The sequence below is a fragment of the Pseudorca crassidens genome, chromosome 1 (genome assembly GCF_039906515.1).
Source record: "Pseudorca crassidens isolate mPseCra1 chromosome 1, mPseCra1.hap1, whole genome shotgun sequence".
In the NCBI taxonomy this organism is placed as follows: domain Eukaryota; kingdom Metazoa; phylum Chordata; class Mammalia; order Artiodactyla; family Delphinidae; genus Pseudorca; species Pseudorca crassidens.
In genome coordinates this window covers 171,658,164-171,730,252 of record NC_090296.1, presented here as the reverse complement: position 1 = coordinate 171,730,252, position 72,089 = coordinate 171,658,164, and the positions used below count along the sequence as shown (strand labels likewise).

Here is a 72,089-nt window from a genome sequence, read left to right as displayed (position 1 = left end):
CTGTCCCTCCTATGGGCTGTTTGTATTTGGGCAACTCAGTGAAGTGAATACTACTAGGTTCAAGTCTTTGTCGCTCTGAGTCTCACCTCTCCCAAACCTCAAACAATTAAGATTCCTGCCATGGGCTCCTGCAGAGGTTGGGTTTGGATTTCAATAACGTAGAAACAACACTTTTCGTGGTTGTTTTGGTCAGTCCGTTATTTTAGGAATTCTACTCCACTTTAGTGTGAAGTAGAGGTTGTTACTTACTGAGCTTGAGATGTTCGTTTTCCTTAAGGTGGAGCACAAATGGAGGATATGTTTTTTCTTTATTTGTGATTCTTTGTTTTGACTACATAATGCAAATATAACTGAGTATAAGAGTTAGAGATTAATTCATGTGACTGGGTGATTTGTGGGTCTTCATTACTCCTCATGTGAGTAGTTTCACTCACTAAATTTATGGACTATCCAGCAGGGCCAGGCTGATGATAGGTAAAGGGATGCAAGAAAGAATGAAACACAGGCCTGCCCTGGGTGAGGTCGTGGCTTAAAGGGAATACACAGACCAAATCACTTCAGTTGATTTCTAGTAAATTATGTGGTTAGAGTCCTGCTCTGATACATTAGTCAAAATGGTTAGTATTGTGTAGACTTAGCTGTTTCCTCTATTTTTTGAATTTCTGAATGTGTGAAGTTCTGAATGAAGCACAAAAGATGAACAGGAGGAAGTTGATCAAGAGGATCAGAGAGAGTGGTGGGCTCACGTGGGGGGCGTGTACAACGTACACACAGAAGGAAGCTGGTGGCACAGACAACCACACGCCACCTCCAGGAACAGCAAAAGACAGAGTTTTTACTTTCGATTGTGTGGTTAATAAGTCTTCAGACTTAAAAAGAAAGTAAACATTTTGCAGCTTTAATTTATAAGGCTGCATATTAAAATTTCAGAACATCCCACCACAATAAATGTGACTGTTGGGCTAGGTGGATTTGTCTGAGTCTTTGCAAAGGGAAGCTAGGCTCTGCAAAGTATAACTCACTTATAACTGGACCATATCCAGTTGGAGAAACATTCGAATGGGTACATTTTGAGAGCTCCTTAGGCATGGCCATTGGTGTTATCTTATCCTTGACCAGTGATATACATATGTCTTTTTTTTTTTTTTTTTTTTTTTTGAGCTACGCAGGCCTCTCACTGTTGTGGCCTCTCCTGTTGCGGAGCACAGGCTCCAGACACGTGGGCTTAGCGGCCATGGCTCACGGGCCCAGCCGCTCCGCGGCATGTGGGATCTTCCTGGACTGGGGCACGAATCTGTGTCCCCTGCATTGGCAGGTGGACTCTCAACCACTGTGCCACCAGGGAAGCCCTACATATGTCTTTTTAAATCTTTCATGTCCTTCTGTCTGGAGTGTGAAATGTCCATCAGTGGAAGCAGGCCAGCGTCATCACCCAGGACGTCCCAGGTCCTAACTGAGGCTGGACCTTAACAACTAAGGCCTGTTGCTGTTCTCCCTCCCTCGCTTTTACTTAACTGTCTAGGGATGTGCTCTTCCATCTGCTTCCATTGTGAAGTCTGTTCATAGCCAGTAAAGGGTTTTCTCTCTGAACCGGCCTTCAGGAATGAGAAGGGAAGTCTCAGAGAGCAGGGAAAAAGAGGGATGGAGCAGAGTCCTGTCAAGGTGACCCAGGGAACCCAAATCCCTCTGTAAGTAAAGGAAATAAATGCCTCTGAGAAATGTCTCCAAGAAGATCAGCTGAACAAAACAGGAATGCAGGTGAGGTTGTAGGCATGCAGCATGCTTCCAGTGGCAGGAGGAGTTCGTGAGCCGGTTGCCGAAAATGTTGATGGTGAGAGGATATCAGTCAGGCAAGGATGCTCAGCCAGGGGGTAACCAGCGCTTTTGCAAACAGCAGGTACTGTCCCAGCTTCAAAGCTCTGCTGTGGAGGACTGTGATTACCGCATACTACTGAGCAAGACCTAAAGGTGTGGCAGGTGCCACACTGGGTGGGGTTGGGTGCTAGCAATTGGTGAGAAGCACTTAGAGATCCTGAAGACCAGTCACCCAGAGGGTTCCCAGAGTGCCTGCTTCAGTGGTTATTCTGGGGCCCAGTCAAACGTCAACAGAACAGTAAAACAATATGTCCACTGAGAAGGAGAGCCAACATCGACTGGCCAATGTGGACATGGCTAGAGACCGTCTCCTTTCAATATTTACTTCTGTTTAATAGGAAGAATGGCCAGTGTAATTCACAGAGTGCTGAATAATTGACTCACTGTTGTAATGTATGAAGTTTCCTTTTAATTCTCAGAGCACAAATAAGCAAATCACTATTTTGTACAGAATTAGATCATGGGTCTTTTTTCTATACAACAATTGAAATTCTGCTGGAAATAACAAAGGGCAACACTTCCCCAACCAGAATTTTAAACCTCCTGATGCAAATAAATTGCACATCTTTGACATTGCAAATGAGTTGCTACTATTATGAAAGCATTAATAGTATTGTAAGTATCCTTAAAAAGATGTGCATCAATTTATTCCAGTAGTAAATCCAAGATTTACTTAGATCTTCACAAGATCAATCATGCCGGTTTCCAAGAGGAGTGAATATTAAAAGCGTTGATAGTGCATACAGCGATAGCAAGAATTAGAATAGCTTACCAATGTACATCAAGACTTACCTACCTTAAGCTTCTGCAAAAGAGGAAGTTATTTTTTTCACAGTGGTACATACTATGCATGGATAAATAATCAAAATTAAACTGAGAAAAGATGGATGCAAACAGAGCTGATACGGATTGGGAAAGAGCTTTGTTGTTTTGTTTCATAATTATGAGATGTAATGGACCCAGAAATATTTGAGAAAGAAATTGTCCAAATGAAAATCTGAATAGCTTTAGAAAATGTGTGTACATGCATCCACACACCATCCCTGTCCCTGGAAAGCAGATTTCTCTCTCACTATGAGGAAGTAATTAAGCAGAGGGGACAACAGCAGCCACCCTGAGGGTGTTAGAGGAAAAGAAACTGCAGGCAGTTTATACATTTGGGACAGATAGCTGCCTGCTCTCCTGTCTGAGTTCAAAGGACAAAGTGAGAGAGGTCTGTAGTTACAGAATTTAACAAAACCAAAAAGTCAAGGCTCTTGTTTGAGCCTTGACTCAAACAAGAGTCAAGGCTGTGACCAGGCCCTTAGAAGAGATGAAAAGTTGCAGCTGTTTCCCACCTCTTGGTCACCATGTTTGCAACTGCGATTCTTATATATGAATGAAGGAGTATAAACTTCTTAAGTGCAGGAATGTGCCTTCAGTTGCAGGAAGCATTGTATCTTGTGTATCCTGGGTGCCCAGTAGCAGCTATCAACCAACCACTATCTATTCAGGTGAAGGGTCTAGAAACAGTTTTGTGCAACTAATACATTGAGGGCCAGAGGGTGTGTCACATGAACATGAACAGACATAGAGCGGAAGCTAGTGGTGCTCTTCAAATATTTTAAGGGATGCCAGATGGAAGAAGTGTCTACTTTAAATTTTAACCAAGCAAGACCCTATGGGGCCTTCCCAGGACAGAACCCCTTTGTCTTTCACCTGCCTCTTGTCTGTAGAAAAACTTTAGTCAAAGAATAAATTCAATCAGAGAAGTGAGAAAGTGCAGAAAGAAAGAACAGTCAAGCAAGACAAAATGATGATAATTTAACCATAAACAAAGTCAAGGCCCTTTAATTCCTCCTCAAGGGCTATAGATAATATTCTGAGGCATATCCTTTGAGCTGTAACCTCATCCACTGAAACCTCCATCAGGTGGAAAAAGTTAACTCCATGATAAGCAGACTGTAGCCATGACATAAGCTGCTCCTTCTTACACAGTTCCAAGAACTAACCTCAAGGAAATGGGAACAAAACGACCCTGGAACCAAAGGTTAACTGTACTTAAAACAATCAAGATGATGCTTATCAGACCACTGCAGGACCAATTTCAAGATGATTGCTGGAGCTGACTGTGCTGCTCTGAACATAGCTCCCTTCCCCCACACACCCCTGAAACTTCCCTTTAAAAGCTTTTGCCCCTTGATCGACAGCAGAGAGGTGGTTCTTTGGGACATGAGTTCACCTTCTCCCCAGGTTGCTGGCCTCCTGAATAAAGCAACCTTTTCTTTCCTACCAATACTTGTCTCTCGAATATTGGCTTTCAAGCTGCAAGCAGCCAAACCTGAGTTCGGTAGTAAAATCACCAAAGGGAAGGTCTAGAACTAAGGGGTGGAAGCTACTTGGAAGCAGATACTCATTGTAATAGAGAACTTTTAGCCATCAAAGTGCCCCAGCATTTTGGAAGCAGTGAGCTTTATGTCTCTCCAGACTGAAAATGAGTAACTTCGTGAACAGCTTCTCAAATCCTATCCCCAGGCAATAGGATTTGCTGGAAAGTCAAAAGAAGAGCTGTGTTTACATGACACATAAGTATTGGTAAATGTATCAAACTCTTGTCGAGAAAGTAAACTAATTTTACAGTTGTCATACAGCCTGAACATTAATTGAATTCAAACGTCTTTGTCACTAATACATAATACCAGCTGGTTAAGAAAAGAGTGATAATCTCTCGAGTGACAACTTTGAGACCTGAGAGAGTTAATCATGGAATTAATGAACCTGGCCCTTCTGCTTCTGACACTTCTATACAACATCCTCCACTCTCCTCTTGACTGACCATCTTGTTGTCCACAGTGGCCTAAAGGGCTGTATGGCCTTTTGGGATGGAGCTCAGATTTACCACATTCTCTTCCATGAGTGCACGAGGTGCATGGAAGTCTCGGTGGGATGGCCGTGTCTGGCCTCACACACTGGACTTGAGAAGAATTCTCTGGAATCAGACAGCAGGAAAGAGAACGTGTGACAAGTAAGATTTATATTCGGATGGGAGCCTGGTAAAATTACAGCAGCATACTAAACCAGATGTGACTAAGTTTAAAACAATCTTGTTAGGGTAAATAGGTTCTTAAAACATCATTAAAACTGAAAGCTGATGACATCTTGGACAAACACTGGCTTTTCTGAGTGTCTGCTCAGTCATTTTTTTGTGAGGGAGAAGCTGCAACACCAAGTCCTGGTAATGAATAATGTACAGTAACCAAGCCAGTGAAACGATCTCCAACAAAAACATGTCTCCACACCAAATTCACATGTCACAGGACCCCAGCTAAGTACGTAGCTATGATTTCTGTTGTGTCCCCTGCTTCTGGTGTTCTTGAACATTTGAACATATGTCTCAGGGCTCTGCTGAGCCTCCCTCTGTCTGAATGTGGAAGGGAATCAGAGGGGGAGAGTGTGGATACCTTCCTGTTGATAGGCCTTAACAGTGCAAGACCTGGAGGGCCAGTCACAGAAAGGAGCAGGGGAGAGGCCTCCGGACAACCCAGGAGTGCCAGAAACTCTAGAATCTGCTCCTTGACCTCTTATGGCCAGAGAATTTGGGTCTGTATTAACTTCCATGAAAAACTTGGAATTAGATCTAGGAAGAGTAGCTTGTGATGATGATGTTTTTAATCACTCAACTGTAACAGTTGGTTATTTTTAACCTACTGCTATCTTGGAATCCATAGAGAGAAGCAAGTTAGAAAGTGTCTAAGAGCTGATAAAATTTCAGCAGGAAATATGTGGAGAGGATTAGTGAGCAAAGCAATAAATTTGAACCTGGATCTATGACTGGCTAAGGAATATCTTTCTACTCTTCCCATTGCCTTGGGGATATTTCTGCTCCTCTGTTCTTATCCCATTTGTTTTCATTATGAGGATTAGCTGATATTGGATGGTCACATACCATTAGTTTGTGGGTCACTGCTTAGAAGTTGTCATCATTTAAAATTTGGTTAACTGATTTCTGTGAGCATTGTATTAATTACTAGTAGATGTCAATCATTTTCACTTACGGCTTCTGTTCTGCTTAGGTGTGGTGCTGGCTCTGGCTCTCCTTTGGGAAAAATCTCTAGTCTATCACTCACACGTCTTCCTTACCGTCTTTCCCTATAGCTGCCTACAAATAGATAGAATGTACTAATTCAGTGTATCAGTTGGATCACAAAATGTGGTGAAGAAATCATTTGTAGAGCTTCAAGATGGTGGAGGAGTAAGACATGGAGATCACCTTCCAGCCCACAAATAGATCAAAAATACATCTACATGTGAAACAGCTCCTACAGAACACCTACTGAACGCTGGCAGAAGATCTCAGGCTTCACAAGAGGCAAAAAACTCACCACGTACCTGGGTAGGGCAAAAGAAAAAAGAAAAAACAGAGACAGAAGAATAGGGATGGGACCTGAGCCCCTGGGAGGGAGCTGTAAAGGAGGAAAAGCTTCCATACACTAGGAAGCCCCTTCACTGGTGGAGACAGTGGGTGGGGGTGGGAGGCTTTGGAGCCACAGCAGAGAGCACAGCAACAGGGGAGCAAAGGGAAAAGCGGAGAGATTCCAGCACAGAGGAAGGGTGCTGACCAGCTCTCACCAGCCTGAGAGGCTTGTCTGCTCACCCGCCGGGGTGGGTGGGGGCTGGGAGCTGAGGCTTCGGGCTTCGGAGGTCGGATCCCAGGGAGAGGACTGGGGTTGGTTGCGTGAACACAGCCTGAAGGGGCTAGTGCGCCACAGCTAGCCACGAGGGAGTCCGAGAAAATGTCTGGAACTGCCTAAGAGGCAAGAGACCATTGTTTCAGGGTGTATGAGGAAAGGGGATTCAGAGCACCGCCTAAATGAGCTCCAGAGACAGGCGCAAGCCACGGCTATCAGTGTGGACACCAGAGACTGTCATGAGAGGCAAAGGCTGCTGCTGCAGCCACCAAGAATACTGTGTGCAAGCACAGGTCACTATCCACACCTCCCCTTCCAGGAGCCTGTGCAGCCCACCACTGCCAGGGCCCCGTGATCCAGGGACAACTTCCCCAGGAGAACACACGGCATGCCTCAGGCTGTTGCAAAGTCACACTGGCCTCTGCCGCTGCAGGCTCGCCCTGCATTCCATACCCCTCCCTCCCCCTGGCCTGAGTGAGCCAGAACCCCCAAATCTGCTGCTACTTTAACGCTGTCCTGTCTGGGTGGGGAACAGACGCCCTCAGGCAACCTACACGCAGAGGCAGGGCCAAATTCAAAGCTGAACCCCAGAAGCTGTGCGAACAAAGAAGAGAAAGGGAAATCTGTCTGTGCAGCCTCAGGAGCAGCAGATGAAATCTCCACAATCAAATTGATGTACCCTGCATCTGTGGAATACCTGAATAGAAAACGAATCATTCCAAAATTGACTTGGTGGCCTTTGGGATCAACTGTAGACTGGGGTTTGCTTTCTGCATCTAATTTGTTTCTGGTTTTATGTTATCTTAGTTTAGTATTCAGAGCTTATTATCATTGGTAGATTTGTTTATTGATTTTGTTGCTCTCTTTCCTTTTTTTTAATATATATATATTTTTTTCCTTTTTCTCCCTTTGTGAGTGTGTATGTGTATGCTTTTTTGTGTGATTTTGTCTGTATAGCTTTGCTTTTACCATTTGTCCTAGGGCTCTGTCTGTCCAGTTTTTTGGGGGTTTTTTTTTTAGTATAGTTTTTAGCGCTTGTTATCATCGGTGGATTTGTTTTTTGGTTTCGTTACTCTCTTTCTTTTTTTTAAATTCCTTTTTTATTTTTAATAATATTTTTTTAAAATAAATTTTATTTTATTTTTCTTTCTTTTTTTTCCCTCTCTTTTCTTCTGGCCGGGTAGCTGACAGAGTCTAGGTGCTCCCACCGGGTATCAGGCCTGTGCCTCTGAGGTGGGAGACCCGAGTTCAGGACATTGGTCCACCAGAGACCTCCCGGCCCCACATAATATCAAACAGCAAAAGCTCTCTCTATTTCAATGATAAGACCCAGCTCCACTCAACGACAAGCAAGCTACAGTGCTGGACCCCCTATGCCAAACAAGTAGCAAGACAGGAACACAACTCCACCCATCAGCAGAGAGACTGCCTGAAATCATAATAAGGCCACAGACACCCCAAAACACACCACCGGACATGGTCCTGCCCACCAGAAAGACAAGATACAGCCTCATCCACCAGAACACAGGCACCAGTCCCCTCCACCAGGAAGCCTACACAACGCACTGAACCAACCTTAGTCACTGTGGGCAGACACTGAAAACAGTGGGAAGTACAAACCTGCAGCCTATGAAAAGGAGACCCCAAACATAGTAAGTTAAGCAAAATGAGAAGACAGAGACACACACAGCAGATGAAAGAGCAAGGTAAAAACCCACCAGACCAAACAAATGAAGAGCAAATAGGCAGTCTACCTGAAAAAAGAATTCAGAGTAATGATAGTAAAGATGATCAAAATCTTGGAAATAGAATGGAAAGAATACAAGAAACGTTTGACAAGGACTTAGAAGAACTAAAGAGCAAACAAACAATGATGAACAACACAATAAATGAAGTTAAAAATTCTCTAGAAGGAATCAATAGCAGAATAAATGAGGCAGAAGAACAGATAAGTGACCTGGAAGATAAACTAGTGGAAATAACTACTGCAGAGCAGAATAAAGAAAAAAGAATGAAAAGAATAGAGGACAGTCTCAGAGACTTCTGGACAACATTAAATGCACCAACACTTCGAATTATAGGGGTCCCAGAAGAAGAAGAGGAAAAGAAAGGGACTGAGAAAATGTTTGAAGAGATTATAGTTGAAAAGTTCCCTAATATGGGAAAGGAAATAGTCAATCAAGTCCAGAAAGCACACAGAGTTCCATACAGGAAAAATCCAAGGAGAAACATGCCAAGACACATATTAATTAAACTATTAAAAATTAAATACAAAGAAAAAATATTAAAAGCAGCAAGGGAAAAACAACAAATAACACACAAGGGAATCCCCGTAAGGTTAACAGCTGATGTTTCAGCAGAAACTCTGCAAACCAGAAGAGAGTGGCAGGACATATTTAAAGTGATGAAAGAGAAAAACCTACAACCAAGATTACTCTACCCAGCAAGGATCTCATTCAGATTTGATGGAGAAATTAAAACCTTTAGAGACAAGCAAAAGCTGAGAGAATTCAGCACCACCAAATCAGCTTTAAAACAAATGCTAAAGGAACTTCTCTAGGCAAGAAACACAAGAGAAGGAAAAGACCTACAATAACAAACCCAAAACAATTAAGACACTGGCAATAGGAACACACATATCGATAACTACCTTAAATGTAAATGGATTAAACACTCCAAGCAAAGACATAGACTGGTTGAATGGATACAAAAACAAGATCCATATATATGCTGTCTACAAGAGACCCACATCAGACCTAGGGACGCATACAGACTGAAAGTGAGGGGATGGAAAAAGATATTCCATGCAAATGGAAATCAAAAGAAAGCTGGAGTAGCAATTCTTATATCAGACAAAATAGACTTTAAAAGAAAGACTATTACAATAGACAAAGAAGGGCACTAAATAAAGATCAAGGGATCAATCCAAGAAGAAGATATAACAATTGTAAATATTTAAGCACCCAGTATAGGAGCACCTCAATACATAAGACAAATGCTAACAGCCATAAAAGGGGAAATGGACAGTAACACAATCATAGTAGGGGACTTTAACACCCCACTTTCACCAATGGACAGATCATCCAAAATGAAAATAAATAAGGAAACACAAGCTTTAAATGACACATTTAACAAGATGGACTTAATTGATAGTTACAGGACATTCCATCCAAAAACAACAGAATACACTTTCTTCTCAAGTGCTGATGGAACATTCTCCAGGATAGATCATATCTTGGGTAACAAATCAAGCCTTGGTAAATTTAAGAAAATGGAAATTGTATCAGGTATCTTTTCCAACCCCAACGCTATGAGATGAGATATCAATTACAGGAAAAAAATCTGTAAAAAATACAAACACATGGAGGCTAAACAATAAACCACTAAATAACCAAGAGATCACTGAAGAAATCAAAGAGAAAATCAAAAAATACCTAGAAACAACTGACAATGAAAACACAACAACCCAAAACCTATGGGATGCAGCAAAAGCAGTTCTAAGAGGGAAGTTTATAGCAATACAATCCTACCTCAAGAAACAAGAAACATCTCAAATAAACAACCTAACCATACACCTAAAACAATTAGAGAAAGAAGAACAAAAAAACCCCAAGTCAGCAGAAGGAAAGAAATCATAAAGATCAGCAGATCAGAAATAAATGAAAAAGAAATGAAGGAAACAGTAGCAAAGATCAATAAAACTGAAAGCTGATTCTTTAAGAAGATTAACAAAATTGATAAACCATTAGGCAGACTCATCAAGAAAAAAAGGGAGAAGACTCAAATCAGTAGAATTAGAAATGAAAAAGGAGAAGTAACAGCAGACCCTGCAGAATACAAAGGATCATGAGAGATTACTACAAGCAACTCTATGCCAATAAAATGGACAACCTGGAAGAAATGGACAAATTCTTAGAAAAGCACAATCTCTCGAGACTGAACCAGGAAAAAATAGAAAATATAAACAGATCAGTCATAAGCACTGAAATTGAAACTGTGATTAAAAATCTTCCAACAAACGAAAGCCCAGGACCAGATGCCTTCACAGGCGAATTCTATCAAACATTTAGAGAAGAGCTAACACCTATCCTTCTCAAACTCTTTCAAAATACAGCAGAAGGAGGAACACTTCCCAAACTCATTCTACAAGGCCATCATTACCCTGATACCAAAACCAGACAAATATGTCACAAAAAGAGAAAACTAGAGACCAATATCACTGATGAACATAGATGCAAAAATCCTCAACAAAATACTAGCAAACAGAATCCAGCAGCACCCAGCAATGCAAGAATTCTTCAATACATGCAAATCAGTCAGTGTGATAAACCATATTAATAAATTGAAGGAGAAAAACCATATGATCATCTCAATAGATGCAGAAAAAGCTCTTGCTAAAATTCAACACCCATTTATGATAAAAACCATCCAGAAAGTAGACAGAGAGGGAACTTACCTCAACATAATAAAGGCCATATATGACAAACCCACAGCCAACATCGTTCTCCATGGTGAAAAACTGAAATCATTTCCACTAAGATCAAGGACAAGACAAGGTCGCCCACCCTCACCACTATTATTCAACATAGTTTTGGAAGTTTTAGCCACGGCAGTCAGAGAAGAAAAAGAAATAAAAGGAATCCAAAAAGGAAAAGAAGAAGTAAAACTGTCATTGTTTGTAGATGACATGTTATTATATATGTAGAGAATCCCAAAGATGCTACCAGAAAACTACTAGAGCTAATCAATGAATTTGGTAAAGTAGCAGGATATAAAATTAATGCACAGAAATCTCTTGCATTCCTATACACTAATGATGAAAAATCTGAAAGGGAAATTAAGGAAACACTCCCACTTACCATTGCAACAAAAAGAATAAAATACCTAGGAATAAACCTACCCAAGGAGACAAAGACCTGTATTCAGAAAACTATAAGACACTGATGAAAGAAATTAAAGGTGATACAAACAGTTGGAGAGATATACCATGTTCTTGGTTTGGAAGAATCAACATTGTGAAAATGACTCTACTACCCAAAGCAATCTACAGATTCAATGCAATCCCTATCAAACTACCAATGACACTTTTCACAGAACTAGAACAAAAAATTTCACAATTTGTATGGAAACACAAAAGACCCCGAGTAGCCAAAGCAATCTTGAGAAAGAAAAATGGAGCTGGAAGAATCAGGGTCCGTGACTGTAGACTATACTACATAGCTACAGTAATCAAGACAATATGGTACTGGCACAAAAACAGAAATATAGATCAATGGAACAGGATAGAAAGCCCAGAGATAAACCCACACACATATGGTCACCTTATCTTTGATACAGGAGGCAAGAATATACAATGGAGAAAAGACAGCCTCTTCAATAAGTGGTGCTGGGAAAACTGGACAGCTACATGTAAAAGTATGAAATTAGAACACTCTCTAACACCATACACAAAAATAAACTCAAAATGGATTAAAGACCTAAATGTAAGGCCAGACACTATAAAACTCTTAGAGGACAACATAGAACACTCTATGACATACATCGCAGAAAGATCCTTTTAGACCCACCTCCTGGAGAAATGCAAATAAAAACAAAAATAAAAAAAATGGGACCTAATGAAAGTTAAAAGCTTTTTCAAAGCAAAGGAAACCATAAACAAGATGAAAAGACAACCCTCAGAATGGGAGAAAATATTTGCAAATGAAGCAACTGACAAAGGATTAATCTCCAAAATATACAGGCAGTTCATGCAGCTCAATATCAGAAAAACAACCCAATCCAAAAATGGGCAGAAGATCTAAATAGACATTTCTCTAAAGAAGATACACAGATTGCCAGCCAGCACATGAAAGGATGCTCAACATCACTAATCATTAGAGAAATGCAAATCAAAACTATAATGAATTATCACCTCACACTGGTCAGAATGGCCATCATCAAAGAATCTACCAACAATAAAGGCTGGAGAGGGTGTGGAGAAAAGGGAACCCTCCTGCCCTGTTGGTTGGAATGTAAATTGATACAGCCACTATGGAGAACAGTATGGAGTTTCCTTAAAAAACTAAAAACAGAACTACTGTACGACCCAGCAATCCCGCTACTGGGCCTATACCCTGAGAAAACCATAATTCAAAAAGAGTCATGTACCACAGTGTTCATTGCAGCTCTATTTACAATAGCCAGGACACAGAAGTAACCTAAGCATCCATCGACAGATGAATGGATAAAGAAGATGTGGCACATATATACAAAGGAATGTTACTCAGCCATAAAAAAGAAATGAAATTGAGTTATTTGTAGTGAGGTGGATGGACCTAGAGACTGTCATACAGAGTGAAGTAAGTCAGAAAGAGAAAAACAAATACTGTATGCTACACATATATATGGAATCTAAAAAAAAAAAAAATAGCTCTGAAGATCCTAGGGGCAGGACAGGAATAAAGACACAGATGTAGAGAATGGACTTGAGGACACGGGGAGTGGGAAGCGTAACCTGGGACGAAGTGAGAGAGTGGCATGGACATATATACACTACCAAATAAAATAGATAGCTAGTGGGAAGCAGCCACATAGCATAGGGAGATCAGCTCGGTGCTTTGTGTCCACTTAGAGGGGGGGATAGGGAGGGTGGGAGGGAGACGTAAGAGGACGGAGATATGGGGATATATGTTTATGTATAGCTGATTCACTTTGTTATACAGCAGAAACTAACACACCATTGTAAAGCAATTATAGTCCAATAAAGATGTAAAAAAAAATCATTTGTATTCAGAACAACAGAAATACTGTATGAAAAGAAAAACCAAAAATGCAAATTAAGGAAAACATCCATTGTGCTGGCTTTTTCTGAAAATCCACTTGCACATGTTAAAAAGAAAAAAAAATAGCACACCTAAGGAAAAAGAGAAAGCCAACAGAACATTTCATGGAAATAAAGTTTTCAAGTGAAGAAAGCAAAGAAAAATAGGTTTTAAATGTGTATTTGCATTTGGACTTGAAAGATCTCAGTGTCAGGAATAATAGGGTGTAGCTTCTTTTTATTGAAATATAGTTCATTTACAATAGTGTATTAGTTTCATAACTTCTTTTTAACTATGGGAAAACCAACCACCGGGATACCCAATGTGAGGTGATAGATCCCCATCTTACTAATTCTAAAGGGGAACCTATGGCACCCCAAAGGCATGGAAATACCCCAGAAGTGCTCACATGTACACACACCGTCATACTAGTCACACTTTACTAGAGAGATTTTCCTAGGATATATGTGCTTTTTAGAAATTGCCTTGATTCCCTTTCGTTATCTCGAGCTGTAGGAATGAAGGGTGAAGCTAGTGTAATGTCATGATGCGTTTGTTCGTCGCCTACTTATACCCCAGTCTTCCGGAAAAATTGTCCTAGAAGAGAAAGAAAATCATTAATTTTTTTGTTTCCGTTTATAATTTATGCCCCCAACTGTTTCTCAAATGGGTGTGAAGTCACAATGATCCTGGTTACTTGACCAGCTGGGAACTAAATTATTAAATAATCCTTTGAAAATGAAAAGAGCTTCTCATACTTATTTTTTTCCTCTGATGTTCTCATTTTTAGTGTTTTTCATGACATTTCAAATTTGGATCTAAATAACAGCATTAACTCTCTGCAGATTCCCAAAATATTATAAGCTAACAGTTATTTCATATGGCATTATGCCAGGCTCAGATGACAGAAGCCACATATGTAACATCCAACAGGTAACAACTCTGCTCTGTCAGACGGGGAAGCCGCGTGTCAGCCAACAGAGCCCCAGGAGTCACCGGGAGACTTAACAGTGCCAGGAGGAAATTAATAATAATGATAAACTCAAGAACGTTTTTGTGGTATTGGAGGACAGACTCATTTTGAAAACAACTTATGGTTGGTGGGAGATAAAGAAATAGAAATGTTAGAAGTGTTTTAAAGGATAAAAAGGGGACTCGTGGCTTTCACTGATACTCAAAGTTTGCATCCGTTAACAAGAACTGTGTAGAGATAGAAAAAAAGGAAAGTTATTTGAGACTGGATAGAGCAAAGTTTGATCTCAAAGGCAAAAAGCCAGCTTTGAAAAGGATTCAGAAGTCATGATGGAGTAAAAAAAAATCTTTGAAGCATTCATTTTACTCCAGGGAAATTAGAAATTTCTTAGAAATGAGCTCTGCTGGAGCAATGATATGGAAAAATAACTTCACCACAAATAAGTCCATTGGAGAAACAACTTAGTTTCTCAAGTATGTGGAGCCACTGATGCAAAATGCATTTGACTCATCGTTGGAAGGGGAGTTTTATTTAGCTGTGAAGCTGGCATGATATTTTTAGAAATAGTAAAGTTCATGGAGTTTTTAAAGTGTTGAATGTCTTTAGCAGATGACATTTTTAGGGGGTGTGCAGAAGTGACCATTCTGGGCTGGAGGCTTTAGCTCCTGTCCTGCTCTCCTCAAGGCTGGGCCCGGGGTGTGGCTCGGCTGCACTGTGGAGGCTCTGGGGCTGGGTCTGTAAGTTCTCCCAAGGCAGCCTGCTCCTGAATTCCTTCCAATTCTCCAGGAACACGTGGTTCCCTGGAGAACACCACATCAGAATTTCAGAGCTGGGGTGGACTTTAACATCCCTCACCACGTCCTCCAGTCCCCACTTGAACCGGAGGAGAGGGAGGCGGAGTTCATTGAGTGTACACGGGTCAGCCTCAGCTGCACCTGGAGTCTCCACGTCCCCCACTTCCCCCAGCTGCCTCTCGTTTTCGCCAGATGGAATAACGTGGGACGCTGCCCAGGGTGGGGAAAGCTCTTGCCACTTTACAAGAATAGTACACTTTTGGCTGAGGCTGGGCTGTGGTTTCCTGAGAAGTATGTTGCCTGGTCATCCTGCCTCTTTCCTTTCTGAGTAATACAATTTTTCTGTGGAATGGATGCAGAGAAGTGTCACCCTTCCATGGAAGAACCAGATGTGGCCAGGCCTCTGGCAGGCTTCACCGTTCCGGGAGTGCTGCTGCCCTCCCAGCTTCCCTCTTGCCCCGCTTCTGTCTGTGACTTGTGATCACCCACCACATCTGCCCCCAAATGACAAGTGGCCTCAACGTTTTCCTGGGTCCAGCCATGGCAATGAGAAGGCAGATAAGGCACCAAACAAAGCCCACATGCAGAAAATCCATCTTTCTCTCCTTTAAAAAGAAAATCTATTGCTTTTTTTAAAATTGCAATACAGTTGATTTATAATATTATATTAGTTTCAGGTGTACAACATAGTGATTCAAAATTTTTATAGATTATACTCCATTTAAAGTTATTGCAACATAATGGCTATATTCCCTATACTGTAGAATATATCCTTGTAGCTTATTTATTTTATACATCATAGTTTGTGTCTCTTAACCCCCGACCCCTATCTTGCCCCTCCCCCTTTCCTCTCCCCACTGGTAACCACTGGTTTGTTCTCTATATCTGTGAGTTTGCTTCTGTTTTTTTTATATATACTTGCTTGTTTTATTTTTGAGATTCCACGTATAAGTGGTAACGTAAGAGTATTTGTCTTTCTCTATCAGACTTATTTCACTAAGCATAATACTCTCTAGCTCCATCTGTGTTGTTGCAAATGGCAAAATGTCACTCTTTTTATGGCTGAGTAATATTCCATTTGTATATATGTACCACGTCTTCCTTATCCATTCATCTGTCAATAGACACTTAGGTTGCTTTCATACCTTTGCTATTGTAAATAGTGCTGCTGTGACATTGGGGTGCATGTATCTTTTCAAATTAGTGTTTTTGTTTTCTTTGGATATATACCCAGGAGTGAAATTGCTGGATCATGTGATAGTTATATTTTTAGTTTTTTTGTCACACAGCTAAGATATGAGCATATTAGTATATTTTGGATCTGTTTAGTTGTCAGAGGCTTAAGTAAATGTTTTGCTCATTAGGACTTGCTAAAGAATGTCTGAAGGTACTTAGGACATTGTTTTGTCATGAGAGCTATAAAATAAGAAATGTGAAATTCCAAATTTCTTAACATAAAGACTATAACATGACCCACCCAGACCAGATCCAAGTGGAATTTGGAGCTAGTGGTCATGTCTGAGTGCTGATTAAATGTAGAAATGAGAGACAGCCACCCATCCAGCTGCATGCCCTGGGCTCTCTGATGGTGTACTGGGTATGTTTTTTAGACATTCTCCTCAGAATTCAGATTTCTGGAAATTCAGAAACTAGACAAAGACATATGTCAGTTTTGTTTCTGAAATATTGACTCAGGAAAAAAATCATTCTCAATGAAAAACATTTTATTGTGCTGTTTCCTAATCCACCTGTGTAGTGGGGACTCTTCCTCATTTTGTATAAGACCAGTCAGTTTGATTTCTCAGCCCCTGGGATAGAGCATCGTTATAGTGCAGAGAACTCAGCTATGTAAACAAACAACTTGAAACATGCATCCAATCTATGAGACCAACTTCTAGATGGTGCCAGGACCCCACTAAGATAGTGCCACCTTACCCCATTCTCCAGGAGGTCTCATCAAGAATTCATATTAAATCCCTGGGAAATCTGGGGATGGGTTACTAATGTCTACAGTGCTGAGAGGTGTTGTTTCATTGGATATTTGCAGTATGTTTATCAACTGGTGATAAAGCAGGAGGGATGAAAGTGTCCCAAGAGTAGTGACTGTTGAGGGTTCAGGACTTTGGCTCTCCTCTTTTCTCACTGTGATCCTCTGCTTGGTGATAGGATACAGTCTCCACTGTAAAGCCTCTCTTCATATGGATAACTCCCCAATGTATGTTTGGATCCTAGACCTCCCCTACATTCCAGATAGTGCAGCAAACCACCTATGCAACATTCCCACTTGGGTGCTCTACTGGCATCTCAAAACCAGCACGTCCAAAACTAAGCTAATGCTTTTCTCCGGCCAAACCCCTCATCATTCAGCCTCTCTTGTCTCTATATCAATTCTGTTCTTCTGGTTGCTCGGGACAGAAACTTGGAGTCCCCCTTGACACGTTCCCTCATGTCACATGTTCGATACACCAGCAAACCCTATTATATACCCATATGTGACCACTTCTCACTGTCACATGACAACACAGACGTGAGCAGTTCAAGTTTCTGACCCAAATTATCACAGTAGTCTCCTAGCTGGTCTTTGTGCTCTGCCCCATGCTCTATTACAGTCTATTCTTGACACAGCAACCAGAGAGACTCTTTAGGTTGAAAATATAAGTCAAATAAAGTCACCTCAGGACTTCCCTGGTGGTGCAGTGGTTAAGAATCCGCCTGCCCATGCAGGGGACATGGGTTCGATCCCTGGTCTGGGAAGATCCCACATGCTGTGGAGCAGCTAAGCCCATGAGCCACAACTACTGAGCCCAACCACAGCTACTGAAGCCTGAGCACTTAGAGCCCATGCTCTGCAACAAAAGAAGCCACCACAGTGAGAAGTCCGCGCACCTCAACAAAGAGCAGCCCCCACTCACCACAACTAGAGAAAACCCACGCAGAGCAACGAAGACCCAATGCAGCAGCCCAAAATAATTTTTTAAAAAAGGTTACCTCTTAGCTCAGTAGCTCCCCATTTCACTGAGTCAGAGTGAAGTTCTACCAGCAGCACCCAGCATTCACTGGTGCCTGTTGCCTCTTCAAAGACGACTCTGCTGCTCTGTTAGTGCTCACTCTGCTCTAGCCACACCTGCATCCTGGCCAGATGCCATCTCCCCCTGAGACTGTCGTGCCCAGCCCCTCAGTTCTGCCCAGCCTCGCCCTGCTCTCCTTCCCTTCCCTCCCCTGCACCCTTACCCTGTAACACAGTGTGATTGACTGGTGTGAACTCCTGTGTGAGGAACACCTTACACCATCAGAATGTTGATGCCACATCATGGAGATCTTTACTCCTTTGTTTGCTGATGTATCTCAAGTGCCAGGAACAGTGACTTGCACATAGTGGGTGCACATTTAACATTTATTGAATGAATTCATGTTTCTGTGTGATCACAAGCTCCCTGAAGGATGTAAAGAATTCTGTCTCCACACAAGCACACACAGCTCCAACCAGAGCCCACTCTCATCCTTCCATCTCCCACCAGAACCCGCGGTTCAATGTTCTCACAATGACTGTCCCACTTTACCCATCGGTCCAGACCTTGTCCCCCGCTTTTAGACGATGACCAACTTAAGTGCAGACAGTCATGTTTTCTTCCCTTGCGATCTCCCCATTTTAAAAGACAGTAATGCTTTTGAATGAGACTTTTCCTGATGACTAGGACTGCCTCTTAACGTTCAAAAGCCAAGGTCAAAGGTACTAAGTATCCCCACATTCTAGTGAATGTTCTGGAACATTCTAAAGAATGCTGCAGTGCTGCCAGAATCATGCCCTCTCCCAGACCAAGATGTAGGTGTCCTGACCTTTGACACTGTTCGCCCCACAACCCATCCAGCCTACAAAACCAGGTCTAGAATGCGTTTTGCTTGAGTTGAGGACTTTTCTTGAGTTCTTGGCCCCCTTGGGGCCAGGGAGTACCCTTGTAGCAAACGGGTACTCCTTGGCCCCAAGACAAGGACTGGGCTCCAAAGTAACTGCTTCTGGAGATTGGGGTGCCTGGTGTCCCACACCCTGCCTGAGCACTTGTGAACAGCAGAAGGTTATAAGTCTTCCCCACGTGGCCCCCCCACTGTAGCATGAGAAAGGATTCCTGGAACTCCACCTAGAGACACATACCCACCACTTTACTGAAAAGGGAAGCTAGCCAGGCAAGACGAGAGGCAGCAGTGGCGTCTGTGTGTCTCCTCCACCTGATGTTGGGTGTGGAAATGAGCATTGAAGGGACGTTACTCAGGGGTGGCCTTGAGTGATAGCTCTTCTTCCCTGATGATTCTTACACATGGTAGGGTGTTTTAAAGGGAGGACATGGGTGGATTACCCACCATGTTTTCATAACTCACACAGAATACTCCTGCTGTTTGATATGGTTCTTTCGAATCTTAGATAATGGAAAACAAATATCGTAGGAAAGAGGGAAGATGCTTCTGGAAGACTGGGCTTCAGAGTCAATAGAAACATGACAAATTGCTCTTTATGGGCAATAGGGCAACATTCTCTTCCTTTTTATCCATTTCCCAGGAGCACTGAAGTACGACCCTTTGCAGTACAGTGTCATCTTCATGACACGATATTTCTCAGAAAGGATGCTTTAGCACTGATCAATCTGTACACAAGCCACAGTGTAAGTACAGTGTCCAGAAGTTTTGTACTTGAGGAAATGGGCCCTTAGCAATAAAGCACTATTTATAGGACACCTCATCATATGGGCATCCAGAGTGTCTAATATAAACACCAAGGAAAAAATAAATGTAGCTCAGTCACAAATAAAATCACATATGATGAGTTCCAGTTTATTTAGAAGATTAACTACATGAGTGGTTCCATGTTCTCTCTATTTATATGGTTTCATAGATAAATGCTATGCCCAGAATAGCTCCAAATGCCTCACAGAATATGAGAATATCTTTTCTCTTCCAGAGACATTTTTCATGGCACAATGAAGGATTAATTTATGTTAGAAATAATAATCTTATTGGGTGTACCTGATTGGATTATTGAAAGCAGGTGTGTTTTGAGTTGGTTTAAATGTTTTCTCCATCACTTCGCCATCTGTAATGAGACTAAACTTTTGACTTTGTCTCCTACCTAGAGCAGAATTTTCGGGAAGAAAGGAAGTTTCGCAAACAGTTGGTTCAGCTCCCTCTTTTGCCGTCATCCCACAGTGGGTGTTGTCTTCTCGTGTGTACAGAGCTGCCCAGTGCTGGGTAGGGCTCTTGCCCAGCATCAGTGCCCCTTCCTGCTGTGGGTTTTCTCCTTATTAGTACCCAGCCTCTGTTGTTCACTAGCTGTGTGGCCTTGGGCCTCAGTTTCCTCATCAGTTAGATGAAAGAGTTCAGTTAGACCATCTCTGAGACCTTCTCCAGCTCTGAGATGTAGCATCTCTAAGACTCACAGAGAGCCTTGTAATGAGCAGAAGTCCCTTAGCATAATGGAAGTGTCTGATCCAACAAAAAATTACAAAATTCATTGTGGAGTGTATTTCTTCTTTTGTTCTGCTTCTCAATCAATTACTTAACCAGTGTTTCTCGTATTTTCTCAGTGACTCAGACATTGTATTATTTTTTTTCTCGTTCATCCAAAGGCACCCTCTCCAATTGCATGATGTGCCAGCTACGTGGCCACCCAGGGAGGTCCTGCATCCTCTCTGGGTCAACTCAGTTCCTGGATAGTTTAGAAAGCCCTCTTTGTCTACTCCAACTGTATTTGTCCGTTCCTCTTATAAAATCAGAGTGATGCACAGATCCTTTGGCATTCAGGATGACAGTCAGTCCTTTGCAGTGTTAACCTTTATCATGTGCAGCTACTGGCATTATGCATGTTTGCTTGTTCTGTATGCTGTCTTCCAACGTAGGTTGTGAGGCAGGGTGGGTGCTCTTACCTACCAAATAGCGTCTACCTCAAGCCTTGATCGAAGTCAAGTGTTGGTTGAATGAATGGTAAAGCGATAGTCCCAGAAGCCTGAATGGGAGGAGGGCCAGCAAGGCTGGAGACTGACAAGCAGGGCGAGCCTTCCGGCAGAAGAGGCCTCCTCGGAGTTAGGCACTGATTTGCTGTGGGGACATTTTCCATGATTCTGGGCCTGGTTTTCAGCCACATTGAACCAGAAATTAATCTAGAATTCCGACATATACAACATAGTAAAGATATCTAGCTCTGAATACATCTCAGAAAGAGAAACACAATTAGGTGATGTGGAGAAACATGTCAGGGACTATGAGTTACAGCTGCATTGACTGAGAGCCTGGCAGCACGCCAGGGTTTTGCATGGATGCTTTCTGCAAAGGAGTTTCACACAGGATGACATTGAACATAGGAGATCCAGTAAAGCTAGATCCTCCACACCAAAGCTTACGCTCTCTCCAGTGTGCCTCACTGGATCTTTCACCAAAACTCAATAGAAAACGTACACCATCTTAATGAAGGTAGAAATAGTACTTATGAGAGTGTAGTGTGCTGTACTATTTCCATGTGCTTTATCTCACTCAATACCTTAGGAAGGTAGAATTTTCTCCTTCACAGAAATGGGATAACTTCAAAATCACAGTTTGTAAGTGGGTTAATACAGATTAATGAATGCAGGATTTTCAGAGTTCCAGATGTAGTCAGAATGGGCCATGCAAAGATTATTAACAGAAATGGTGTGGTAATTATATCAACTTAAAATGCATGTAGAAACTGGGAATGAGAACCACCTGTTCACTTCTTTAGAGGAAAATAATGCCCACCCTTGAGATAAGAGCAGGTATCTCAAAAAGAAAAACAAGCCCTTGGAATTGTGTGTTGCATGTCTGCTCCTGCTGACACAGTGGAGTGGAGAGAGTTTAAAGTGAATCCCTTTTATTTTGTGCCCAGCTTGCAGCTACAGCTACACTCGCAGCCTGTAAGTGGAGACTAGCTAACAGAGAAACAGCATGGAGGCCAGGGGAGCCCTGACATGGATGGGGGAAATCACAGTAGATAAACCTGATTTTTGTTTCTGGTAGAATTATAAGATTCGTGGAAATGGGGAAGACAGTGGATGCTGTATATGTTTATTTTAGCAAAATACTTGATATTGTATTTTCATGACGTCTTCTTTTATAAAGAATATCAGATGGTTTGGAAGCAATCACTGTCATTTGTGTTTGAAAGTAGCTATGTTGTGGTAAATAAAGGAAAATAACAAAAAATCCAGTGGGACTAGGTTTCTCCCACGTGGTGAAAACGGTAGGGATGAGAGGGCTCAACTCCAGAATGCCTGATGCTTAACGAGAGACAGGGAGATGGGAAGGTACAGGTGGTTTGGAGCAGTGAGTTCAAATGTAATGGAAAGCAGGAAAACTCTAGAAATACCCTTAAAAGACAGAATCGGAGATAATTCACTAAATAAGTTCAAACCTAAAGGTTCCGGAAAGCACCTGCCAGGTGAGGAGCACATTGGAAATGGGGGAGCTAGCATATCGCTGGATTCTAGCTGCTGTTTTCCTGACAGTGGACCCTGCTGCCTCTTGCTGGAAGGATGTCCAGACAAGTGTCAGGAAGGCCCCTCCCATGAGTCCCTGGGACCGAGTTGCACCCACGGAGTTGCTGACTTTGCACAGCGTGTTGCCAGCCTGTTCTCCACGGACCCATCTGGCAGTACTAGTGTAAACATTCAGGTTTTTCTTTTCTTACATTTTCACCACAAGTTTTATTTCTTCCCTGTCCATTCAACACTATTTTTCTCTTTCTACTAGAAAAATGTACTGTAAGATTTCTATTCTTTCACTTAAACAATGAAAATAATTGTGCTTCAGTGATTTCTGAGAAAATGGAATAAACAGGAGGAAATGTCAGTAAAAGTACTGTTATCTTTTCTTTTAAATGGGTCAGAGATTTTTGTGAAGCAAAATTATTCAAATGATTCATTTATAAAAATGCCTACTTTTTGTACTTTAAATATGCTAACAATATTAGGGTTCTCTGCACAGGTAAGAGCAAAATATCATATTGGTTCTGTATGCATGTGTGTACACACACACACACACACACACACACACACACACACACACACACACACACACACACACACACACACAGAGAGAGAGAGAGAGAGAGGTTGAGATTTACTTTGAAGAGCTGGCTCTTCAATTATGGAGGCTGAAAAGTCCTACTATCTGCCGTCTGCAAGCCAGAGACCCAGGAAACCTGGGGTTGTGATTCAGCCCAAGTCCGAAGGTCTGAGAATCAGGGAGCTCATGGTGTAACTCCCAGCCCGAGGACAGGAGATGAGATGAGAGGTCCCATTCAAGCTGTGAGGCAGGAAAAAAAGGCAAAACCCTCCTTCCAACACTTTTTGTTCTATTAAGGCCCTCAACGGATTGGATGATGTCCACGCACATTGGGGAGGATCATGTACTTTATAGAGTCTGCTGATTCAAGTGCCAGGCTCATCCAGAAACACCTTCACAGACACATGCAGAAATAATGTGTAATCTGGGCGCCCCATGGCCAGCATGGCAGCTACTTATCTTAACACTTGTTTTCACCCTTTGAAATCTATGGTAGAAGACTTAACACCGAGAGACTCCCTAACCCCACCTCCCAGATACATTAGAGCAGAAGATAGAATCACAGACATCTAAATCGGGAGAATTGTCAGGGGTCACAGGCTGGGCGATAGAACTTCCTCTACTGTGCCATTTATTCTGGTCAAATGCAAGTTCGCCTTCTTAGAATCTCATGTCCTAGGGTGTCTTGCTTAAATGACCACCATGTTCACTGGGGCACTGGCAGGGACAGAGGTCTCCGTCCAGAGGCAAATGGGGGTCTGGGATGTAGGCAGCTGTTCCTTGAGGTCATCCAAGGACCTAGGTCCATTCTCGTTGCTTCACTCCTGCAGGATGCCTTCTCTGGTCTGCAGAGGTGAATCGGGCCTCTGTCCACAAGAGGGGAAGGAGGAAGTGAAGCCCAGTGAGTCCGTCCACGGCCATTTGATCTCTCTCCTTTATCTGGAAGGTAGTCACGGGCTCACCCCAGTTGTGCCTTCTAAAATCCTCCAGAGTGCAGATGAACATGGGACACAGGGTCTGTTATTAAAAGGAAAAAGGAGGAAAGAAATGGGGTGACAATTAGAGCCTCCTTCACAATTACCCATCCACGTGCAAAACTGTAATAATAGCATAAGGTAAAGATAATTTGGTTGGGACCAGTCAGAAACAGGGATGAAATGACCACCTGAAAGAAGTTTGTGTTTAGTTTTCTGATGTAACAGAGGAAACTTATTAATAGCAGAAGGCAGCAGAAAAATGGGCATCCACAGCACAGATGTGTCCTTCTCAGCTCTGGTGAAATGCGTCCCTTGCTTTCTGCCTGAAGACACCTCCTGTCACCTGGCAATGCTCAATAACACAGGTTATGCCCTCCAACTGGCCTCCCTGCCTCTCAGGTTCCCCCACATCTAATCTCTCTCACACACAACCTTCTCCTCACCCAACACCATCCCACCAAGGCAACAAGAAGCTGGGAGTGTCTTCACATTTACTACCAAAACCCAGACCCCCTGGCCTGGCTCCTGGTCCTCCACGGCCTGGCCGCATGCCGCTGACGATGAGATCTTTTCTCATTCCTGCTCAGGGATTCAGGCAGACATGCCCGCAAACGCCTTTGAATGTTAGGTTCCTAATCTTTTCATCCTTTGTTAAGAAATGCTTTTCATTTTAATGCCGCTGTACTTTCTGTTTGCGTTTGAAGCCCTTTTCCTGTTAATGACCTCAAGGTAGATGTTTCCCCTAATTGAAGAAAGAACAACAAAGCTTTAGCATCACCATCTCACATCTCATGCCTGTTGCTCCCTTATTAAAGTATCATACAATGCACAAACAGCTGTTTTCAGAGTGCGTTTTACTTTCCATTCCTGAAGCAAAGAAATATTAATGGCAAATCACAGTGAAGTGCCCCAGCCGATAGGACTAGCTGCTTTCAGAAATAATCACTCCTGATGGGGTCCCAAACAATATATATGTATATTTACGGAAAGAAATCAGTCAAGAACATTCCTCTTTGACCGGTTGGTAAGACATGATGGCTTTGGTCCTAAAAGAAGCTCCTCGTGCCTTTCATCTCAATTAGCTAGTGCACCAGCCCAGGCAGAGACAACAAAAGCTCCTTTCAGAAGGCCAGGGCAGAGGGCAGAAGGTAAATTGATAATTGGATGCCGTTCCATGGCAGAGACCTCAGGATAGAGGATGAGGAGCCGGCTGGTAGCTGCTAATGGGCAGACAAGAGCAGTGTCAGCGTTTTATTACATATGGTCAATGGTCAAAACACATCTTTGATCTTCCTCACCCACTCTTTATAGAGCACTTTGTTCCTTCCCTCCTAAAAGCTTATTAATATCTGCTCTTAGGAAAGACGAGGGGAATGCGAATGTGTTTTACTTGCGGGTGAATCACCTCTTCAGGCGTCTTTCTTCTGAAAATGAATCTGTTCTTGTGGAATAGAGGCTCCAGCCCCAGGTCTGCAAACTTCTGGCCATGCATGAGTTACTACCAAGGTATTTGTCTAAGTAGTAATAATGATAATAATAAAAAGAAAAGTATCATTCAATTGTTGTATTAGGCAAAATGGGATGAAGAAGTCCACAGTACGTCTGTAATAACATTAAAATAGTTGGTAAGACACAACCAGGCAGGTATGGATTTTAAGGGTGGTACATCCATAGTAAAGATTGAGAAATAGTTTAACAACGGGCTGCTGCATCCACGGTGGATGCCAAGAACTCTCATTTCCCCACCGTTAAAGAGCTTCAGGATGGAGGTGAAACTCCAGCTCCATTTGCTGTCATTTAGGAAGATGGATTGAATTGAGGAAGCCGTGAGGAGGCTTAGATTTCCACAGGGCCATATCCTACGACCAGTAAGCCAAGCAGCCTGTGAAGGGACAGTCATCTGCTTCTAGTTTTCTGGCTTGTTTTGTGATGAGTCACTGGGATTATAACAGTGCACCTGAAGTGGTGTTGAAAACCACACATGGATATTTGCTTACTTCGTAGGCACGTAGAGCCAAATTCTTGGAGGTCAATATAGGACATATTTTACCTAAGCTTTCACATTTACATTTGCCTGGAGTTCCTCGGGTTGTAGAACAACAGGAAATAGTGCACTGGTTTCACTGTAATTTTTTTTAAGTTCAGTCATATGATAAAATTTTAATCAGGTATAACACAGGTTATGAATCCTGGGATCCTTGGTACAGTGAGAAGGTGACTGGTCCGGGAGATGGAAGACCAACATCTGCCTCTGGCCTGAGCTGTAAGTTTGTAGTATGAGCCTGTGCAAGCTGCTTCATCTCGCTTCCTCAAACGTGAGAAGGTGGTTGAGGATCATCTCCTCGGTCTCTTTAAGAGCTAACAGTCTACAATCCTTTTTTTTTTTTGGTTTTCCTGAGCAATTAACAAGGATGATTGAATGGGTATGCTGCCTTTTCGTCTTGTTTTATAGGAGCTTAAGTTTAAAAAAAAAAAACAAAACCCGAAAGCTAAACAGAAAACCACAGCTCACTGTGCTGCGTGTTTACCATAAGGCTTTCCTGGATGTTTGTGTGTGTCCTTTGCCATGTGACATATGCTGTGTGCCTTCCTGTGAAGGTCCAGGAAGGAAACACACGTCACCTCCAGGCTCACCACTGACACCTGACCTAGAGGAACAGCCTTGTTGGCCATTTTCTAGGGACCTGCCTGAAGCATTTCACAAGCAGATGCTTTTAGATTCCTTTTCCCTACAGTTTTCTCTAAAGGAACTATCTCACACTTGTGAGTTTTCCATCATTAAACCAAAACCCACAGCCATTGTACCTGCCACACTTATGCATAGGTGCCTCATCCTGAGAGCTGCATCATCATCATCTTCTGAGCCACGTGTTGTTTAAAAAATGGCACAGGCTCTGAGATATCTACGTTATTTTTCTTACTTGCCTTTTCACATTTAATCCTGCAGATTTATTCTGCCCTTTCAAAAACAAGAATATATTATGTACATTGAATTTGCTGTTGACGCTGTGTCGGGCTAAAAAAAGATACTCTCTCATACTAAGAAATTTTGAATAAATAGGCAAGAATTTTAGATATGGTAGAGTATATATGTCAGATAAGGAAAATGAATCCATTTTCTTTATTGAATATGTGAGAGGATCCTGCCCATGCAATGTGTGCTACTATAGCTTCTTGCACTGATTGATTTGTTTTCAGTCATTGGTGTCGAAATCCTACTACGTTCACCATTTTTGTCTCCTGGTTCTCTGTCTGGCAGCCCTCAGGCCTGGGCTGAGGGACATGCAGGCACCCAGGGCAGCTCAACACTGACCCAGAAGTGGTTTCTTGTCTCTGGCAGTGTCATGGAAAAGCTGCTGCCATGGCTACCATCAACCTGCTCAAAATACTTTCTAATCTTTTACTTGGCAAAAAAATCACCTATAAAGAGGAATTGCTTCTTGTTTATAAACCTTAGCAGAGTCAGTAGATCTGTTTTACAGACGAATAAGGGGGCAGTCAGGACAGTCGTGAGCCCAACCAACAGTAAGGGTTATTGACAGTCCTAAGTACAGTAACCCTGTTCTTTTTCCCTGTTGTTGACCTAACAAAAGCTCAATGGGTTAAAGCAACCCAAAATTATTATCCTACAGTTCTGGAGGTCAGAGTGTGAAATGGGTCTCACTGGGCTGAAATCAAGATGTCAGCAGGGTTCATTCCTTTCTGGAGACTCCAGGGGAGAATCTGCTTCCTTGCCTTTTCCAGCTTCTAGAAGCCACCTGCGTTTCTTGGCTCATGGCCCTATTCCTCCATCTTCAAAGCTGTGCCAGGCTGAGTCTACCTCATGCTGGCGTCTCTCTGTTTCTTCCTCTTCTATCTCCCTCTTCCAGTTTTAAGGACCCTTGTGATTACATCGGGCTCACTGGGATAAGCCAGGATGAGCTCCCCCTCGTAAGATCATGAACTTAATCACAACTGTGAAGTCCCTTCTGCCATGTAATATATATAACATATTCATAGGTTCTGGAGATTAGGATATGCACATGTTTGTGGGGTCATTATTCAGCCGACCACAGGCGACCCTCTGGTCCTCAGATTCATGTCTCTCACATGCAGAATATATTCACCCCATCCCAAGGTCCCTAAAAGTCTCAACCCATTACAGCATCAACTCAAGTCCAAAATATCATCTCTTATCAGTTCAAAAGTCCCAAATCTCATCATGTAAATCAACTAAGTCAGGTACGGGTGAGACTCAGTGTGATCTAACATAGGCTGAAATCTTTCTCCATCTAAGAGCTTGTGAAACTCAAAAAACAAGTTATCTGCTCCCAAAATACAGTGGTAGAACAGGCATAAGATAACAGTTGCAGACATTCACATTCAAAAAAGTAAACAAGAAAGGAAAAAAAGGAGTCCCCACCAGTCCTACATAATTCCAAAATCCAATGGACAAACATTTTTAGGATTACTAAACAGAATAATCCTCTATAGCTTGAGACTCTGCCTTCCTGCTGGACCTGCAGCTCTGCCCTCAGAGGCATTCTTCCTAAGAAATAATGAATCAAGACCAAGGAAGAGTGTGTATAAAAAGCTCCATTATGCCTGCCTTGTTGGAATTTTCCCTTCCTACTTTTTCACTAAGTCAAATCTGGGTTATCCAAGTCCAAATCAAGAACACTCAGAAGATCATTTGTGGGTCAAAACCCACAAATAATATGGAGAGAATTCTCTGCAGGTCTTCGAGGCTGGAAAGACTGAGAAACTGTTTCTGCTTTTAGTTCAAGATCTGGAGGCAACTAAGGTGAAGCTTCCTACAAAACAAAGGCCAACATTTGTAGAGCACATTTATTTAAAAATTACTCTTCTAAAGTTTGGTACTTTCCTAAAAGTGAAAAAGTCTGCTTCTAGACATCAGAGAATACATATGCTCATCTAAAAGAAAATTAAGTTCCTATCTGTTCTGCTGCTCTGAGTTAATGGTTTAGCCAAACAGGTCATAACACATTTCCTTGCTTTACGTTGGTTTTGAATTTCAGGTCTCATGTAAGTCATATAAGACGAATATTAGCTTCCCATTTATACCTGGAGAGACAGATGCAGAAACAGAAGAATATGCATTAAAGCCAAACTCAAAATATAATTTATAACCTAATCCACTGTTTTAATCACTAAACAATTAATTTTGTTCATGTCTGGGAATGTGAAAACTTGTGAAGGATTTCCATATTTAAGAAAAGAGACTGTAAGAGCTAGAAGAAGTAGAGTTACGCCCATAAGACTGTATCTGTAGGGTCTCCTTTGCACCTCTGTGATTCTGTACACATGTTCTAGAATGTTCTCGCTAGTCTTCAGTTGCCATAAAATTAAAGGAGAACGTGGGAGAAACTACAGCTCACCCTAGACTCGTCGTCACAGTCACTGCTAAGGCGAGCTCTTGAAAGGTTAGGAGCAGTGACATTAACATAGTCCCACAAATGCTGACAGGCATTCTAAGCTCCCAAATGTATATAAAGAATTTTTTTGCAATCTCAAAGTATTATCATTGGAGGGGATTATAAAGATTATGTGGTCTAATGCACTAATTTCACAGACGGGAAAACAGAGGCTTAGTGAGATTAAGAAGCGTAGGTAATTATTCGTGGCAGGGGCAGGACCAGAGAATTCAGTTCTCCTTCAGCCCGGTACATTGTTTCTCTGCCTTTGTGTATAAAGAAAAACATATAAATCCTAGTAACTTCCCATATGTATGTGGTTTCCCCCATGGTGTAGTAGTCTAAATCTAATGGATTGATATTGTCATATTTTCTAGAACTAAACATACGCACACATACACATAAAGACAGCTTGATAATTCCCATACCTTGTGTGATCAGAAATAAGGAGTCCCACAAAGAGCAGGCACATTCACCGTGGTTAGCCCTGGGGCAGGCCCTTGGCTGGCCTCTCAGGTCTTCTCCCCAGCCAGGCAGGGCCTTCAACAGGTACGCCTGGGGCCAGGAGATGTGTTGATAGGTCCACCTGCCATGTGACCCTTCAGCTCCAGGACAGCTGAGGCTTCACCTCCATCAGAATGCACTCTTTCCATCACAGGCAGACTGCAGCATGTTACCCAAATATCATGACCTCCCACTCATACCAGGACTGAACAGATGTCCACTACTATTTGGGGTATATTTTGTGTATTGTATTGAGTGCTTTACAAACATTACTTCATCCAATCCTCACATCTGTCAACAGAGTGTCACCAGTATTTGATCTTATTTGGCTTAGAGAGGTGAAGTGACTTGTCTCGGGAATGACAGACCCTGGATCCAATCGAGTGGGTGTGGGAAGGAGTCAGAAAAGCTTGTCTAACCTACACCTGCATGTTGTTGGAGTGAAACAAGACCTCTGATGCCCTTCCTCCTAGCATAAGAGAGCAGCAAATCAGAGACAATCATACTTTAAAGACCATGTGCTTGAACTGACTCGTATTAAAACACTGTTGTCCAGAGAGGGCAAAATGGCTTACCCATCATCATGTAATCTCTCTAGGACTCAGAGGGCAGGATGTGGACCCAAATGATCTAGGAGGTCCCTTGGACTAAAATATTATCTAGTAAACCCTTGTCTTTAAAGCTTCAATTGCTGGGAAAATTGGCAGCCGACCACCACTATGCAAGCACAGTGAATGCTTCAGCAGCCCGCTGACCGCCTGCACAGATACCCTCGGTAAGATGTGCATCTCTCTCTACCCACTTGGGAGTAGGATGAAATGGCACATTCCATTTTCAAAGTGGGCTCCTTGCACATATCGGCAGTATCAAGAATTTGAAAAACTGTACCGTGGAACCCGTAGTAACTTGCTAGCACGATTTACTCACCCAGGTAATCCAGGTGACAGAGGTTACAGAGTCACGCAAATTCCAAATGCCATTTCAAAGCCAGCCAGGGGGAGAATAAGCAGATTTGTGTTTATGATAATGACATTTAAAAGTCTAAAATTATAGGGTTGTTTACAGAGATGGACTTATTATAAAATAATTACATCCAACTTCACATAAACATAAAAGAAAGTCATTTTGTTGTGGATGGTTGAAAGGAAAGGTTTTCTTAAAAGAATGGAGAAAATAAGACTCAGTTTCAGACAAAAATCTTCAAAGGAAATTCATGGAATCTTAAAAAGAGAATCTCACTCAAAGAATTCTCTAGAATTTCCTAAATTTAAAAGCATTGTTTTTCTTCAGACATCTAATTTAGATTACATACCAAACCCTATAATAAACCTCCCACAAAGAAATAATAGTAGACTGCATGCATTATAGGTGTTTGGGGTTCACTCCATTTAAATATAAGTATTGACCTTCTACTAACAGTCAGGATGCCAATGTTCTATGGCAACAGCGAAAGAAAGGTCACAATAATATTTTCCAAGGCAATTTTTGGCCCTTAGTGGGGAGTTCACTATTATGCTTAGAGGCTGTGCCACTTGAGAAACAATGGGTAATGATCACATTTCACCTTGAGCATGTTTTTTTTTCTCTTTCTAGTCACAGACAGCTTGCACCTAAGCGGTAGCTACTGTTCCTGTAAGATACGTTTAGTCACCATTTAAGCATCAAATTGCCTGTGGTGGAGGTTCAGGTGGGATGTGTCTGTTAGTCTTTGGGGTGTTTGACAGCCGTTAATCCCAGAGGCAGTATTTGGAGAGATGTTATCAATAAAAAGCTTTAATTCTGGGATCAGCAAAACCTGAGTATGACACCCAGGTCAGCCTGTTTCAGCTAGAGACTTAGCCCATCTCTGCCCCAATAAATGGGGAGTGAGTGACAGCACTCACTCTCAGAGCCGCTGTGAGGATTCCAGATGGTCAGATCCAGGCAACTCCTGAGATAGTACAAGCAGTCAATAAGCATAGCCATTCCTGTTATTGTTACACACTTATCTTAATTATCTCAGTAGTTTAAGTTTCATGTTTTGTAAGTGTGAGCAGATAGTTCAAAGCATTTTAAAATATAAAATGTGAATGCATTATTTTAACAATTTCCCCTTGGCTCATACAGCTTGAAACAGTTATTGTTTCATAGGTTTTGAAGCGGACTGAGATTTATTACTAAGTTTTATATATCATAGGAATAATAAATATTATACCATTGGTACATTATACATAATCTGTATATGTTTACATGTATATATTCTTATGTGAATTTAGTCATTTTAATGAACTTGGCAAAATACATTGATGTTGGATTCTCCAATATCATGTGTTCTGAAAAACAAATATATTACATGAACAAAACTACAGTATCAAAAGATACCATTTTAGCAAATATGGGACTGACGATAAATCTTTTGTAGGCTGAAGTCATACCATTCACAGTAATTTAACTGAAGAATCTGCAGATTCTACAGCTATTTCAATCCCTTCTGGGTTAAGGATTTCCCTTAATCAATGTTCATTTTCTCTATGGAATCTGTTTTTAAGAAGCAGAACAAGGAACCAGTTTCTCTGATTAATGGTATCAGGTGTAAAAGTTTCAGTTACTGAAAACTTTTTTTTCTTTGTGTGTGTGTGTGTGTGTGTGTGTGTGTGTGTGTGTGTGACTGGCTTTATTCTGATATTGCCTTTATGACATGTATCTATAAACATATCATTTGAACCTCATAACAACCACAAAAGTAAGTACATATTATTATTAAACCATTTTTTTTCTTATTGATCCCATATATTTTTTTGAATTTTAGAATTTTATTTTTTTATACAGCAGGTTATTAGTTATCCATTTATACATATTAGTGTATATATGTCAATCCCAATCTCCCAGTTCATCACACCACCACCCCAACCCCCACCACTTTCCCCCCTTGGTGTCCATACATTTGTTCTCTACATCTATGTCTCTATTTCTGCCCTGCAAACCACAGGTTCCACATACATGCGTTAATATGCGATATTTGTTTTTCTCTTTCTGACTTATTTCACTCTGTATGACAGTCTCTAGATCTATCCACGTCTCTACAAATGACCCAACTTTGTCCCTTTTTAATGGCTGAGTAATATTCCATTGTATATATGTACCACATCTTCTTTATCCATTTGTCTGTTGATGGGCATTTAGGTTGCTTCTATGACCTGGCTATTGTAATAGTACTGCAGTGGAACATTAGGGTGCATGTGTCTTCTTGAATTATGGTTTTCTCTAGGTATATGCCCAGTAGTGGGATTGCTGGGTCATACGGTAATTCTATTTTTAGTTTTTTAAGGAAACTCCATACTGTTCTCCATAGTGGCTGTATCAATTTACATTCCCACCAATAGTGCAAGAGAGTTCCCTTTTCTCCACACCCTCTCCAGCATTTTTTGTTTGTAGATTTTCTGATGATGCCCATTCTAACTGGTGTGAGGAGAGACCTCACTGTACATTTGATTTTCATTTCTCTAACAATTAGTGATGTTGAGCAGCTTTTCATGTGCTTCTTGGCCATCTGTATGTCTTCTTTGGAGAAATGTCTATTTAGGTCTTTTACCCATTTTTTGATTGGGTTGTTTGTTTTTTTTAATATTGAACTGCATGAGCTGTTTCTATATTTTGGAGTTTAATCCTTTGTCTGTTGATTTGTTTGCAAATATTTTCTCCCATTCTGAGGGTTGTCTTTCCATCTTGTTTGTAGTTTCCTTTGCTTTGCAAAAGCTTTTAACGTTCATTAGGTCCCATTTGTTTATTTTTGTTTTTATATCCATTACTCTAGGAGGTGGATCAAAAAAAATCTTGCTGTGATTTATGTCAAAGAGTGTTCTGCCTATGTTTTCCTCTAAGAGTTTTATAGTGTTGGGTCTTACATTTAGGTCTCTAATACATTTTGAGTTTATTTTTGTGTATGGTGTTATGGACTGTTCAAATTTCATTCTTCTACATGTAACTGTCCAGTTTTCCCAGCACCACTTATTGAAGAGACTGTCTTTTCTCCATTGTATATCCTTGCCTACTTTGTCATAGATTAGTTGACCATAGGTGCGTGGGTTTATCTCTGGGCTATCTGTCCTGTTCCATTGATCTTTATTTCTGTTTTTGTGCCAGTACCATATTGTCTTGATTACTGTAGCTTTGTAGTATAGTCTGAAGTCAGGGAGTCTGATTCTTCCAGCTCCATTTTTTTTCCCTCAAGACTGCTTTGGCTATTTGGGGTCTTTTGTGTCTCCATAAAAATTTTAAGATTTTTTGTTCTAGTTCTGTAAAAAAATTCCATTGGTAGCTTGCTAGGGATTTCATTGAATCTGTAGATTGCTTTGGGTAGTATAGTCATTTTCACAATATTTATTCTCCCAATCCAAGAACATGGTATATCTCTCCGTCTGTTTGTATCATCTTTAATTTCTTTCATCAGTGTCTTATAGTTTTCTGTATGCAGGTCTTTTGTCTCCCTACGTAAGTTCATTCCTAGGTATTTTATTCTCTTTCTTGCAATGGTAAATAGGAGTGTTTCCTTAATTTCTTTTCCAGATTTTTCATCATTAGTGTATAGGAATGCCAGAGATTTCTGTGCATTAATTCTGTATCCTGCAACTTTACCAAATTCACTGATTAGCTCTAGTAGTTTTCTGGTGGCATCTTTAGGATTCTCTGTGTATAGTATCAAGTCGTCTGCAAACAGTGACAGTTTTACTTCTTCTTTTCCAATTTGTATTCCTTTTATTTTTTTATCTTCTCTGATTGCCGTGGCTAGGAATTCCAAAACTACGTTGAATAATAGTCGTGAGAGTGAACATCCTTGTCTTGTCCCTGATCTTAGAGGAAATGGTTTCAGTTTTTCACCATTGAGAATGATGTTTGCTGTGGGTTTGTTGTATATGGCCTTTATTATGTTGAGGTAGGTTCCCTCTATGCCCACTTTCTGGAGAGTTTTATCATAAATGGGTGTTGACTTTTGTCAAAAGCTTTCTCTGCATCTATTGAGATGATCATACGGTTTTTATTCTTCAGTTTGTTAATATGGTGTAACACATTGATTGATTTGAATATATTGAAGAATCCTTGCATCCCTGGGATAAATCCCACTTGATCACAGTGCATGATCCTTTTAATGTGTTGTTGTATTCTGTTTGCTAGTATTTTGTTGAGGAATTTTGTATCTATATTCATCAGTGATATTGGTCTGTAATTTTCTTTTTTTGTAGTATCTTTGTCTGGCTTTGCTATCAGGGTGATGGTGGCCTCATAGAATGAGTTTGGGATGTGCCTTCCTCTGCAATTTTTTGGAAGAGTTTGAGAAGGATGGGTGTTAGCTCTTCTCTAAATGTTTCATAGAATTCACCTGTGAAGCCATCTTTTCCTGGACTTTTGTTTGTTGGAAGATTTTTAATCGCAGTTTCAATTTCATTACTTGTGATTGTTCTGTTCATATTTTCTCTTTCTTCCTGGTTCAGTCTTGGAAGTTTATACTTTTCTAAGAATTTGTCCATTTCTTACAGGTTGTCCATTTTATTGGCATAGAGTTGCCTGTAGTAGTCTCTTAGGATGCTTTGTATTTCTGTGGCGTCTGTTGTAACTTCTCCTTTTGCATCTCTAATTTTATTGATTTGAGTCCTCTCCCTCTTTTTCTTGATGAGTCTGGCTAATGGTTTATCAATTTTTTTATCTTCTCAAAGAACCAGCTTTTAGTTTTATTGATCTTTGCTATTGTTTTCTTTGTTTCTATTTCATTTATTTCTGCTCTGATCTTTGTGATTTCTTTCCTTCTACTAACTGGGTTTTGTTTGTTCTTCTTTCTCTAGTTCCTTTAGGTGTATGGCTAGATTGATTATTTGAGATTTTTCTTGTTTCTTGAGGTAGGCTTGTAGTGCTATAAACTTCCTTCTTAGAACTGCTTTTGCTGCATCCCATAGGTTTTGGATCGTCATGTTTTCATTGTCATTTGTCGCTAGGTATTTTTTGATTTCCTCTTTGATTTCTTCAGTGATCTCTTGGTTATTTAGTAACATATTGTTTAGCCTCCATGTGTTTGTGTTTTTTACGTTCTTTTCCCTGTAATTGATTTCTAATCTTATAACGTTGTGGTCAGAAAAGATGCTTGATATGATTTCAATTTTCTTAAATTTACTGAGGCTTGATTTGTGACCCAAGATGTGATCTATCCTGGAGAATGTTCCATGTGCACTTGAGAAGAAAGTGTAATTTGCTGTTTTTGGATGAATGTCCTATAAATATCAATTAAATCTATGTGGTCTGTTGTGTCCTTTAAAGCTTGTGTTTCCTTATTAATTTTCTGTTTGGATGATCTGTCCACTGGTGTAAGTGAGGTGTTAAAGTTCCCCACTATTATTATGTTGAAGTCAATTTTCTGTTTTATAGCTATTAGCAGTTGCCTTATGTATTGAAGTGCTCCTATTTTGGGTGCATATATATTTATAATTGTTACATCTTCTTCTTGGATTGATCCCTTGATCATTATGTAGTGTCCTTCCTTGTCTCTTGTAACATTCTTAATTTTAAAGTCTATTTTATCTGATATGAGTATTGCTACTCCAGCTCTCTTTTGATTTTCTTTGCGTGGGATATCTTTTTCCATTCCCTCACTTTCAGTCTGTATGTGTCCCTAGGTCTGAAGTGGGTCTCTTGTAGACAGCATATATGTGGGTCTTGTTTTTGTGTCCACTCAGTGAGCCTGTGTCTTTTGGTTGGAGCATTTAATCCATTCACGTTTAAGGTAATTATCGATATGTATGTTCCTGTGACCATTTTCTTAATTGTTTTGGGTTTGTTTTTGTAGATCCTTTTCTTCTCTTGTGTTTCCCACTTAGAGAAGTTCCTTTAGCATTTGTTGTAGAGCTGGTTTGGTGGTGCTGAATTCTCTTAGCTTTTACTTGTCTGTAAAGCTTTTGATTTCTGCATTGGATCTGAATGAGATTCTTGCCAGGTAGAGTAATCTTGGTTGTAGGTTCTTTCCTTTCATTGCTTTAAATATATCATGCCACTCCCTTCTGGCTTGGAGAGGTTTTGCTGAGAAGTCAGCTGTTAACCTTATGGGAGTTCCCTTGTATGTTATTTGTCGTTTTTCCCTTGTTACTTTCAATCATTTTTCTTTGTCTTTAATTTTTGTCAATTTTATTACTGTGTGTCTCAGTGTGTTTCTCCTTGGGTTTATCCTGCCTGGGACTCTCTGTGCTTCCTGGACTTGGATGGCTATTTCATTTCCCATGTTAGGGAAGTTTTCAACTATAATCTCTTCAAATATTTTCTCGGGTCATCTCTCTCTCTCTTCTCCTTCTGGGACCCCTATAATGCAAATGTTGTTGCATTTAATGTTGTCCCAGAGGTCTCTTAGGCTGTCTTCATTTCTTTTCATTCTTTTTTCTTTATTCTGTTCCTCGGTAGTGAATTCCACCATTCTGTCTACCAGGTCACTTATCCATTCTTCTGCCTCAGTTATTCTGCTACTGATTGCTTCTAGTGTATTTTTCATTTCAGTTATTGTATTGTTCATCTCTATTTGTTTGTTCTTTAATTCTTCTAGGTCTTTTTAAAACATTTCTTGCATCTTCTTGATCTTTGCCTCCATTTTCTTTCCGAGGTCCTGGATCATCTTCACTATCATTATTCTGAATTCTTTTTCTGGAAGGTTTCCTGTCTGCACTTCATTTAGTTGTTTTCTGGGGTTTTATCTTGTTCCTTCATCTGGTACATAGCCCTCTGCCTTTTCATCTTGTCTATTTTTCTGTGAATGTGGTTTTTGTTCCACAGGCTGCAGGATTGTAGTTCTTCTTGCTTCTGTTGTTTGCCCTCAGGTGGATGAGGCTATCTAAGAAGCTTGTGCAAGTTTCCTGATGGGAGGGACTGGTGGTGCATAGAGCTGGGTGTTGCTCTGGTGGGCAGAGCTCAGTAAAACTTTAATCCGCTTGTTTGCTGATGGGTGGGTCTGGGTTCCCTCCCTGTTGGTTGTTTGGCCTGAGGCGACCCAACACTGGAGCCTACCTGGCTCTTTGGTGGGGCTAAATGGTGGACTCTGGGAGGGCTCTCACCAAGGAGTACTTCCCAGAACTTCTGCGGCCAGTGTCATTGTTCTCACTGTGAGCCACAGCCCACCCCACCTCTGCAGGAGACCCTCCAACACTAGCAGGTAGGTCTGGTTCAGTCTTCTGTGGGATCACTGCTCCTTCCCCTGGGTCCCGATACACACACTACTTTGTGTGTGCCCTCCAGTAGTGGAGTCTCTGTTTCCCCCAGTCCTGTCGAAGTCCTGCAATCAAATCTCACTAGCCTTCAAAGTTTGATTCTCTTGGGTGTTTCTCCTCCTGTTGCCGGACCCCCAGGTTGGGAAGCCTGACTTGGGGCTCAGAACCTTCACTCCAGTGGGTGGACTTTTGTGGTATCAGTGTTCTCCAGTTTGTGAGTCACCCACCCAGAAGTTTTGGGAATTGATTTTATTGTGATTGCACCCCTCCTACCGTCTCATTGTGGCTTCTCCTTTGTCTTTGGATGTGGCGTATCTTTTTTGTTGAGTTCCAGTGTCTTCGACGATGATTGTTCAGCAGTTAGCTGTGATTCTGGTGCTGTCGCCAGAGGGAGTCTACTGAGGACTTGAAAAGGGTAAAGAGGAATCTTGGCCTTTGGTACTTTCCCTGGAAGCTGTGGGAAGAGAAGTCAAACTTCACTGAGTACTAATTAGGATTTTCTCAAAACATTTTCTCTTAAAAAAGAAATCCATAATATATATTTATAACATCTTGCATATTTTGAATTCTCAAAAACATATAATAAGAAATCTATGCATGTTATAAAGATCTACACATTCACTCCATCTAGATCTTTAGTAAACGTTACTTCAGCCCCTCACTCCTCCTCTCCTTTCTTCCCTAAGGGCCAAAGTCACAACATCTCAAGGATTTGGGCAAATGAATTCTTTTGTCTTCAATTTCTTCTTGACTACATGCAAGAGAAAAATAGATGTTAGTGAAAGCCAAAGAAAAACCTTATTTTTCTAAGTGATCTGACATATCAAATGAAATACTGACTTTTAAAAAAAATAAAAGCTTTTTGAAAAAGATAGGTTATTTACAGTTCTCAAGAATAAAAAGTATTACACAAGGTGTACATATGCATACACTGCTTCCTTTTATTGGAGACCTGGCACTATCTTCCCATGGTGTTTTCCTTGCTAGCTAGCTAACACTCTCTTTTGTTTTATCATTCAAGGCCTAGCCCTGATTTCTCACATCACATGACAGTGTTGCTATGGGAACAGTGGCTTTGTGTGTCCCTGAGGGAACAAAGGGTGATTTCCATTCGAGGACTTCAGAGCAGGTTTGGTTCCCTGTTGGTAAATGATTGTGGTAACCAGCATATTAAATGTTACCGGCAAAATTCCATTCATATTTTACATGTCCTCTCTCCAGCAAACAGTTCTTTCAGTACATGTTATTACGACAACCTTGGGACACAGGCCAGAACAAAGTGAAGCTTTGCAGGGTTGAGAAGGACCACCAGTCAAAAGCAAGTAGCAGGATTTTGAATCATGGCTTTTGTTTTCTGAATCCCAAGTCACAGCTGTTTCCAGGAGATTTAAGATTCTGCTGTCATTTTTTAAGAAAATCTTGGTACCCATATGACTGATCTTAAAGTGAATGAAGAGGCAGTCAGATAGTCCCTAGCTTTCCCAACTCCTGCCTGGTACCAATTCAGGTACCTGGTTTACGTGTGTAGACAGCCTTAGTGAAAAATCCAGAAAAACTCGAAATCTATTGAAAAAAATAAAATAACATTGTAGTGATTAAAGTTACAGCTGTTACATCAAATGAGTACGCCCACATAAGTATATAATTGTTTACAGATACGATGTATTTATTTAGTGCATTTTTTTTGCTAATATATTTATTTAGTTCATTTCAGCCTTAAAGTATTTTAACTTTTTTCTTACATACAACATTCATGTTGTAAAGTATACAAATCATAAGTGTACAGTCCATTACATTTTTAAAAAAATGAGCATATGCATATAACCACCATCCTGATCAAGTTATTTAGTTCATTTCAGCCTTAAAGTATTTTAACTTTTTTCTTACATACAACATTCATGTTGTAAAGTATACAAATCATAAGTGTACAGTCCATTACATTTTTTAAAAAATGAGCATATGCATATAACCACCATCCTGATCAAGTTATAGAACATTACCAACACCCAGAATTTTCTAATCATAGCCTTTGTAAAGGTGACCACTGTTCTCACAGCTACCATTACAAATTTATTTTACTAGCTTTGTAGTTCATATAATTGGAATCATGTAGTATGTCTGACGGGTGTGCATACATAGTTTGTTCTTTTTCATAGCTTTAGGAATTCCATTGTATCAGTATAACTCAAATTATTTAGTGCTATGTTGTTAAGGGACTTTTGTGCTGTTTCTAGTTTGGGGCTGTTGTGAATAAAGCTACTATGAACATTCTCATAAATATCTTTTTGTGTATATCTGCACACTTTTCTCTTGGATAACATTGTTAAACTCATTTATCCTCACAGTTTATCTGCATATTCTAATGAATTTTCTATCTGCACAGTTATGCTGTCTATGCAAAATGACAGTTTTCTTTCTAAGTCTCAGGATCTTTATTTCTCTTGCTTGTCTTATTGCACTGGAGAGGAGCTCCAGTTTACTACTGAATAGAAAGTGTTAGAGTGAATTCCCAGACAGAAACAGAAAGCTCTCAAAGTATTTTTTTCTCTAGTATAATATTTTCAGGGGTTTTGGTAAACATCCTTTACTGTATAAGGAAATCTCCCTTTATTTATGGTTTGCTACAAGTTCTATTATGAATGGGTGCTGAAAATATAGAGGGCATATTTTGCATCTTTTGAGAATCTCATGTGATTTTTTTCCTTTAATATGATGTCACATTGTTTTAATTTTGAGTTTTAAATCAAACATACATCCCTAGAATAAACCCAACATAGTTATAATGTATTACTCTTTTTATACATCATTAGTTTCATTTGTTAATATTTTGTCCAGGATTTTTGTGCCTGTGTTTATGAGAATGATTTGCCTGTAATTTTCCTATCTTATAATGTCCTTGCTAAATTTTGACCTTGAAGTTATACTAGCCTCACAGAAGGAGTCTGGAAATGTTCCCACTTTTATTGTTTTCTGGTTGAGTTTGTATAAGATTAGTGTGAGTTCTTCCTTAAGTATTTTTAGTGATTTAATGCTGCAGTCCTCTGGGACTTGAGTTTTCTTATTGGGAATGGTTTAAATTGTAGATTCAACTCCACTGAGAAATAGAATTATAAAGATAGTTGTTTCTTCTTGTTTTTGTTCTGGAAAATTGTTCTTAAAAAATTTGTTCGTGCCATCTTAAATTTCAAAGTTATTTTCAATACAGGGTTCATAATACCCTGTGTTTCTTTTTCCCCAGAACTGTGAATATGTTACTTTACATGGCAAAAGGAAGTTTCTAGATGTGGTTAAATTAAGGACCTTGAGATGGAGAGATTATCCTGGATTATCTGGGTGGACCCAGTGTAATCATGGCATCCTTTTAAGTGAAAGAGAGAGGCAGGAGGGTTTGAGTCAGAGAAGAAGCAGAGGATGGATGATGGTATCCCTGAGAGTGGGACACAATCCAGGGAATTTGGGTGCCTCCGGAGGCTGGAACAGGCAGGAAGCAGACTCTCCTGAGAGCCTCCAGAAGGAACACATGTGGCCACCACCTTGATTTTAGTTCTGTAAGACCTCCTGGACCTTCAGATAAACAAAAACTGTGCTTTTAGCACAAGTTTGTGGCAACTTGTTACATCAGCAACAGGAAACTGATACAACCTGCCCTTATTTTTAATGTCTTTAGGATCAGCATCGATGCCCCCACCTTTTCATTCCTGATATTATGCACTTAGGCTTTTTCCATTTTTCCTCAGTCAGTTTTGCTGTTTTGTCTCTTTTGTCAGTTGACTCAGAGGACCACATTTGGCATTTACTGATTTCCTCTATTGCCTGCTTTATATTTCCTTGATAACTTCTCTCATCTTTATTAAATCCTCACTTCTAATTTTTCTCATTTTAGTTGGATTTTCTTTTTCTGTTTTATAAAATAGGTTACTTAGATCTTTATTTTCAGCCCATTTGTACATCCAAAGAAACATCTGTACAAAAATACTGAAAGATAAGTGTAAGAACTCATGGTGGTCTTGGTGCAGCAGCCTTAAACAGGAAGTAACCTAAATGCCCATCAATGGTCTTGCATATTAAAGAGTCTGACTTTTATCCTGAGACAGTGGGTAGGGTAGGTGGGTCATTGCTAGGTTTCCAACACATGAATGACATTATCAGCAGGCGTGTTTGAAAGTCCCTCCCTTCGGCACAGCATGGGGATGCACTGGAGGGGCCAGACTGGGCTTTAAGCAGCCCAGGGTCTGACACACAGGCAGAGGGCATGCCAAGAAGGGACAGTTGCGCACCGTACTGTTAGTATTAATGCGGGGACATCTGTGGTTCATAGTCCATTGTGGCCAGTCTGGGATGATGTGGGGATGAGGCATGCATCCTGTCCACCTACCTTCAGTTTCCTCCACCTCCGCATCACCACACACCCTTGACAGCGCCCCTCTTGGAACCTTCCCCACAGTGACAAGGATAGCAAGCTCTCTTGGCCTCTGCTTCCCTGGTCCATTCTTCTCTGTCTCTCCAGCAGCAGCTTCTCAACTTGACCTCCAGCTGTTGACTTTTCAGAGGGTAATTCTGCACCCTCTCTCTTTGTCTTTGTCTACACTCTGTTCCTAAGTGTATCCATCTCCATCACTTAAAGTGTCCCACACGTGCTAATGACTCATAAATGTATATGTCTGGTCCTGCTCACTTCCTTCAGCTCCAGAATCTTGCCCCCACACACACACCGTCTCTGACCAAATAACCTACAGTGTCCTAAAATCACTGTGTGCCTTGTGTAGACAGGCAAAACCAACCTTTTAGCCCCATGTCTACCTCATCTCTTTTCTTTCACAGCCACCTTTAGCTCACTAAGTCAGATCATCATCTCCTTAGTTACTTAAGCCAAACCTTGGTTCATTTTCTCCTTTGTTTAAAAGGAAAAGAAAAAAGAAAAGAACTTCGTCTGCAGAACCTTGTGAGACCTGGCCATACCCACCCACATCTCACAGGCATGTCCTGTCGCTCTGCTTTTTTGCAGTAGCTCCAGACCCCGCAGGCCCCTCTCTGCTCCCCAGGTGAGGCCTGCCCTCTCCTCTCTCTGGGCTTGGGCTGTGACACCTGCATTCCCTCTGCCTCGAAAGCTCTTCCCCCACTGTTCATCCTCCACTTGGATGCCGTCTCCCTAGAAAGGCCCTCCCTGGTCCTTCTGTCCAGGAATGCCTCCCTCCTCTGCCTTTGTTCATCTCAGGACCAAGGATGCTTTCCTCCTGACCGTCACTGCAGGTTGTAACAACACTCAAATTTTCCATTTCCCAACTATTGTCTGCATCCTTTGCTGGAGTGAGAGCTCCATGGAGGTGGGGACCACACCCTTTGTTCTCACCCAGAGTAAGATGGTGTTGAGGGGATCTGGGAGGGAGGTTCAGAGTGCTCTTTAACAAGTTGGGAGACAATGTTAAGGGTGGTTATTCTGGGTTATGGGATGAAGACATTTTTATTTCCTCATTATACTTTATACATAAACCTGTACATGTACTGATCACTTATTACCTTTATAATCAGAAAAACAAAACCAACAGTAAAAAAAAAAGGCACACAGAAGATGCATTTGTGATGTGGAATATTATCATGAGAAGCTTGTTTTTGGAGGTGCTTAGAGGGTTCACCTTGCCTGATTGGAAAGCCGCAGCTGTCCTGGAGCATCCCACACCCGAACACTCCATTTAGTTAGTGTTGCTCTAGGTTTAACAGTGAGATAATCGTGTCCATACACTGCACATGGGTAGAGGTGAAGGGAGGGTCAGTACTTCTGGCTTTTTAATCTTGGGTCTAAATCAAGAGTTTTCATTTCTAATACTTGGTCCTTTCTCTTCTTTTTTTTTTTTTTATCTCATTTCTCCTTGATTTCAGATGGGGTGGGTTTTTATTTTTTTAGCATCTGTCCCACGAGACTTAATTAATTTAAAGGGCATGGGGTTGGATGGAGTTGCCTTTCTGCACAGAAGGTGTAAACTTTGTTGTAAACAAACTCCCTGCTGACTTCCCCAAATAGCAGAGAGGAAATGTGGCTGAGCATGTCTTCAGTCTACAGAGGTTCATTTGTGTGGATTCATAAGTGAGTCACAGCTATACTGTTATTTTATGCTCGAGCCATTGGCAGGGCATTAAAAAGCCATTCTTTCGGCAGTTACCCTGTCTGTCCAGATGAAACATGTCTCTGAGCTATAGTAGCCCGAATATCCACAGCCGACATTTACTGGACATGGACTCAGTGGGGAGGACTGAGTGGAAATTAGTTTTTATTGGTCTCGTGTCATAGGTAAGGAAGTGGAGGCCCAGAGGCGAAATCCCTGACTCCTGGGCTCAGAGCCCCTTCTTGCTCTCATTCCGCCTCCGCAGGTCTCTCCTCCTTCCTGTCTCCATCTCCTCCCCCTCCCCCACTGTCTCCCTCAGGCTTCAGCTCCTAAAGAAAGTAGGAAAGGAATAAACATAAAGCAGACCAGTGTGATGACTCATCTGTGAGCCAAGCATGATTTGACTTCAATATTGCACAGCATGTAAGGCTGATTTGGAGACTGCTTGCTTTTTCCCCTGTGGAAGAGCATGATAAGGTCACTTTCTTGAGGAAATACAGCTGCCCCAAAAAAGACAAGAAACCACTTTCCCTGTTCTGACTCCCCGTTTGGAACTCTGCAAGGCTGTGTGGAGAACAACTGTCCTGCAGTTCATCCTTTCACCACTTCCTCCACCTGGAAAAACCACATGAGTCAGAATCACGAGTGTGGCTTCATCCACAACCTTCTTTCTCATGGCTTGAAACAAAATGTGCATTTATTGGAAAACACCCTGATAAATCCCATAGTTAATACTTAGAATATATTTTTACTTAGCAAAACAGAACATGATGGTACTCATCCAATCAAAGCCAGAGAGAACAATCTAGTTTTGCCATATATGCACCAGTTGGAATTCACCAGTCCTCTCTGATGTTCACGTACTTCTGACAGGAAACAAGACAGTTCACACTCCACACAGTTGCTGAAAGAAGTCTGGATAGAGTAGTGCCGAGGAGCAAACATGAGGACTGTGGAAAACACAGAACCGTGGACCAGCCAGCTGAATGATTTGATGGCTGTATTACAGAAGACAATCCACAGCACCTACTCTGACTCCTTGCAAACAGGATGTGATCCATTTTCCAGTGTTAACAGAAACAGGGACAATAATGCTTATCTATTATTTTGTCATCCATGCTTTGGGACATGAGTTGGAGTCTTGAAAAGTCTGAGCTTTGGAGTGGATTATTTCATGAGGCAGAGGACTCACAGTGTGGCTTTATGTAACTGCCTCCTCTGTGACTGAAGTGCTGTGAGAGGTAATCCATTCCCAGGCAAGAAAATGGACATTCAGATTGACCAGAAAGATTAGCCTCTTCCTATGTACAGATAAGCACGGAGCTGAAAGCTGTAATGACAGGCTTGGAGAGAGAGGTGTTAAGGGGTGGAGGCACCAGAGATGCTACGACCTGAGGCCAGGCACTTAACTTCTCCAAGCTTTAATTTACTAACATGAAAATGAGGATAATGATACCTGTCCTGGTACCATCATTGTTGTAAGACCAAATGAGATGTTTTATGTGAAAGCACTTTGAAAATTCTAAATCACAACCAACTATAAGATAATCACAACCGACTATAAGCAGTGATGCCATTCATGGAATTTGGTGCAGAAAATAGCTTTTCCAAAAGAAATTAATCAAGAAAAATTAGTACTTGCAATCTAAGGTAGTATTTGTTTGTATTCTGTTCCCAGCACCTAAGTAGAAATTACTTGAAATTTATTTATATGAGTTTGTTTGCATTATATTCCTAGAAACAATATTTGGTTTTGAAAACAACCAAATCAGATCCACTCTGGCTGTAACATGATAATTGTGTTTCTGGGGAAGCTTATACTGTTAAAGATTCTTTTATAAACTATTGTTTCAGTGATAAAAGTGGGGGATAGAGGTTAGATTTTATCAGGCTTACAACTGCAAAGTTGTTTTTGTCAGAGGACATTCTAGTCGTTGGCTGATTCAGTCATTGTGGATGTATAATTTAAACCTAAGCATCGTTGAGTAAATCCCACATTTGATGACATTGGTGCTTTATACATGGGGAGCAGCCTTTCCTTTATTCTCACCACCCCTGAGATCATTTATGTGGTGCTTCTTATACATTCTAAGTAATTTTGTCACTCTTCATTATGATGCTCAAAGCACAAAACTATTACTTGGACAATAACAATTAGTAACAACCAATTTCTGGCTCCCAGTGCAAATTCTCTTCTCAGAATAATGCATCTCTTTTTATCCAATTAAAATAATATAAGCTCTTGTTGTAAAATTGAGGTCTGTATTTTACTTTTTTCCCAAATTTTTAAAATAAAATTAAACTTGGGGATCTCCACCAATTTCCCACTGTTCAAGGCAGGAGAAAATCAATACCTTGCAGCTTCTGGCACCTTGCCCTTTCTCTCCAAATTCCCAGGATTTGATGTGAGAGGAGTCACTGTCGTTTGTGTACCATCTTTCAGCATCCTGAGACTGTAACTCAAAAATAATTGACTATGTGCTCCCTGTCTCCTCCCTTATCTTGGTCTTCAGTTTCCTCATCCTGAATGAGTTTTACCCTTTCCAGATTGAAGGTTGTGTTTCCTTGATGAGGAAAAGGGGAGTGAAGTGGGAGGTGCATCCTTTTCCTACTAGAATCCAGCTAGTAGACGCCATCTCTGCCTTTCTTAATAATAACAATGGGCCTCAGCCCTCCCGATTCAGTTCTTAAGCTTCCATCCCTGCTCCAACTTTTGTCTTTGCCAGTGTTTCCCCTTCCCTGTCATCGTCAACGCCACGTGTCACTGAGTCCTTGAGAAGCCATCTCAGTCCCTGGAGATACCCCCTCATCTGTCTTCATCAAAATCTTCTGTGATTGTATTGTTCAACTTTCTCAACTCAGTGGCTCAGACATAGGAGTGGGTGCTATGGACTGTGTGTCCCCTCCAAATTCATATGTGGAAACCTAACCCCCAGTGTGATGGTGTCAGGAGGTAGGAACTTTGGGAGGTGATGAGGTCTTGAGGGTGGGGCCCCATGATGGGATTAGTGTCCATATAAGGGAGACCCCAGAGAGCTCCCTCACCCCTTCCTCCATGTGAGGACACAGCAAGAAAATGCCATCTGTGAACCAGGAAGTGGGGTTTCCAGATCTAGATTGGACACCAGATCTACCTATGCCCTGATCTTGGCCTTTCAGCCTCCAGAACTGTGAGAAATGAATGTCTGTTGTTTGTAAGCCCCACAGTCTATGGTATTTTGTCATAGCAGCCCCCCCACCAGTGGACTACAGCAGTGGGCACTGGAGGGAGACCTCCTGGCTGTGGCTCCTAGCTCTGCCACCAGCCAGCCATGTGACTCTCGAAAATCACTTCACTTCTCTGTGCCTGAGTCTTCATCTTTAAATTGGGGCTAGTAAGAGCACCAACCTCATAGACTTGTACTGAGGATTAAGTAAGAAAATAAGCAAAATTCTTGAATAGAGCTTGGCACAGAACATGCACTCAATAAATGTCAGCTATCATCATTATTGAAGGAGAGCAGGTGCCCTTAACCACAGGCCACACCAATCCTAATGGCCTCATGCTTGCCAGATTTATGTTTCCTGCCTGGCCCTGGAGGCATCTGGGCTCCTGACAGCACCCTTAGGTCATAACTGAGTATCAGCCTATCACCCTGAGTTCTGTCAGAATGAAGTTTCCACCTTCACAGAATAAGCCTGTCTACATTTGAGCCCAGAATTTTCCCATCATATCAGTACTTCACGAGGGAAGTGGGTCCACCTGGGGCCTTGCTATAATGTGCAGCAAGGCTGGGGTGTCCCTCTCACCAGGCAGAGCTTCCTTTCTGCAGCTTGCAGCAGCTGCAAGGATGGAAGGGCTGATCTCTGGGGGGTGGGGAACCTGGAGAAGACCAGGTCTGTCAGCCGGGGCCGGTGAGGCAGCTCACACCTCTGCACACCCCCACCCCACCCCCGTCCTCAGGGGCTATGTGCCCACTGGTGCATTTCCACCAGTTTTTTCATGACAGTCTTTGCTATCATGTCATTGCAAAGGCATAATTTTGGGAGGGCAAAGCCCCCTTTCTGGCTCCCTTCCAAAGGCTCACACGTCACACCTGGCAATGTACCTGTTTAAAAATACACTTTCCCCTTTCTGAGTAACTGAGGATAAACTGGGTCAGCCCAGGAATTTGGGTGTCATAGAGAAGTAGCCCTGGGTGCCGACCTGGAGAGCACTGGCTTCGGCTCACATAAAAGTCAGAACAAGATAAAAAGAACGATCCTTAACCTCCAGTCGGCAGCTCTTCTCACAAATCCGATGTGATGCAGAAACCACCTGGGAAACCCCACTGTTGCCATGGAGATGGGCACCTGGTGCTTTTCAGCTGCCATCAGCTTCCTCCTCATTTCCAGACCACGGAGTTCTAAACTGATAAAGTCAGGCTGACCCCATCTTGGTGCTGGACAGCAGGGGTTGGATTTGGTTTTGCTTTTTGCTTTCTTGTTTCGTTTTTTTTTTGTCGTTTTTTTGGGTTTTTTGTAAACTACAGGGAAATTGGTTTAAATATATACCTAATGAGAAATGCAAAGAACCCAAGTCCCTCACCTGGATAAGCACACTGTAGGCAGGCTGTACAAGCTTGAGCTGGTTATAAAGCTGGTTATAATGCAGTGGGCAATGGTCTTGCAGATGTTATGGTTCAAGGGGGGGCCTCCTGCTGCCTTCTTGGCTGCTGAGCCTCCTTCTCACAGGGGGTAGGACTTTGAGGTCGTTGATGCTGTGACACTTCCCAGTGTGGCCCAGTTACAGAGACGTCAGTGATCAATTATTTTTGCTGATCTGATGAAAAAAAGACCCCAAGTACCTCACTGAGCCATGGCTAGATGGTGTGGCCAGAAACTGCCCTCAGGCTATAGGCGAACTCAGGGATGTACTGCTTGGAGATGAGCAAACGCATCTATCTAAGTGCCCTGCTTTCATGCCCCATCTGTAACAATTGTTCTTAAAAAGATTTTATTTTTTTAGAGCAGTTTAAGGGTCACAGCGAAATTGATGGGAAGATACAGAGATTTCCCATGTACCCCCGATCCCCCACATGCACAGCCTCCCCACTATCAACACCCCCACCAGATGGTCCATTTGTTATCATTGATGGACCTACATCATCACCCAGAGTCCATAGTTTACATCAGGATTCAGTCTTGGTGTTGTCATTCTATGGGTTTGGACAAATGTATAATGACATGTATCTACCATTATTGTATCACGCAGGGTAGTTTCACTGCCCTAAAAATCCTCTGTGCTCCTGCTGTGCATCCCTTCCCCCCAAACCCTGGCAACCACTGATCTTTTTACTATGTCCACAGTTTTGCCTTTTCTAGAATGTCTTATAGTTGGAATCATAAAGTGTGTAGCCTTTTCAGATTAGCTTCTTTCACTTAGTAACATGCATTTAAGTTTCCTCCATGTCTTTTCATAGTTTGGTAACTCATTTCTTTTTATCACTGAACGATATTCCATTATCTGATGGACCACAGTTTATCCTTTCACCTACTGAAGGATATCTTGGTTGCTTCCAGGTTTTGGCAGTTGCGAATAAAGCTGCTATAAATATCCATGTGCAGGTTTTTTATGTGGACATAAATAGTCACCTTATTTGAGTAAATACCAAGGAGCTTCATTGCTGGACCGTATAAGTACGTTTAGTTTTGCCACAGTGTCTTGCAAAGAGGCGCTACCATTTTGCATTTCCACCAGCAGTGGATGAAAGTTTCTGTTGCTCCACATACAACTGTTCTTGGTTGGTTGGTTGGTTGGTTGGTTGGTTGGTTGGTTTTTACCATTTCCCCATTCCCTTTCCTTAAAATATACCTAAACAGAACTCATTTTAATCAGAATCATGCAGAGAGCTTCCAAATCCTGAGCTCACTGCTCAGTCAGAAATCCCACTCTCCTAGGAAGAAAAATGCATTTCTCTCCAAGAAATAAAAATATAAGGTGTTTTTGACATGGGTGTCACTCTGCATTTTAATCAAGTAAGAACCCAATCTGTTGCTTAAGATATCTGTGTTTACAACATTCTCAAATAGAGATTTGATATAAGTATGATCAGGGCATTTTAAATAGTAAGGGTATCTTTTGTGTTCACCAGACAACTCTGCTAAATACTATCTTAAAAGAAAGGTGGTAAACAATAGCTTGTTGGAAGCAATATATTTTTAAGAATCTAATCTGAAATTTTTCCTATCTTTGTTTGGACAAGGACCCACTTAGGTCAATAATCCAGTGTTAGCCTGATGAGGAACTGTCACCGAATCTTGCATTAAGAATCTCAAACTCATTCACCTCCTAAATCTATGCTCTGAAGGCCTGACCCACCTCAAAGCTGGGGAGGGCAACCTCGAGCTGTCACTGCAATGGCCCCAACTTCACTTTAGCTCAGAGAAAACATGACTGGACTCACCCCCATTCCACCATCCACTGAGGGCTGCACTTTTGCCAGTGAGATTCCTCATCACGTAGGAAGAGTAGGGATGAACAAATGCAAATAGACTGGCAAGAGCATGGGCTATGGTTTATACGTAAACAGAAGAGCAGGTTTTTGTTTGCTGCATTTAGACAACACCAAGTGAGAATTTAACATTCATCTCTAGCTGCAACTCAGCCTGACTGGAACATGCACAGTAGCATTGTCAATGTCTCCATGTGGCCACAAGCCAGCGTTCAAGCAAGAAAGTGGGACCCAGGTGTCCCGAGCCACGTCCAGGATGGAGAGGAAGGCCTTGTCGCCCTGTGCGCCTCCTCCCATCTGCGGGGTGAGGGAGGGCAGCCGCATGCTGTAGGTGGCTTTGCTGTCTGAGCACAGACCAAGCAGGTGGAGATACTCCTGTGGAAGGTGGCTGTGATGACATCGTGCTAAGCAGGTGATTTCCCCACCTGGTCTCCACTTTGCAGGGGGCAGGACACAAGATGCTACTTATTCGAAAATTTGAAGAGTAAAATAGGCAGGAAAGAGTACAGACTGATAATTTGGCCTCATGATAAGAACAAGAGGAACTCAGAATTGGGATGTGTGAGAATGTTCCCGTGTTCAGCGTGGGCAGGTACTTCCAGAATCTCTGGATAATGAGCAGGAGGCCCCACCCTGAGGTTCCCCCAACCAGGGTGATTACTCAGGAAAGCAGGGACCAGCCCCCCACACGGGAGCTTAAGGCCAAAGCTCCACAGCACCTCTAGCCATGGAAGATAATCTTTGCCAGAAACACTTCCTAACCAGAGCCTGTAGTGTCACAACCTCCTGCTCATTATAGCAAACAGAAACCTTCCATCAGCAGCTCCAGGGTCTCTCTGAGGGGGCAACTCCACGGAGCTATGGACTGACTTTCTTTCCAGAGCTTACTATGTTTCTCTCCTATTTAGCTAAGTAAAATTACCAGCTTTTTAAGGCCCAGACCACAACAATTTTAATGCAGCCTCTTTTTGAAGAAGGAACCTTTCCACACTCATTAGATTGTCTACCTTAAACCCTCCTGATATTCCTCCTGTTCTTCCTAATTTCAGAGGGACAGAATGTTTATTTCCTTTCTGTAATTCTATATAAGAGATACCTAAAAGGGGATTCATGTCTCAAACAACAGTCTGACCAAGGTTTTAAAAGTGGCTGAATGGAGTAAAACTAAGGGATTGGGGAGGATGCGAAGGGAGGCAGGGTGCTGCCTCTGGGCACTTTCTCTACACAAATCATTCGTTTTCTCCTTCATTAACAGGATCTACTTAGAGGCTCCTGCTACCTATATCTATTTCTTTTTATTTTATTTTATTTCTTTTTTTATACAGCAGATTCTTATTAGTTATCCATTTTATACATATTAGTCAATACGATATATATACATCAATCCCAATCTCCCAATTCATCTACCTATTTCTGTTTCTATCACTGGCCCCTGCAACAGAAATGCACGTATTTCAGACAATATTAAAGTATGAAATTACAATATTGTTATCTTTATACACACATTCTCCCATTCCCTGTAGGTAGAAACACTTTTCTATTTAAGTCATGTTTACAGCTCGCTAATTTACGGCATCTTCCTAATTTGCACTTGGTTTCTTACCAAATAGCATTTAAAGGGCTGAGCAGAGCCCAGAAGGCAGAAGCAGAAAGAAGCTGCCAAATTGAAAGTGGTCGGATCAGACTGGGAGTGAAGCCAGTCACGGTAAAGGTAGAACCAAAGAAATCACAGGAACGGGAAATGACAGAGTCTTCAGCACAGAATAGACCTGTGAGAAACTAATTGCTGCAGATTTCATGATGCCCAAAATAAAACCCAGGGAAGATAGCATGAGCATGCTGTAATGCATAAAATCTTGACATTTCTGGTAAAATACTCCAAATATGCCCGGGAAGGTTGGAGCTTGTCTTCAGTGTTCAGTTCTTTAAATCATTGCAAACAGCTAGCCGTATTTGTGGGATCACATTGACTGGGTGTTGAGAGGAAGAGAGGAAACAAAAATAGATGCTGCTCAGCCTTGAGGAATGTGTGTCCTGGAAGGTAGCTTTTGAGCAGTGCAGAGCGGTGGCGGCGATGGCCGAGTCTTTTTTCTCAGATGCAGAAATGGCGGCCAAGACGGATAAGGGATTTGGTCAAACCACCCTTTTCCTGGAGGCAAAAACTCAGAACTTGTACCACACAGCCTTTCCAAGACAGAGGAATGGCTGCTATTTGCAGTTATCACAAACGGTTGTTTATTCCTCAGGAGTTTGAAGGAGGCCATGCAAAGATTACATTCCAAAGCCTTGATCACTGAAAATGCTGGGGTTGGAACTGTAATTACCAGTGTTCTCAGAGCCCCACCACCTCCTCTGGGATTATTTGCATAATGCTATTGCCTGGGGCAATTCCTGGAAACAACTGCGCCCTCACTGTCCTCCTGCAGGGAAGAAGGCTTCCCAGGTTAAGATTCTGGCCTAAGCCCTGACCACCAGCCTCTGAGTGGCAGTATCTTTATAAAAATAAGCACACAGTGCTGTTTCTCTGTCGTTCTCCTGGTATATATCTGGAATAATCACGAGCACCAGTGGAGGGTATGAGCCCCGGGGACTCTCAGCCAGTGGTTTCAATCGAACGTTGACCGTGGTGATAGTAGGATTGGAACTCGTTTTATTAGAAACCAGAAGGTGGAGGAAAGCAGAGCTGGTGGGGGGTGGGGGGCTGTACTCAAACAGGCTGGAGTTTGGAGCCAGAGAATCCAGGATTTGAATCCTAGCCGTGCATTGGGAGGGTCTGATGAAATAGTGGCTGATGTCAGCAGGCAGTGCTTTATGGGTATAGATGATAGGCCCGTTGGAACCTTCAGCAGTAGAGTGTGCAGAGGAAGGATCTAGAGAAGGGAGGCTCAGAGCCAGGAGGGGATTGCTTGGTGGTCCTGGTGGAGAAAGTAGAGCAAGGTCCGAGTTTGTCCAGGACACACAGCCTTACAGTCCACTTGCCTCCTCCCAAGCCACTCACGCCACAGCTTGAAGGGGGTCTATATGTTGGCAGAGCAGCCCACTGGGAAGAAGACACACTTTCAGGAAAGAGCTGGAGCCAGGGGTTCAGAGGGGAATTGCCCCTTCACCTGCAGAGTGTTAGTGAGGCAGTCATCCCTCCGTGAGATCCTTCTAGGCAGGACTGTTCCCCAAGGCCCGATGGCACCAGGGTGGTAGATGCTCTGGAGCTTTCCATGGACTTTTCTTCTCTGCCTGAGGGACCCCCATACATGGCGTGGGGATGGCATGCCCAGTGTCACAGCTCCCTGTTGGAAATCCTACACACACAGCATTCAAGTTGACCTGCCCCAAGTATCAACTCCCCCCATGCCAAAAGGAGACCTCTAATTCTTTATATTAACTTGACTTCTACTAGTAAGTGTTTGCTTAACTGTCAGCTTGCCTCCTAATTTCCGATCTCATAAGCAAGGGATCTCTAACTCACCCATCATAAATGAGCCGTGGAAGCTTCTGAGCTGGTAGAGTAACCTCACCTTTCATCTCCAGTCACTTGGCTATGGGAAGCTCTTGGATGACCTTAGTGGCTCTACAACAATTTATGTGCCCATAAATTCACTACATAAATATACCACGATTAAGTAAAGCACATGGTTATTTCCTGAGCAAGTGCTGACTCAAGTATTTATACAGTCAAGGACAGGGCAACAACAGTGCAACCATATGCACTCTCGTTGATGATATTATGTGATTTTTTTAAAAGAGGACCTAAGATATTCAGGGACTTAGGTTTAAAGGAAGCATAACCCACTGAGGGTTTTCTTCCCTCTCTTGACTGGGTCATGTAATAAATAATCTCAAATAAATATTGTGCTGCAATTTTTTAAAAATAAATTTATTTATTTTTGGCTGCATTGGGTCTTCGTTGCTGTGCACAGGCTTTCTCTAGTTGTGCCGAGTGGGGGCTACTCTTTGTTGTGGTGTGTGCGCTTCTCATTGCAGTGGCTTCTCTTGTTTTGGAGCACGGGCTCTAGGCATGCAGGCTTCAGTAGTTGTGGCACCCAGGCTCAGTAGTTGCGGCTCACAGGCTTTAGAGCACAGGCTCAGTAATTGTGGCACACAGGCTTAGTTGCTCCGTGGCATGTGGGATCTTCCCAGACCAGGGCTTGAACCTGTGTCCCCTGCATTGGCAGGTGATTCTTAACCACTGCACCACCAGGCAAGTCCCTGTGCTGTAATATTTTAATAAAATTTCTCTTACATCACTTTTCTTTTTGTGCTTTATCATCCATGGCAAGTTTTTCAGGTTTCTGGATGCAAAGGTCTAATTACAAACTCAGTGCACAAACAGGCAGGTGGTGGCAGGTTATTAATCCTGCAGACAAGACCTGGACACACTTTTCTGACCTTGTGCGATCATAACTAAGAAGCGGCTGACTGTGAGCACAGTGTTCTTACACGTCTTGGTGCCACCAGGGTGTGAGCGGAGTTTCCCATTGCTCTTCTCACACTCAGCCTGACAGTGTGAACTCGGAGGGGTAAATGGACAAAACCGCTGGCTCTTCTGCTCGTTCCCAGACATCCTGGATAGTGCTGATTGGAGAGGAGGGTCCTCCTCTGTACACGGTGGGCAGATGGGCCATCACTCTTCTCCTTTGCAGTCTTTGGGAGGTGACAAAGTTGTCCTTGATCTTATCTCCTGTCAAATTCCTCATGGGATGTGCTGACATATATCTTCTCCCAGGAACAGAGGGTGAAGAATAAAGGCAGCTTACTCCAGACTTCACGAAATTTCCATCATTTCTGCCTCACACCTGCTCTCTTCGGAATCTAACAACTGTCCCAAATGAATTTTCACAATCTTATCCTATTTCATTATTACAGACATTTTCATCCATTCATTCATTCATTCATTATTTCCCCTACTTACCCCTCCCTCCATGTGAGGACACAGCTGTCTATGAACCAGGAAGCAGGTCCTCACCAGACATGGAATCTGCTGAACCTTGGCCTCAGGCTTCCAGCCTCCAGAACTGGTAGAAATCAGTATCAGTGTGTGTTGTTTATCAGCCACCCGGTCTGTGGTATCCGAGGCGGCAGCTCAGATGGACTAAGACACCCTGTCCCCTGAATTTATTTTACAACTCACAGAATTCATGAGTGAGATCTTGAAAGTGAAGTCACAGTCTACTTCTCTGCCCAGAGGAGTCATCTGGGTGCTTCCTGTCACTGGGGACTTACAACAAGGCAGTGGTCAGTGGCCTCATGGGAAGGCAGTTGGTTCCATCAAATTGGTGTTCTGACAAAGCCGTAATTCCTGTGTTCCTCCTGGTTATACTGGCGACTAGACATTGGTTCTCAGCCGTGCTACAGATTGAAATCCCCGGGAGCTGTAGCAATGCTGATGCCAGCTTCTGCCCCAGAGAACCTGATGTGACCACTCTTGAGAAGGCCTGGGCGTCGGATGCTTGAACCCTCTCTGGGAAATTCTGACGAACAGCCATGGTGGAGAATGTCTGCTCAGGACCATCCCAATGAAGCCACCTGCTCCCAGTGGACTCAGAGGATGCTTTACATGTCCCTCAAACAGCCGAGCTTCTGTGAGTGCCAGGCTGATGAGTGTAAATTGGATCCAATCCAACAAATATGTCCTTGGAGCCTAAGATATGGACAGTTCATGGGGGATTGGGGGTTGAAGCAAAAATAAAGCATATGCACTAAGCACTCAGAGTTTGGATTTTGTTTCCAGAGTGAAACTGATACCTGGGGGTACCTGCTCTGCATCAGAGGTTCACCGGATGGCATTTGTTCTGTGATGCTGCTGTAACATCCCTACTTTACAGCCTGGTCAACTAAAGCCCAGCAGCTTTCCCAGAGCTGCATGGCTGGTCATGGCAGAACTGTGCCATCCTGGGGCCCAAGCGACCTCAAGGCCTTGCTCTTCCAATGAAAGACATTGTAAATACAATGGGTTCTAGAAGAGTTCAAGGAACAAAATCACATGTTCAAATAATTTGTCTTCACCGCCTGTGTTCTTTCTAATAGCTTACACACAAGTCTTCTTGGAAATACACTTCAGGGCCGAGAGCCCACAGGCTGGAGGCAGATGTAATCCCCTGCCTTCCTCGATGCATCTTGATCCCAAGAGCCCACTAACATGACTAGGAAACCCCCTCCCCAACGAGACACTGAGACTCTTCCCACAATGTGACTTTGTCCCCTGTTCTGGAATCCACTGGGTTGCCACACCTAATCTCCATTTACCTGCTATTCAAGTCCAGCCCTTCCCGTTTACGCTGTTCTAGACCCATTCGAGGCCTTGCCCGAGTGGCCCAGGGGCCGTGATCATCCCTGTTTCCTTCCAGCCACTTTCTCAGCCAGACAGTAGCATCAGTTATTTGTAAGACCCACAGAATTGAGAGGATGCTGCTTTTCCTGGCCCTTGGACTTTTTCATGCACCCTTTTCATAAAGTCCCAAATTCTGAACAACTCATGTCTGCCACCAAAGTGGCATGAGCCTCAATCTTCCTTTCGTGGTTGTAATCTGTAGGGTATGTATTCATCTTCACTCCGGGGAATTGGGTCACTTTAAGCTTTGAGTGATGTCACTTTTTCTGTCTCTGAACTTTGAACATTTCAGTGGAATACTGACTTATTGAGCCCTCGACTTTATTTAACCAAGTAATTCCCAAAAGCCCATTTCTCTATTTTTTTTTTTGCGGTACGCGGGCCTCTCACTGTTGTGGCCTCTCTGGTTGCAGAGCACAGGCTCCAGACGCGCAGGCCCAGCGGCCATGGCTCACGGGCCCAGCTGCTCCGCGGCATGTGGGATCTTCCCGGACCGGGGCACGAACCTGTGTCCCCTGCATCGGCAGGCGGACTCTCAACCACTGCGCCACCAGGGAAGCCCCCATTTCCCTATTGAAGCTCTCTGAGGCTACTTGGTCATGAGCAGATGGTGTCCCAGAACAGATTCTCAGTGTGCGTTCTTGTTACTATGTTCAATTGTTGACACCATCTGTATCAACATATATGGACACGACTTCAATTCTGATGCTTAGAGCTCATGTTCACTCCTCTCTTCACCAGGATTCATTACTTGGTACAAAACTGGAATATAGGCCAGAGGTTCCGCTGGAATTCCACTTGGATCATTCAGCTAAGAGTCTGAGTGAAAAGGCTGTCTGCAGACACGTGGGCAGAGTGAAGAGTACCAAAGCGACACCAACAGAAACACCAAAAGGGACATTGAGGCCCTGGAGACAAGCAGCAGCAGCAGGAGACTGTTACCAGCTCGGCCTCAGAGAAGGGGCCCCTAGTGGGAGCTAAACCCAGGGAGGGTCCACATGCTCCCTTTCCCCGTCCTCCCATCTCCAGGAATTGCACTGGCTACACTGACCTTAAGGGCAGCCTCTCAGGACAGGGATGAGGACAGCGATCGTGGAGGATGGATGAGGGGCGGGAGTGGACAAATGGGAAAAACCACACAACCGATTCTCAGTACAGTCGGCCGGCAGGGCATGCGGTAGCGAAGAGAGGTAACCATCTAACCTTGAGTTAGCGGCAGGAACCTGAGTTCTACAAATTTCCTACTGGAATAAAAGCTCGAGGGGCATCGGTTTCCGAATCTCCACCTCTCTAACCACGCCTGGCACCCCTCAGGGGCTTGGTTCATTGGTTAGCTAATTAAACACGTTGTGATGTGTGTTTTAGTCAAAACACATCTAGCATACGTCTGTGGAGGTTTCCTGAGGAAGCAAGCAGTGGCTGATAGCCAGGCAACACGAGGGCTTGTGAAGAAGCGGGGAGCAGACGTTCGTCCGTGCTTCCCAATCCATGGAGGCGGACGCCATCCAGGGTGAGGGATTTGTAAAGGTCACGTCTGTAGCTGGTGACGGCAGTTTGTGAGACCACCTCCTGCCTGTGAGGCTGGGCGTACTTCCTCTGCTCTCTGTGTCAGTGCATTCGCTGGCCTCTGTCTGCTGTTGCCCAGGTATTAAGTCAGGAGGCTCACTCACTCAACCCCCAGACCCTCTGCGTACATGGGGCCTGTTGGCAAAATGTCTGCTTAGAGTTTGAGAATCATTTGATTTCAAGGAATATTTTTCAAGGTGCGCAAATATACATCACAAATATATGTTGGCTTTACTCTTCAGGCCCCTCATAAAATTTCTCCCTTCTGTACCAAGCCTTTGAAATAGTATTTATAAAATAGTTACTGGGAAACGTAAATAGGTTTTCTCTCATGCCATAAACCATATAACTTACTCATATATTACGTTTATTGTTCATCTACTTCCATCACCATTGCTTCCTCACTCTACCTGACGAAATATAAACTTCGGGAAGACAGGGATTTTTGACTCCTTTGTATGATGTTGTAGCCAAAGAACTAGAACAGTGCCTCACTCAGTGCTTGAGCCATAGATGTTTGTTGTGCAAATGAAAGGATTCTAGTGTTTGTTCCATGTGAGATGTTGTCCTACATGCAATGGGGACCACACTGAGAAACACACAGCCCCACCTTCACGAGACTTGCAGTCTGGTGTATGGGGAAGAACAGGGTTTGTTTCTGAATTACCCCCTACTTCCTGCAAGAGGAGAGTGGGTGAGGAGGAGAGTCAGAAGAGACGGCGAAAGGAGAAGGGTTGCTTAAATGCTACTTTTGAAGCCCCAGGTGGGAGCGGCTCCCTGGCTCTTCCTCAGAGCGTCCGGAGGCCTGTGGTCGTCCTGTGTGTGTCAGGGGCAGTCGCAAAGGTGTTAACCCAGGCTCCTTCTCTCCGTGGCTCCTGACGCCCATCCCGTTCACCGCTGGGTTTCTGCTGTTGCTCTTTCCTCTGTCTGAGCTCTCTTCCCTCCCCTGCTTCCTATTTACCTAGCAATCTCCTACTTATTCTTCAAAACCCACCTGCTATGAGAGTCTCCATGCTTCCTGCTCATGTAAGAGCCTTCCTCTTCAGACAATGATAATAATAATAGCTTAGGTTTCCTGAGGACTTAATGTGCTCCAGGCACTGTCTTCAAGAACCCGGAGTGCAGAAAAGCCCGCGTACCGGCTCAGCCCACAGCTGCTGTCACTTCTCGCAGGTGTCTTACCCACTAGACTCTGAGAGGGAGAGTCACAGTGCCTGTTTCTTTGTATCTTCAGGTGCTGGTACAGTGCTGGGCATTTGGTAGATGCTTAATACATATTTGTGCCATAGTTGGATAATCATTCTCTTGAACTCCTAGATCCCTCTCTGCCTGTTAATCTCCCAGATCCAAGCCGCCTGGTACACTGTTTTCATGCCGAGAGATTAAAACAGTAAAAGTCTCATTGGTTTGGGCATTTGAAAGGAGAATTGGGTGGAAAATGTAATGCTTAGCCTAGAGGGAATTCTGGATAAGTGAGCACCACCCTGGAGACAGCTTTCTAGAATCTCTGGATTTTCAGTTTAGTTGGCTCCCTGAAGGGGCTTTAGCTGGGAAGCATGAGAGGGTGGAGCGGCAGCCGCAGGTTAGAGGCAGCTACTTTGTTCCGCCTGCACTCCCACAGCATTGGAGACCACGCTCAATCAGAGTGGGTCCTGTGTGACTTACATGGCAGCTACTGGGACTCCGGTCACGGTGGGGGAAGAGAAGCGGGGTGAGCACCTGGCAATCATATGTGATGGGCTTTATCCTCACTGCAGACACCATGGGTGATGGACACACAGAGGAATTTCACTTTAACTGACAACAAAAACAACAGCAGCAAAACAACAGCCACAGTGACAGTCAACAGACAGAGCCCTGACTTTTGCAAAGCATAGTTCTAGGTTCTTAATATATATAAATTCAATGATTCTTTCAACAACCTTACATGGCAAATATTCTTATCTCCATTTTATAGATGGAGAAATTGAGGAACAGAAAGACAGTGAAACTTGCTGAAGGTCACAACTAGTAGCAAAAGATGAAAAAGTAAAAGGGAGACACCACACACACACACACAGCACAAACACACAGAAAAGAACAAAGTTAAGGATGTAAGATTAAAATTTATACATAATATAGAAATAGAAAACAGAATAAAATGTTGACATTTATTAGAACTAGAGAATTTGGAAGCATAACTAGGACAGGGTGATGATCCTGTCTTTAGTTAAAATTTTGACATTTTATTCATCATGAATGTTTTTGCATTAATTGTGATTTTTAAAAATTGCATTAAAATATTATTTATCTAGATTACTGAGTTGCTTGCCACCTCTTTAAACTTTATGCTTGAAGCAGATATGCCCAGTCTAGCCAGACACAGGTGGAAGATTTCAGACCTCAGAGCTTGAGAGCAAACATTCTGATGTGGTGATTTGTTGACGGGGAGCAGAGTCACCCAATACAGGATGAGATGCCTGAGGGAGAAAGACCCAAATCCTAGAGGAAAGTACTGGACTGGCAAAGCAGTGACCTCTTGGACTCCTGCCTCAACTTCCTACAATTCTAGGAATGTACTTCCTTTCTTTACAGCTGGGAGTAAAGGAAAAATGGTCTCTAAGTGAAGCTGAAAAACTCCTTGGGACAGAAATTAAACAAAAAATTTGGCTCAAGAGGAAAAATTTAAATCACAGTTTTGTGAAACCAACCTTAAACCAAAATTCTCCTGATTTTCCTTACAAGTTGATTATTAATTCTTTTTTGTGTGTGTGTGTGGTACGCGGGCCTCTCGCTGTTGTGGCCTCTCCCGTTGCGGAGCACAAGGCTCAGACGCGCAGGCTCAGCGGCCATGGCTCACGGGCCCAGCCGCTCCGCGGCATGTGGGATCCTCCTGGACCGGGGCACGAACCCGTGTCCCCTGCATGGGCAGGCGAACTCTCAATCACTGCACCACCAGGGAAGCCCTGATTATTAATTCTTAATGAGAATATTTACAATTTGATCAACTAAAGTTTGATGCTAATCATCATCTGAGCCTTCAAGTTTCAGTAATAATGTCAAAGATCACTGAACACACATCACTATAACAAACATAGTAAGAATTAAAAAGCTTCAAATATTGTGAGGATTAACAAAATGTAACAGAGACACAAAGGGAGCAAATGCAGTTGGAAAAATGGCGCCGACAGACTTGCTGGAGGCGGGGGAATCAGACGTATTGGGGGAGGACGCCCCCTTCTGGTGAGGATGTGGGAGTCCTAAGAGAGTCACATTCATCCTCAGCGAAAAATAGCCACATCATCTACAGAATCGTAGGATTTTAAAACCCTTTAGAGAACTGAGGACACAGAAGAACCTAAAAGAAGATTCCAGAAAGTGAAAAGCCCTGCCCCACGTGGGCTGCTCTCTTCTGCACAGAGGGGAGATGAGGTGAAGCCACCCTACACGTGCAGGAGGAGCCACTGGCTGGGTTTCTCCTGCATAGGTGGCCGGAGGGGACTGGCCTGATAGGTCCAAATCCCAGGTGAACCCAGCCCAGCTGTGCCCACTGGCCACCGTCCTGCCTCAAGCCCCACACCACAGGGAGAGGGAATACGCTCCCCAGGCCGCAGGAGCACGGGGCCTTCAGCACCCTCCCAGCCAAAGAAAGCCAACAAGAAGAATGCCAGAAGTGATGGTTTGGAGGGATTCGCTGGAAAGGGGCACAGGAGAACTTTCCATGGAGATAGAAATGTCCCGTGTGCTATTTGGAGTGATGGCTGCCCAGAGGGTCCTCACACAGCACTATTGTAACTTACATGTCAATAAAAGCAAAGTATTGGGCATCCTGGAAGCTGGAAGTTGAGTATCTATAAAAGTACAAGTAAATTTTTCAAATTATTTAATAATAATTCATTAACTGCTATGATATTTTGTAACTTAATTTTACTTATAACATTTTGCACTCACTAGAATGGAGGAAGAAGAAGCTTTAATTTATTGGAATTCCTTTTTTTTTCTTTTAAAAATGATATAATTAAAGTTTTGATGAGAAATTTTCATTTTCCAGATGTACTAGTAAAATTTCACTTTCATATTAATTTCTCAATTTCACCCTCTGACACACACACAAAATCCATCATTTTATTTAGCTTTTATTTGTAACTTTGCCTCAATATCCTGTTCTTAAACTCAAAACTAACCTCCCATAAATATAAGCCTGGTGAAGAAGAGAGTTAATCTTCGAAGAGCTGTCACATAAGTCATCCAGTAAGATAGAAAGATGTGTTTGTATGCAAACTTCAGCTTTATAACTCTGACTCACTAAGAAATTCAGTGATTTAATGTGAAACAAGCCAGTTAAGAAAGTAAGCTGTTGGAAGAGGAGTGAATAAACATATTAAGCAATGTTACAATGAAATAGAACATGAGGTTCCTAAACCATAAGACAGTGAATTTGAATTTCACGTGGGAAGGAGAGGGTATTTTTTTTTAATTCAGTATGTAGTTTTAATTAAATTACAACTCTGAATTAGACATAAATCAACCAGACCCGTTTGGGTTTCATTTTTAGCACAAAGATCCTATCATCTTCAGCATTTCATTCAGAGCTAATTAAATATGGATTTATGGCTCTTGGTACCTTGAAACCAAGGAGGACTTCCAGAACATGCTGAGCCATTGAGGGGGAACTATTTGGGGGTAGTCACTGAATGTCAGCCGTGTGCCACAGCACTCTGCTTCTGAAAGCTAGATGTATTTTCTGGTGTGTAAACAAGCCTCCTAAACCTCTCATTGTTTCCACCCCTAGTAACAGTGGAAATCCACCACATACCGAGCAGCCCTCTTTCCGCCAACACTATTCCAGCACAGTGCTTCTCTCCCTCCAGAGCCTGCCTGCTTGGCATCCCTCTCCAGGGAGCCCCAGCTAAGCCAGTGTGTGTACAGTTTCCATATTCAGACATCCCCCCAACCCTGACTCCCGGCAGGAATTTGTGCTGAGGATTTTCAGCCCTGGTGGTGGGTTAATAAATATATTCAGGGTGAGTTTATTGAGTACCTTAAAAAGCAAAATGCCAGCTTCATCTCCTAATAACTATAATGTTTTCCTGGAGCGGGCATGCTGCGTATAGCTCACAATTGAACACTTTCAGGTTGGAGAGCAGAAATATACCAAGTAAAAACAACTTACTTCTTTCCGCCGTTTGCAGAGACAGAAAAACGCTCTCCGGGAAGTGAGGATCCAGGAGTACAAGAAGAAAAGTACTGTTTTTAATAACGAATGGAAATTAAATACAGCAAACCAATTTTTTTAAAAAACGATGTTGGTGTGTGCCTTGAAAGGGGTATGGCAGCTCTGAGACACATAGAGGGATTTTTGTGTAGAAACAGCAGGAGGGCAGGCTTCCGGCTTTCTGGTGCCTCCTTATAGTTTTTGAGATACTGCGGCATGCCTGTAAACAAAACATTTTTGGATTTTTTTTTTAAAAATGACTAAGAACATAATCAAAAATGTTTTGATCAGAAAAGAGACTTGGTGGAGAATCCATTAGAAAAGGGGGAAACTACGATGTGGGGCATGTGATGTGGTGTGGAAAACAGAACAGAGGTGACAAGCTTGGAGGAGTCTGGACTCCCCCCCGGGAAAGCCTCCTATAGACAGACAAGACCCCGTTTTGGTCAGTTGGTGGCGTTTAGTGGTGAGTCGTCCTGGGCCCTGGTCAGGTTGTTTTGTACCTTGGTTCTAAGATTCAAGGTTTCTAAAATGCACGTGTTAATTATTCTGTAGTTTTCACTACACACACACACACACACACACACCAAAAATTTTTTTTGTTGTTTAGTAAAAGAAAAAAAGATTCCCTTTGAAACTCATTATCTACCTTGAACCAGAAAAAATCTAATAATACCATCAAGGATCTGTTGCTCCTGAGGTCCCCGTTCTGGGGCTAGGCGACAGGAGCCCCTTTCTCTGGCTTTACTTGCCAGAGGTGTGAGCTTTCCTAGAACAGATCCTTGTACACAGCTGGGACCTAAATCCCAATGGCAGGGGTCTGCCGTGGTTTGTCCCTACTGCAGAGCCATCACCGTGTGGCTATGACTGGCCTTCAGCAGCCAGCTTTCCATGAGGGCAGGCGCTGCTTTGTGGGCATTTGAGTTACTCTTCCCGTTCTGGGCTACATCAGTCACTCTGAGGAGGGATGGCTCTCGCGTCCCTGTTGACACAGTGAAACCCAGGGAAAACAGGGAGTTTCAAACAGGGAAACCTAGGTCCCTGACAGCACGGGGCAGCCATCTGTTCATGTCCAAACCTGAACTGCATTTGGCCCACACCCACTTTTCAAGGTGGTGTCCAGTGGTGGGAAAGAAAGGTCGACTTTGCCTCTTTTTTTTCTTTTGGCTCTAGAAACAAGCCCTTCCTTACTTCAGGTTCACTGCTATAGAAAGCCTGTTTGTCTTTTTCTCTCAGTGATTGAGCTGGTAGTATTCCTCCCCTTCTCTGCCCACATCATGCTCTGAGCCAAATTCTTCAAAGAAGAGAAAGACGTTGGCAGACTCAGTAAAACTTAACATTTCCAGAGTGTTAGAGGCGGGATACAGTCGAACGGCAGCTGTGGCGTAGAATCCCCTGCTGGACCCGTTTCTGTTCAAGATGGGGAATAGCCCAGTGCCTTTGGGAACAGAAGCAGGACCCTCTGCTTCCACCCCTTCTGGCCCGGGTCGGAAAAGCTGGCTCAGCAATGTCTAAAATCCTTGGCTACTGAGGTTGGTCGAGCCCCAGACTCCGCGGAACTTTTTTGGCTGTTTGCAATAGCGCAGTGAGTCATGCATTTCACGAGCATTTTTTAAAAAGGGGAAACACCTCCCTACTTGAAATGTGACTCTCAAGTGAAAAGAGACAGTGTCAAAACACCAAACAATTCCTCCACTCCTGGGTTCCTTTCATTCTTACTGATTGAGTCTCTTTTGAAGACTAGTTTTAACTGTTTGAAGCCTGAAACCCAATCCAGTTGTAAAGCAAGAAGCCAAGTTCTTTTTGTGCTTGCCTATGAACAAGCAACTTACCACCTCCCCTAAGCTAAGGATCAGGTCCCAGGCCAAAAGAAACACAACTAGCTTTGCAGATTTAGATAGAAATGCACTGAACCTGAGCTTTAAAAAAGAAAAGAAAAAAAAGAGGAAAACTGGCTTGGCCTGTACCTTGTGATGTGCTGACCTGGAGATGGATGGAATGCAGCTCTCCGTCACCTTGTTGTTTTTAGCCCCAGATGCCTAATACCTAATACAGTCACTTTTCCATCAGGGCTTCTCCCTTTGGGTTTGAGTCTTTCTATAACCATCCAGGGCTCCTAGAGCGTGTAGAGAGTTGTGTCACATGTGCATTTCCCTCACAAGGAAACGTCCTCGGGTTTCCAGGGCTCACTTTCTGCTTAGGCTGTCCTGTTTGACCCTAAATCAATCTCTGCATCCTTGCTCTTACATCTAACTGAGGTTGAGAACTTTCTCCCCAGAGAAAGAAGAGCAAGATCCAGTCAGATGTGGTACCGGCTGTTTTGGGTTAGATGATTCAGCTCGTTTTTGTGGATTTCCCAAGATGCTTTCTGAAACTCTGTTGAAAATATCTGTGTGATCTTGTAACAAATTAAACAAAAGGCAAACCACCAAGTGTCTGCCTGTTTGAATAGCATAACCACAAAAACTCTGATTCACTGGGCCCTACTGTGGAGGAGGAGAAGCCAGGGATGGTCATCAGTTAAGTTCTAACTTCCTCAAATGCCAGCTTACCGCAGCCCTCTCTGGGGCGTATTGGAAGCTGCAGGGAGGGTTGGTTACATTTTTAGTAGCCCCCAGGACCACTCCACTATGTCTTTATATTCACACGCCTCCTTGGCTGACTGTACCCGGATGCACTGTTTGGCCAGCTTCAGTTTTAAACGGATTGGGAGATGGAGGGATGTGTGCTTGTTTTTTTATTTTGCTTTAATTTTAGGAGCCAAACATCATTTTATATACATTTTCCTTAATTAAAAAATGATTCCTATATTTTGTTGCAGTCTGTTTTCTTCCCGGCAGCACACACCCACATTTCTTCGCCAGCTTACTCACTGAGCAAAACAATAAGCGCCAAATCTGTTTTTCACCAGCCAGGCTTTTCCCAGCACACTTCATGCAGATGGAATTTCTAGCAAACCCACTCATTATGCCCTTCTTGTTGATGTTGATGTTGTCTTTGGGTGTTTTCCTTGGTCTGTAGAGGAGGGATGCTCCATGCTCTCTCTTATCTCTCGGGGAACCATCACAACAAAGAAACATCTATTTCCAAGATGCACAGCCCTGCCCAACCCAGTGATGTGGTTTATCCAGCCATGACGCCTAAGACACAAATGCGCTCATTCACACACACAACTTCCTTTTCTGCACAATAATTACCTTCCTCCCCAGTGGGGAGGTGATTCCCTAGTGTCTGGGAGATGTCCTGTCCTACAGGGTGAGTTTTGAAATGTGTGATTCTGCGAAGGAACCACAATGATAATACTCTCTGCTTGTTCTTGTGAAGGTTGTTTTGTTGCTGCTCTTGATATCACTATTCCTCTTCAGAAACAGGAATTTCAGCCTTTAGAGAATTCCCAAGGTAGAAGGAATGCACAGACTCGGAAAACTTTAGCGCACACACTGAGAGAGGCGGAGCACCATGTGTTTTGCCAAAAAACATCTAGAATTTCCTGTTTTCCAAGTCTAGGATGTAACTTTACCTTTATGGGTCAAGTTTTCCATGTTCCTGGAAATATGGAGCTTTCTATTTCTGACTTCTCTAAGGATTTATGAAAGACATTCAACGGGCTCCTTATAAAAACTAAATAGTGCTTTTTTTTCTTTTTTTTAAATTGAGGTATAATTGATTTACAGTATTATATAAGTTTCTGGTGTACAACATAGTGACTCACAATTTTTAAAGGTTATACTCCATTTCTAGTCATTATCAAATCTTGCCTATATTACCTGTGCTGTACAATATATCCTTGTAGCTTATTTATTTTATGAATAGTAGTTTGTGTCTCTTATTGCCCCTTCTCCTTCCCTCTCCCCACTGGTAACCACTAGTTTGTTCTCTATATCTGTGAGTCTTTTTTGTTATATTCACTAGTTCGTTTTATTTTTTAGATTCAACATATAAATGATATCATACAGTATTTGTCTTTCTCTGTCTGACTTATTTCACTTAGCATAATATCCTTCAAGTTCATCCATGTTGTTGCAAACAGTAAAATTTCATTTCTTTTTATAGCTGAGTAGTATTCCATTGTATATATATACCACATCTTCTTTATCCAGTCATCTGTTGATGGACACTTAGGTTGCTTCTATATTTTGGCTGTTGTAAATAGTGCTGCTATGAACATTGGGGTGCATATATCTTTTTGAATTAATGGTTTCCTTTTCTTTGGATATATCCCCAGGAGTGGAATTGCTGAATCATATGGTAGTTCTATTTTTAGTTTTCTGAGGAACCTCCATACTGTTCTCCATAGTGGCTGCACCAATTTACATTCCCACCAACAGTGAAGGAGGGTTCTCTTTTCTCCACACCCTCTTCAGCATTTGTTATTTGCAGACTTTTTAATGATGGCCATTCTGGCAAGTATGAGGTAGTGTCTCATTGTGGTTTTGATTTGCATTACTCTAATATCTAGTGATGTTGAGCATCTTTTCATGTGCCTATTGGCCATCTGTATGTCTTCTTTGGAATAATGTCTATTCTGTTCTTCTGCCCATTTTTAAATCAGGTTGTTTGCTTTTTTTATGTTGAGTTGTATGAGCTGTTTACATATATTGGATATTAACCCTTTATCTGTCATATCATTTGCAAATATTTTCTCCCATGCACTAGATTGTCTTTTCATTTTGTCGACGGTTTCCTTTGCTGTGTAAAGGCTTTTAAGTTTAATCAGGTCCCATTTGTTTATTTTTGTTTTGTTTCCTTTGCCTTAGTAGGCAGATCCAAAAAAATATTGCTACTATTTATATCAAAGAGTGAGAGTGTCCTGCCTATGTTTTCTTCTAGCAATTTTATGGTTTCTGGTTTTCCATTTAGGCCTTTTATCCATTTTGAGTTTATCTTTGTGTATAGTGTTAGAGAATGTCCTAATTTCATTCTTTTACATGTAGCTGTCTAGTTTTCCCAGCACTGATTATGGAACAGACTGTCTTTACTCCATTGTATATTCTTGCCTCCTTTGTTGTAGATTAATTGACCATAAGTGTGTGGGTTTATTTCTGGGCTCTCTATTCTGTTCCATTGATTTATGTGTCTTTTTTTGTGCCAGTACCATGCTGTTTTGATTACTATAACTTTGTAGCATAGTCTGAAGTCATGGAGAGTGATACCTCCAGCGCTTTTCTTCTTTCTCAAGATTTGTTTGGCTATTTGGATCTTTTACGCTGTGCTTTTTTAATACGATTCTTTGTCAGCTGGACTCACTGGATCTGAAACTATATGCACTCAGTTTCCCTTTAACTATTTATCTCTTTATCATGAAGGGGGAAAAGTGTATAAAGAATTTCATTTTATTGTTGAACGTAGGAAAATAATGTCTGACATTTAATAGTCTGTGAACAGCTAAAAAGTTATATTAAATATCTTATATTTAAAATGACTTAAGTCAATAGAAACCTAAATATCTTAATTTTCATTTCATATCTTCAGCCATGTACAAATGGTAGAATATATAATCACATACCTACTATGTAATATAATGCTTTAGTAGTCATAGAGGGAAAACAGCAAACAAGTGGTTATTTTTATATATTTAAGAGCAAAGTCTCTAATGGCTCCTCAAAGATTTTTATATATATATATACATATATATATGTATATATATGTGTGTATATATATATATATATATAGTTAGTTAGTTAGTTAGTTGTCTCTGAATACAGAAACAAATGCAAACACAGACTCTCAATGACATAAAATTGAATGCTGTAGAAACTCCCAAAGAAGTTGGTCTCAAGTCTGAAATCTGCTTACTTCTTCTTTCAAATCCCCAAGGAAGTTAGTACTAAAATTAATTGAAATATAGCCTTATGAGCAAGACCATCTACTCTAGAAATTTCCTCCATCAAACTTAAAATCTAAAATAGAAACACTGTATGCTTTCCTTGATAAGTCACCCTATAATTTTTCTGGAAAATGCTCAGACGTGTCACCTATTGTTATAGCAGCATAGTCCTATGAAAGATGAAGATACTCTTCTGGCTACCTCCCTGCTTAAAAACAGAGGAGATGCAAATACTCTGTAGCAATGCTGTTAGCTGGAGTGACCCTGAATTTTCCTATTTGTGTTCTATCATTCTTATCTCCTGTGCAGATTCTAGTGTAGGCTTTAATTGGCTTTTACAAGCCCGTCTATTTATATACATTCATGTCTCCCCTGTTGAGTTTCTATTTCTGAAGTTTGTTTAATGCTGAAATTAAATTTTTACAAGCAACATTGAAAAAGACTTCCTGCCTTGAAATTAGCAGCTGCTGCAAGCTCTGCACACGGGCCAGTGGCAGCTCCTTTTCTCTCAGTGGACTTCTGTCTGGTGGCAGCTTCTAAGTGTCAGATTGCCTTCTATCTGTGTGACCAAGAGAAAGTTTGTCAGGAGGAGGTTGTTAAAAATGCATATCAGCTTGATAGTCATAAGACTATAATATTCATAATGTCATTTTGCTGATGACAGAAACTTAGAATTTGAAAAGTAAATCTTTGCTAACTTTTGAACGCATCCCATACTAGTCAGATAAACAAACCAATCCAAGTTAACTCCAGAACTCAACTGTCATTACAATCTTCCTGCTGCTTAGAAAAAGATGGTGGGTTAAGCAAACTGTAAAGCCGGTGTGGAACAGGAGGGAGGAATATTCCTCTGAGTGGGCATGAAGGACAGTAAAGTGAATGAGTGATTATGTGCTGATCTTTAATTAGCTCTTCTTTCCAAGCAGACACAGAAATTCATTTGTGAAGTTCTTTTCTTTCCTCCTTGATGAGATTTTAATAATCATTTGTCTTAACAAAGCCTGGAGAGGTGTTGAAAGAAACAAATGAGCTAATGGCTGTGAAAGCACTTTTGGGAGAAGCTATATAAATACAATGCTGTAACCATCTATTTGTGAGATTGGGGAGGGAGCGGCTGGTTTCACGTGTCTGGAAATACCTTCACTTAGAATTTTGTGTCCGAGCTACTGATCACTTTTGATCATTAAACACGCACATGTGCACGAACACATACAGTACGCATGCAATTAAGAAATACTTTTCAGAAAAAGCTAAAATCATTACTCTACACTGATTGAAAGAGAATACATGTTAAAGAATTTATGTAGGGACTTCCCTGGTGACACAGTGGTTGAGAATCCACCTGCCAATGCAGGGGACATGGGTTCGATCCCTGGTCCAGGAAGATCCCACATGCTGCGGAACAGCTAAGCCCATGCACCACAACTATTGAGCCTGCGCTCTAGAGCCCGAGAGCCACAACTACTGAGCCCACGTGCCACAACTGCTGAAGCCTGTGTGCCTAGACCCCGTGCCCTGCAACAAGAGAAGCCACCACAATGAGAAACCTGTGCACTGCAATGAAGAGTAAACCCTGCTCGCCGCAACTAGAGAAAGCCGGCACGCAGCAATGTAGACCCAATGCAGCCAATAAATAAATAACTAAATAAGAATTTATGTAACTCATATGTTGTGAGGAAACCAGGCAGATGTGACGACCCATTCAATGGAAAAGTCTAAACAGCACAAATGCGCGTGGAATAAGGGAAGGTAGAGATCTATTGGAAGTGGGCACAAGACTGGAGAGGATGGGGGGGGAGGAAGCCAGTTAAATCAGTTACTTCTAACTTACAAAGAATTACAAAAAACCTCAGACAATGCACAGAATTAGAATCTGATAACCCTGAAGGATGTGCTCTATAGGATACAAAACTTTCTCTACACACACAAGAATATAGATTCTTTACATCAGGGACTGGCAAACTCAGGCACATGGGCCAAATCCAGTGCAGAGATGTTTTCGTAAATAATGTTTTATTGGCAGCCAGCCATGTCTGCTCATTTATGTCCTATCTGAGGCTGCTTTTGGTGCCACAGCACATTTGGGCAGTTTCTACTGAGACTGTCTGGCCCACAAAGCCTAAGATATTTCCTGTTTGACCCTTTATAGAAAAACTTTGCTGGCCCTTGCTTTATATTAATACACAGAATTCTAGACCATATTTAGCTAATTGTGTATTTATTTATTAGTTAAAGTGTATCCATACATTCTTCTTTGCAGTGGAGTTTTGCCTCCAGTAAGCCAAAAGTTTGTGATTGTCATTAAACATAATAAGCTGCCAC

General features: G+C 42.2%; 1 long non-coding RNA gene across 1 annotated transcript; it reads right to left on the bottom strand.

The window, feature by feature from the left end:
- Positions 1–38,371: 38,371 nt before the first annotated feature.
- LOC137203867 (uncharacterized) lies at positions 38,372–66,242 on the bottom strand. Its single transcript, XR_010933360.1, has 3 exons — positions 65,908–66,242; positions 63,899–64,160; positions 38,372–38,735 (listed from the first exon to the last, which is right to left on the bottom strand). It is a non-coding gene; the product is annotated as an uncharacterized lncRNA (long non-coding RNA).
- Positions 66,243–72,089: the final 5,847 nt, after the last annotated feature.